General features: G+C 43.2%; 6 protein-coding genes across 8 annotated transcripts; 2 read left to right on the top strand and 4 right to left on the bottom strand.

The window, feature by feature from the left end:
* The first annotated feature begins 6,648 nt into the window (after positions 1–6,648).
* On the top strand, positions 6,649–11,746 carry LOC118941384 (erythroblast NAD(P)(+)--arginine ADP-ribosyltransferase-like). Its single transcript, XM_036953880.1, has 3 exons — positions 6,649–6,752; positions 6,920–7,011; positions 10,326–11,746. Exons 2-3 carry the CDS (start codon positions 6,934–6,936, stop codon positions 11,094–11,096), a joined length of 849 nt encoding a protein of 282 aa, XP_036809775.1. The 5' UTR covers positions 6,649–6,752; positions 6,920–6,933; the 3' UTR covers positions 11,097–11,746.
* A 12,913-nt stretch (positions 11,747–24,659) lies between these two features.
* LOC110534581 (semaphorin-4F) lies at positions 24,660–29,437 on the bottom strand. Its single transcript, XM_036953870.1, has 6 exons — positions 29,256–29,437; positions 28,822–29,026; positions 28,582–28,691; positions 28,310–28,452; positions 27,498–27,553; positions 24,660–25,650 (listed from the first exon to the last, which is right to left on the bottom strand). Exons 1-6 carry the CDS (start codon positions 29,316–29,318, stop codon positions 25,112–25,114), a joined length of 1,116 nt encoding a protein of 371 aa, XP_036809765.1. The 5' UTR covers positions 29,319–29,437; the 3' UTR covers positions 24,660–25,111.
* Positions 29,438–29,632: 195 nt separating this feature from the next.
* On the bottom strand, positions 29,633–38,891 carry LOC110533215 (semaphorin-4E-like). The gene is made up of 8 exons (XM_036955454.1): positions 38,475–38,891; positions 37,298–37,431; positions 36,052–36,111; positions 33,784–33,882; positions 31,747–31,858; positions 31,113–31,223; positions 29,966–30,105; positions 29,633–29,818 (listed from the first exon to the last, which is right to left on the bottom strand). Exons 1-8 carry the CDS (start codon positions 38,575–38,577, stop codon positions 29,633–29,635), a joined length of 945 nt encoding a protein of 314 aa, XP_036811349.1. The 5' UTR covers positions 38,578–38,891.
* Positions 38,892–39,027: 136 nt separating this feature from the next.
* LOC110534586 (docking protein 2) lies at positions 39,028–43,736 on the bottom strand. The gene is made up of 6 exons (XM_021619497.2): positions 43,476–43,736; positions 42,419–42,577; positions 41,866–42,024; positions 41,325–41,394; positions 40,912–41,087; positions 39,028–40,391 (listed from the first exon to the last, which is right to left on the bottom strand). Exons 1-6 carry the CDS (start codon positions 43,554–43,556, stop codon positions 39,456–39,458), a joined length of 1,581 nt encoding a protein of 526 aa, XP_021475172.2. The 5' UTR covers positions 43,557–43,736; the 3' UTR covers positions 39,028–39,455.
* A 100-nt stretch (positions 43,737–43,836) lies between these two features.
* Positions 43,837–51,703, top strand: LOC118941381. Its single transcript, XM_036953871.1, has 8 exons — positions 43,837–44,263; positions 44,528–44,653; positions 46,058–46,144; positions 47,204–47,501; positions 47,670–47,804; positions 48,701–48,809; positions 50,038–50,221; positions 51,562–51,703. Exons 1-8 carry the CDS (start codon positions 44,240–44,242, stop codon positions 51,622–51,624), a joined length of 1,026 nt encoding a protein of 341 aa, XP_036809766.1. The 5' UTR covers positions 43,837–44,239; the 3' UTR covers positions 51,625–51,703.
* A 151-nt stretch (positions 51,704–51,854) lies between these two features.
* LOC110534582 (polyadenylate-binding protein-interacting protein 2B) lies at positions 51,855–58,444 on the bottom strand. 3 transcript variants are annotated; one of them, XM_021619493.2, is made up of 4 exons: positions 58,284–58,444; positions 56,933–57,099; positions 53,648–53,821; positions 51,855–52,835 (listed from the first exon to the last, which is right to left on the bottom strand). In XM_021619493.2, the coding sequence occupies exons 1-4, from the start codon at positions 58,288–58,290 to the stop codon at positions 52,779–52,781; spliced, it is 405 nt and encodes a 134-aa protein (XP_021475168.1). In that variant the 5' UTR covers positions 58,291–58,444; the 3' UTR covers positions 51,855–52,778. The 3 variants fall into 3 exon arrangements, with proteins under 3 accessions (XP_021475168.1, XP_021475167.1, XP_036809785.1); XM_021619492.2 differs by lacking the exon at positions 58,284–58,444 and adding an exon at positions 58,081–58,108; XM_036953890.1 differs by lacking the exon at positions 58,284–58,444 and adding an exon at positions 57,345–57,375.
* Positions 58,445–70,474: the final 12,030 nt, after the last annotated feature.

Below are 70,474 nucleotides of genomic sequence, written 5' to 3' on the forward strand. Positions count from 1 at the left end.
TGGGATTCGATGGAGCAGTGCGCGGAAGGATATAGGCGAATGGAGTTTGCGAAGCAAGCAAGGCGGCGCGGACGGAGGCCCCATAGTCAGCCCCAAAAATTTATTGGGGGGGGGCTCAGGGAGAGTGTGGCAGAGTCAGGAGCCAGACCTGAGCCAACTCTCCCTGTTTATCGTGAGGAGCCAAGGAGGAGACCAGAACCAGAGCCGGTGTTGGAGGTGAGCGAAACAGAGACTGTGAAGGAGTTAATGGGGAAATTGGAGGAGAGAGAAATGAGGGAGTTGCTGTGTTGGTGTTTTAAACATGGAATTCGCCCGACGGAGCGTGTCGGGGATTTGATGGCACCTGGGTCAGCGCTCCATACTCGTCCTGAGGTGCGTGTTAGTCGGCTGGTGAAGATGGTGCCAGTCTCACGTACCAGGCCTCCTGTGCACCTCCCTAGCCTTGCACGTCCTGTGCCAGCACCGCTCTCAAGATCTCCAGTACGCCTTCACGGTCTAACCCATCCTGTGCCACCTCCACACCCCAGCCCTCCGGTAGCAGCTCCCCGCACCAGGCTTCCTGTGCGTGTCCTCGGCCCAGTACCACCAGTGCCAGCACCACGCATCAGGCCTACAGTGTGCCTCGCCTGTCCAGCGCTGTCGGAGCCCTTCTCCTCTCCAGCGCTGTCGGAGTCTCCCGCCTGTTTAGCGCTGTTAGAGCCTTCCTTCTCTACAGCGCTGCCGGAGTCTCCCGCCTGTTCAGAACTGCCAGTTAGCATAGAGCTGCCAGTTAGCATAGAGCTGCCAGTTAGCATAGAGCTGCCAGTTAGCATAGAGCTGCCAGTTAGCATAGAGCTGCCAGTCTGCAAGGAGCTGCCAGTCTGCAAGGAGCTGCCAGTCTGCATGGAGCTGCCAGTCTGCATGGAGCTGCCAGTCTGCATGGAGCTGCCAGTCTGCATGGAGCTGCCAGTCTGCAAGGAGCCGCCAGAGCTGCCTGTCTGCAGGATGCCGCCAGAGCTGCCAGTCTGCAAGGAGCCGCCAGAGCTGCCAGTCTGCAAGGAGCCGCCAGAGCTGCCAGTTAGCATGGAGCAGCCAGGGCCGCCAGTCAGCATGGAGCAGCCAGGGCCGCCAGTCAGCATGGAGCAGCCAGGGCCGCCAGTCAGCATGGAGCAGCCAGGGCCGCCAGTCAGCATGGAGCAGCCAGGGCCGCCAGTCAGCATGGAGCAGCCAGGGCCGCCAGTCAGCATGGAGCAGCCAGTCAGCATGGAGCAGCCAGTCAGCATGGAGCAGCCAGAGCTGCCAGTCAGCATGGAGCAGCCAGTCAGCATGGAGCAGCCAGAGCTACCAGTCATCATGGAGCAGCCAGTCAGCATGGAGCAGCCAGAGCTGCCAGTCGACCAGACTCTTCCAGAGCTGCCAGTCGACCAGACTCTTCCAGAGCTGCCAGTCGACCAGACTCTTCCAGAGCTGCCAGTCGACCAGACTCTTCCAGATCTGCCAGTCGACCAGACTCTTCCAGATCTGCCAGTCGACCAGACTCTTCCAGATCTGCCAGTCGACCAGACTCTTCCAGATCTGCCAGTCGACCAGACTCTTCCAGATCTGCCAGTCGACCAGACTCTTCCAGATCTGCCAGTCGACCAGACTCTTCCAGATCTGCCAGTCGACCAGACTCTTCCAGATCTGCCAGTCGACCAGACTCTTCCAGATCTGCCAGTCAGCCAGGATCTGCCGAAACCACCAGCCAGCCAGGTAGATTCATCAACCTGCCTGAGCTTCCTCTCACTCCCGAGCTTCCTCTCACTCCTGAGCTTCCTCTCACTCCTGAGCTTCCCCTCAGTCCCGAGCTGCCTCAGTCCCGAGCTGCCCCTCAGTCCCGATCTGCTCCTCAGTCCAGTGGGGTTCTGGGTGAGGACTACTAGGCCATGGTCGGCGGCGAGGGTGGACTATCCAGGGACGCGAGGAGAAGGGACTAAGACATTGATTGAGTGGGGTCCACGTCCCGCGCCGGAGCCGCCACCATGGACAGACGCCCACCCGGACCCTCCCTATTGTTTTGAGGTGCGTTCGGGAGTCCGCACCTTAGGGGGGGGGTTCTGTCACACCCTGGTCAAAGTATTTTGTGTTTATCTTTATTTATTTGGTCAGGCCAGGGTGTGGCATGGGTTTTTGTATGTGGTGTGTATTTATGGGGATTGTAGCTAGTGGGGTGTTCTAGCTAAGTCTATGGCTGTCTGAAGTGGTTCTCAATCAGAGGCAGGTGTTTATCGTTGTCTCTGATTGGGAACCATATTTAGGCAGCCATATTCTTTGAGTTTGTCGTGGGTGATTGTCCTTAGTGTCCTGATGTCATTGTTCTGTGTTAGGTTACACAAGTATAGGCTGTTTCGGTTTTCGTTAAGTTTATTGTTTTGATAGTGTTTGTGTTTAGTGTGTTACTTCATTAAACATGGATTGCAATAGACACGCCGCATTTTGGTCCGACTCTCCTTCTCACCAAGAAAACCGTTACAATCACAGGTGCAGTGAAATGCTTGTGTTTCTAGCTCCAACCGTGCAGTAATACAACCTAGAATCAATATGCACATCATCCAAAGGAAAAACAAAGAAATTAAGAAATATAAGAACGACCACTTGATTTCTATGCTATACCTGTGGTGCTAAAGGAATGACATCCCATGACATTGATATGAGGCTCTAAATAAGTCTCAGATTACATAACAACAAGCACAATTGTGGAAATATGTACTACATTTATGGGGGTTATAATAAAGTATGACAATTACATAAAAGTATTCAAAACGAGTCATATTATTCACAATTAATGAATGTCCCTAACCAGTGCGTTGAATGGGGTGTCTCCTTTATCACTCATCTTACTCACAGTGTTATTTTAAAAGTAAGAGCCATGTCTGCTACACGTTCCTGCATCATTAGAATGTTTTCTGTCTGCTTGGCCTTTATAACAATCGATCGGACAATAGCTACAGTTAACCACTCAGTTGCTGAATATATCCTATAACATGTACATATACCTGGTTCTGTCCATACTGGTCTTTATTCTGTCCCTTTGAATAAACCTCAACCACAACATTACATAATACTGTGTTCAATAGTGCCTCTAACAATTTCTGCCTTGAGATAATGTAAATTCTAGTTTGAGATAATTTGAATTATACCTTGAGGTTTTAGGCTATTGTTCCAGCCCAGCACTAAAATACCTCATACCACTAGTTAAAGCCACTGTCTGCAAGGTGCCCAGTAATTTCACATACTGAAATAGACCCCTTAAGTAGTATTTTTACATTTGTTGAAGCCATTGTCTCCACATTACTTATTGTATTTGACATTTAAGAAGAGAGGGTGGATGAGTGTGGTATTGACGTGGGAGGAGGGGGATGTTCAGTAAGAGGGACAGTAGACATGTCCAGGCTTCTGAAAATGTACTCAAAAGCATGTTACTAATTCACAGTGCTGTATGGGAATGGATCTATCCTGCTGTACGTTATCAGGTAAAGATACAGACCTAGCCTTGTGTTAATGTTCCTGTCCAGGCAGAAATATGAGCCTTGTGATAATGTTCCTGTCCAGGCAGAACTATAAGCCTTGTGTTAATGTTCCTGTCCAGGCAGAACTATAAGCCTTGGGTTAATGTTCCTGTCCAGGCAGAACTATAAGCCTTGTGTTAATGTTCCTGTCCAGGCAGAACTATGAGCCTTGTGTTAATGTTCCTGTCCAGGCAGAACTATAAGCCTTATGTTAATGTTCCTGTCCAGGCAGAACTATAAGCCTTGTGTTAATGTTCCTGTCCAGGCAGAACTATGAGCCTTGTGTTTAATGGTCCTGTCCAGGCAGAACTATAAGCCTTGTGTTAATGTTCCTGTCCAGGCAGAAGTATAAGCCTTGTGTTAATGTTACTGTCCAGGCAGAACTATAAGCCTTGTGTTAATGTTCCTGTCCAGGCAGAACTATAAGCCTTGTGTTAATGTTACTGTCCAGGCAGAACTATAAGCCTTGTGTTAATGTTACTGTCCAGGCAGAACTATAAGCATTGTGGTAATGTTACTGTCCAGGCAGAACTATAAGCCTTGTTTTAATGTTCCTGTCCAGGCAGAACTATAAGCCTTGTGTTAATGTTCCTGTCCAGGCAGAAATATGAGCCTTGTGTTAATGTTCCTGTCCAGGCAGAACTATAAGCCTTGTGTTAATGTTACTGTCCAGGCAGAACCATAAGCCTTGTGTTAATGTTCCTGTCCAGGCAGAAATATGAGCCTTGTGTTAATGTTCCTGTCCAGGCAGAAATATGAGCCTTGTGTTAATGGTCCTGTCTAGGCAGAACTATAAGCCTTGTGTTAATGTTCCTGTCCAGGCAGAAATATGAGCCTTGTGTTAATGTACCTGTCCAGGCAGAAATATGAGCCTTGTGTTAATGGTCCTGTCTAGGCAGAACTATAAGCCTTGTGTTAATGTTCCTGTCCAGGCAGAAATATGAGCCTTGTGTTAATGTACCTGTCCAGGCAGAAATATGAGCCTTGTGTTAATGTTCCTGTCCAGGCAGAAATATGAGCCTAGTGTTAATGGTCCTGTCCAGGCAGAAATATGAGCCTTGTGTTAATGTTCCTGTCCAGGCAGAACTATAAGCCTTGTGTTAACGTTCCTGTCCAGGCAGAACTATAAGCCTTGTGTTAATGTTACTGTCCAGGCAGAACTATAAGCTGTGTTAATGTTCCTGTCCAGGCAGAACTATGAGCCGTGTTAATGTTACTGTCCAGGCAGAATTATAAGCCTTGTGTTAATGTTCCTGTCCAGGCAGAACTATAAGCCTTGTGTTAATGTTACTGTCCAGGCAGAACCATAAGCCTTGTGTTAATGTTCCTGTCCAGGCAGAAATATGAGCCTTGTGTTAATGTTCCTGTCCAGGCAGAAATATGAGCCTTGTGTTAATGGTCCTGTCCAGGCAGAAATATGAGCCTTGTGTTAATGTTCCTGTCCAGGCAGAAATATGAGCCTTGTGTTAATGTACCTGTCCAGGCAGAAATATGAGCCTTGTGTTAATGTTCCTGTCCAGGCAGAAATATGAGCCTTGTGTTAATGTTCCTGTCCAGGCAGAAATATGAGCCTTGTGTTAATGTTCCTGTCCAGGCAGAACTATAAGCCTTGTGTTAACGTTCCTGTCGAGGCAGAAATATAAGCCTTGTGTTAATGTTCCTGTCCAGGCAGAACTATGAGCCTTGTGTTAATGTTCCTGTCCAGGCAGAACTATAAGCCTTGTGTTAATGTTCCTGTCCAGGCAGAACTATAAGCCTTGTGTTAATGTTACTGTCCAGGCAGAACTATGAGCCGTGTTAATGTTACTGTCCAGGCAGAACTATGAGCCGTGTTAATGTTACTGTCCAGGCAGAACTATAAGCCTTGTGGTAATGTTACTGTCCAGGCAGAAGATATAAGCCTTGTGGTAATGTTACTGTCCAGGCAGAACTATAAGCCTTGTTTTAATGTTCCTGTCCACGCAGAACTATAAGCCTTGTGTTAATGTTCCTGTCCAGGCAGAAATATGAGCCTCGTGTTAATGTTCCTGTCCAGGCAGAACTATAAGCCTTGTGTTAATGTTACTGTCCAGGCAGAACCATAAGCCTTGTGTTAATGTTCCTGTCCAGGCAGAAATATGAGCCTTGTGTTAATGTTCCTGTCCAGGCAGAAATATGAGCCTTGTGTTAATGGTCCTGTCTAGGCAGAACTATAAGCCTTGTGTTAATGTTCCTGTCCAGGCAGAACTATAAGACTTGTGTTAATGGTCCTGTCCAGGCAGAAATATGAGCCTTGTGTTAATGTTCCTGTCCAGGCAGAAATATGAGCCTTGTGTTAATGTACCTGTCCAGGCAGAAATATGAGCCTTGTGTTAATGTTCCTGTCCAGGCAGAAATATGAGCCTTGTGTTAATGTTCCTGTCCAGGCAGAAATATGAGCCTAGTGTTAATGTTCCTGTCCAGGCAGAAATATGAGCCTTGTGTTAATGTTCCTGTCCAGGCAGAACTATAAGCCTTGTGTTAATGTTCCTGTCCAGGCAGAACTATAAGCCGTGTGGTAATGTTAATGTCCAGGCAGAACTATAAGCCTTGTGGTAATGTTACTGTCCAGGAATAACTATAAGCCTTGTGGTAATGTTACTGTCCAGGCAGAACTATACGTCTTGTGTTAATGTTCCTGTCCAGGCAGAACTATATGTCTTGTGTTAATGTTACTGTCCAGGCAGAACTATAAGCCTTGTGGTAATGTTCCTGTCCAGGCAAAACTATAAGCCTTGTGTTAATGTTACTGTCCAGGCAGAACTATAAGCCTTGTTAATGTTACTGTCAAGGCAGATCTATAAGCCTTGTGTTAATGTTACTGTCCAGGCAGAACTATAAGCCTTGTGTTAATGTTACTGTCCAGGCAGAACTATAAGCCTTGTGTTAATGTTACTGTCCAGGCAGAATTATAAGCCGTGTTAATGTTACTGTCCAGGCAGAAGTAAAAGCCAAAGTCCAAAAAAGGACAGAAGAATTAGACCAAAGTATATAAAGGAACTATTAAAAACAGCCAATGGGAGGCTGACACGAGAGTCTGTGGTGTATGATAGTCAAATGTAACGTTCACGTGGGTTCTCTGTAAATGGTCATACAGCCCCGACTGAAGGAGACACACCAAGAGCAACAACAGATAAAGACACACCAAGAGACATCAAAGTCAAGAAGATCTGGTGAAGCTACACCCAACAGGAGCACAAGAGTAACGTAAATTGTAACATTTATTAGACTCTGACTTAGAATAATTACATTTTTCCTGGAAGTAACTTCTATAATAATAATCATTTATCATTTATATTCTTAAACTGTAATATAAGTGACTATTGCTGACCACTATTCGACCACTGTTCCCTTTGCATGTTGTTTTACTACAGGACCTGTTGAAGTCATGGGGAGAGAAAACATCCTATCCTTTGCTTTGCTGTGTGTCTTCCATGATTGGACTCTGGGTGTGGAATCAAAGATGGTACGAATCTCTCAAATCTCTTACATTGAATTATAAGATCTATTTTTTTCAGCACAAAGGCTTTTTGGGTATTGTTCACTATCCAGCATAGAAGTACATTACATGTTACTTGCCACTTTAAATACCATGTGTCAGTTCTTTCTCTCCTTTTTGTTTGGAGGGGGGGGGGGGATGCTACGGTTGCCATGGGTAACCAACTTGAAAAATGTAGAATTACTACATTACCCATAATGCCCATTGACTGAACTTTCCAATTTACCGTGGAAATCATGCATCACAATAGTAATTCTATTTCTATGGTGAAAGGCCTTCTTTGAGGTAGGGCAGGGCGGTGACTTCATTGTACTGTGCTCGGTCGCATAATAGACATGTGTGGTCATACAAGGTTCCACTGGTGGAATCAGTAGCGTAAAAATGATTTACATGGCCCCAGTTGCATTTGCAACCACATTACTTTTCTATGCAAATTCAATAACAGTTGCACAAATAGGCTGACAGTGAACAAAATAACCACAGACATGAAGTTGACAATAGCTTTTTTAGTAGCATAAATACATTGTATTTCTATGGTTGCAGCCCTAAAACATGTAATTGCATTTAATCAAATGAATCAGATCTCAATGTGTTACCACCCTTAGAGCGGGGATACCTCTGTGGTTCATTAATTAATGTAAGGAAACTGTTACGGAAATACTACTCACTATTAAAGCTTAAAATTAAACCAATTATTGCTTTGTAGCACCTACAGACTGTAGTCTTAAAAGAGGACTGAGTAAGGCCAAAATGTCACAACACAACTTCATCATTTTTCAGTAAGTCATGAGAAAGTATTCATGAATAAGTTTGAATTCCTATGAATGTGTTATAACATCCAAAGAGTGCCACTTTACCAATCGTGGTGGAAAATAATTCATGAATCAGTTACTAGTGCTGGTAAACACTAATGTGTCTTCTCTGATTGTACCCAATACATGTATAAGTATGTGTACACATAAAGGCTTCATGACTCTTTATGTCATGCATATAAAGGCTTCATGACTCTTTATGTCATGCATATAAAGGCTTCATGACTCTTTATGTCATGCATATAAAGGCTTCATGACTCTTTATGTCATGCATATAAAGGCTTCATGACTCTTTATGTCATGCATATAAAGGCCTCATGACTCTTTATGTCATGCATATAAAGGCTTCATGACTCTTTATGTCATGCATACAGTATAAAGGCTTCATGACTCTTTATGTCATGCATATAAAGGCCTCATGACTCTTTATGTCATGCATATAAAGGCTTCGTGACTCTTTGTCATGCATACAGTATAAAGGCTTCATGACTCTTTATGTCATGCATATAAAGGCCTCATGACTCTTTATGTCATGCATATAAAGGCCTCATGACTCTTTATGTCATGCATATAAAGGCTTCATGACTCTTTATGTCATGCATATAAAGGCTTCATGACTCTTTATGTCATGCATATAAAGGCTTCGTGACTCTTTATGTCATGCATATAAAGGCTTCATGACTCTTTATGTCATGCATATAAAGGCTTCATGACTCTTTATGTCATGCATATAAAGGCTTCGTGACTCTTTATGTCATGCATACAGAATAAAGGCTTCATGACTCTTTATGTCATGCATACAGTATAAAGGCCTCATGACTCTTTATGTCATGCATACAGTATAAAGGCCTCATGACTCTTTATGTCATGCATACAGAATAAAGGCTTCATGACTCTTTATGTCATGCATACAGTATAAAGGCTTCATGACTCTTTATGTCATGCATACAGTATAAAGGCTTCGTGACTCTTTATGTCATGCATACAGTATAAAGGCTTCGTGACTCTTTATGTCATGCATACAGTATAAAGGCTTCATGACTCTTTATGTCATGCATACAGTATAAAGGCTTCGTGACTCTTTATGTCATGCATACAGTATAAAGGCTTCATGACTCTTTATGTCATGCATACAGAATAAAGGCTTCATGACTCTTTATGTCATGCATACAATATAAAGGCTTCATGACTCTTTGTCATGCATACAGTATAAAGGCTTCATGACTCTTTATGTCATGCATACAGTATAAAGGCTTCGTGACTCTTTATGTCATGCATACAGTATAAAGGCTTCATGACTCTTTATGTCATGCATACAGTATAAAGGCTTCGTGACTCTTTATGTCATGCATACAGTATAAAGGCTTCATGACTCTTTATGTCATGCATACAGAATAAAGGCTTCATGACTCTTTATGTCATGCATACAGTATAAAGGCTTCATGACTCTTTATGTCATGCATACAGAATAAAGGCTTCATGACTCTTTATGTCATGCATACAGTATAAAGGCTTCGTGACTCTTTATGTCATGCATACAGTATAAAGGCTTCATGACTCTTTATGTCATGCATACAGAATAAAGGCTTCATGACTCTTTATGTCATGCATACAGTATAAAGGCTTCATGACTCTTTATGTCATGCATACAGAATAAAGGCTTCATGACTCTTTATGTCATGCATACAGTATAAAGGCTTCATGACTCTTTATGTCATGCATACAGAATAAAGGCTTCATGACTCTTTATGTCATGCATACAGTATAAAGGCTTCATGACTCTTTATGTCATGCATACAGAATAAAGGCTTCGTGACTCTTTATGTCATGCATACAGTATAAAGGCTTCATGACTCTTTATGTCATGCATACAGTATAAAGGCTTCATGACTCTTTATGTCATGCATACAGAATAAAGGCTTCGTGACTCTTTATGTCATGCATACAGTATAAAGGCTTCATGACTCTTTATGTCATGCATACAGTATAAAGGCTTCATGACTCTTTATGTCATGCATACAGTATAAAGGCTTCGTGACTCTTTATGTCATGCATACAGTATAAAGGCTTCATGACTCTTTATGTCATGCATACAGTATAAAGGCTTCGTGACTCTTTATGTCATGCATACAATATAAAGGCTTCATGACTCTTTATGTCATGCATACAGTATAAAGGCTTCGTGACTCTTTATGTCATGCATACAGTATGAAGGCTTCATGACTCTTTATGTCATGCATACAATATAAAGGCTTCATGACTCTTTATGTCATGCATACAGTATAAAGGCTTCATGACTCTTTATGTCATGCATACAGTATAAAGGCTTCATGACTCTATGTCATGCATATAAAGGCTTCATGACTCTTTATGTCATGCATACAGTATAAAGGCTTCATGACTCTTTATGAATAATACATTTCACCACTGTAATTAAAGTGTTACCATTGTCTCTTCCCTTTCCTGAAGATTCATCCCCGACTGAATCGTCGTAATCTCGACCCAATACAGCTTGACATGGCCCCTGACTCTATCGATGACTCCTATGAGGGCTGCAGGGAGAATATGCTCTCTGAGGTGAAAAAAACCTTCCTACCAAATGAGAAAAATATTGACAGCAAATTCAAAGGCGCTTGGGAAGATGCTATGAAGGTGTATGACAACAACTATAACTCTAACAATGAACTGTCTAATGACCATTTAAGGGCAATTCATGTGTATGTGAATACAGGAAAGAGCATTTTCGAGTCATTCAATGAGGCCACTCGTACCCTAGGGAAGCGCTACAAGACCGATTACAAGTATCACTCCTTGCATTTCCTGTTGTCTGATGCCTTACGTATTCTTAATAAAGCCCAGGGGAAAAAGTGTGAAAAAACCTTTCGTGGAAGCACTCGAGCTTTCCAAGGAGAAAAAGGTCACACCATGCGATTTGGCCAATTTGCTTCATCATCTACCGACGAGCTTGTGGCTAAATTTTTTGCAGATTGGAAGACATGTTTTAAGATCACTACCTGTTTTGGTGCTTCCCTGGCAGGTTTATCTCAATTGAATGATGAACAAGAGGTGTTGATTCCCCCATATGAGGTTTTCAAAATTGCTGAGGTGACCAAGAATAAAGTATTGGAAGATAAGGACAAAGATGATAAGAGTGAATGTGAGATTGTCTACGAACTAGAGAGCACAAAAACAACCCAAAGTCAATTGAATTGCAATATTGTCGAAAAAGACAAAAAATAAACAAACCCTGTAACATCATGTAACACCTGACATTTGTGACATGTGAATGTCTTGGTGTTAAGGGATTTTTTATCAATAATGACTAATTATGTATACATTTCAATCAGGACTGACTAATCAGAATTCTATTATGTTACTGTATAGATGTATGAATTTTCTTTAATCCTAGTACTGAATATAATGTGTGTAAATATAATCAAGAATTAGAACAATGACTGTCTGTTCCTTGGTAGAAATTAATGAACTTATCGTCAGACTGGCTAGGATGCTTATCTACACAGGAAGACCGTGGCTTGGTCATAAATTATCTAAATTGGTGAGAGACGATGTAGGAAGGCTTGAGATATTGCCTTTGTACCAGGGTGAAGAAGAGACGGGACAGTTTCGAAAACTAATGACATCATTTACAGTTTATAACCTGTGGTAAATTGTATCATGTTCAGTACTCTCGAGAATAAACGCTAGTGCTTGACTTGTCTCCGCCCATTTTATGCAAATAAGTTTCTTACAAATCCTTAGAAATGGGCTGAGTGTATTAATTGAATTGGGTATTAAACATATAGGAATTGAATTCCTCTAACACTTGGTCAAGGTCCACTTCCTTGTAGACGTTGCATTGCATCAACCAATGGTCGGTTCCCACTATGGCCAAGCTGTGAAGTCAAAATTGTCTGTAACATAAACAATGATGGGAAAAAAAGTGGTCTGGTGGTGTTGTGTCATGAAGTGTTGCAAAGAAGCTGGAGACGTGGGAATATTTAGTACAGGGATGGGCAACGGGCGACCCACAGGCAATTCCTTCTCTTCGCACCATGGCAACATGTGGAGAATTACAGGAAATGAGCTGGAAAACAGCTAATTTTCCCCTCCGCCCCAAGGCAAAATGAGTAGAATTGCATTAGTTAGTTAGTTAGAAAACTGCTAAATGTTCTCTACATCCCATGGCAAAATGTGTAAAAATGCACAAAATTAACAGTGAAACATAAAAAACATTTCTGCTGTCAAGAGTGGGGCCACTAAATGTTTTGCTTGCAATAGGTGTGGGGGAAGGGGGGCAACTGCAGCCCGTCATCTTGAGTTCAGATTTTTATGTGGTCCTCACCCACATCAATGTTGCCTATCCCTGATTTAGTAAAAGTATCACAACTTTTTTGAATTTCTGGTGTACTACCCTTTTGACTGACCTAAAACTTCAAATTATAATATTACATAGTTAAGCAGAACATGTGCTCGCCCCCCTCTTCTGAATTATAATATTACATAGTTAAGTAGAACATGTGCTCGCCCCCCTCTTCTGAATTATAATATTACATAGTTAAGTAGAACATGTGCTCGCCCCCCTCTTCTGAATTATAATATTACATAGTTAAGTAGAACATGTGGTCGCCTCTCTCTTCTGAATTATAATATTACATGGCCCTCTGATTATAGTTAAGATATCATATTATATGACACACTGAACTAACAAAGTTAAATGGTTCAATAAAATTATATGGGAAAACTACCAATTAGTACTGGGGGAATATTTACTGAAATGTGCTTTGTTCAGAACATCAAACAATGGATAACGACAACTACAAAACATTCTCAAATATTACAAAAATACATTTCCCCCAAAAAAGATTCAACATCATGTAAAAAAAAAAGCAAGTCAAATGTACAAATGTCCCACCACTAGACATCCTCATGTTCATTATCTCCAGCACAATGCCAGAGTCTAAACATGTTGTCATTCTCATGTTCATTATCTCCAGCACAATGCCAGAGTCTAAACATGTTGTCATTCTCATGTTCATTATCTCCAGCACAATGCCAGAGTCTAAACATGTTGTCATCCTCATGTTCATTATCTCCGGCACAATGCCAGAGTCTAAACATGTTGTCATCCTCATGTTCATTATCTCCGGCACAATGCCAGAGTCTAAACATGTTGTCATCCTCATGTTCATTATCTCCGGCACAATGCCAGAGTCTAAACATGTTGTCATCCTCATGTTCATTATCTCCGGCACAATGCCAGAGTCTAAACATGTTGTCATCCTCATGTTCATTATCTCCGGCACAATGCCAGAGTCTAAACATGTTGTCATCCTCATGTTCATTATCTCCAGCACAATGCCAGAGTCTAAACATGTTGTCATCCTCATGTTCATTATCTCCAGCACAATGCCAGAGTCTAAACATGTTGTCATCCTCATGTTCATTATCTCCAGCACAATGCCAGAGTCTAAACATGTTGTCATCCTCATGTTCATTATCTCCAGCACAATGCCAGAGTCTAAACATGTTGTCATCCTCATGTTCATTATCTCCAGCACAATGCCAGAGTCTAAACATGTTGTCATCCTCATGTTCATTATCTCCAGCACAATGCCAGAGTCTAAACATGTTGTCATCCTCATGTTCATTATCTCCAGCACAATGCCAGTGTCTAAACATGTTGTCATCCTCATGTTCATTATCTCCAGCACAATGCCAGAGTCTAAACATGTTGTCATCCTCATGTTCATTATCTCCAGCACAATGTCAGAGTCTAAACATGTTGTCATCCTCATGTTCATTATCTCCAGCACAATGCCAGAGTCTAAACATGTTGTCATCCTCATGTTCATTATCTCCAGCACAATGCCAGAGTCTAAACATGTTGTCATCCTCATGTTCATTATCTCCAGCACAATGCCAGAGTCTAAACATGTTGTCATCCTCATGTTCATTATCTCCAGCACAATGCCAGAGTCTAAACATGTTGTCATCATCATGTTCATTATCTCCAGCACAATGCCAGAGTCTAAACATGTTGTCATCCTCATGTTCATTATCTACAGCACAATGCCAGAGTCTAAACATGTTGTCATCCTCATGTTCATTATCTCCGGCACAATGCCAGAGTCTAAACATGTTGTCATCCTCATGTTCATTATCTCCGGCACAATGCCAGAGTCTAAACATGTTGTCATCCTCATGTTCATTATCTCCGGCACAATGCCAGAGTCTAAACATGTTGTCATCCTCATGTTCATTATCTCCGGCACAATGCCAGAGTCTAAACATGTTGTCATCCTCATGTTCATTATCTCCAGCACAATGCCAGAGTCTAAACATGTTGTCATCCTCATGTTCATTATCTCCAGCACAATGCCAGAGTCTAAACATGTTGTCATCCTCATGTTCATTATCTCCAGCACAATGCCAGAGTCTAAACATGTTGTCATCCTCATGTTCATTATCTCCAGCACAATGCCAGAGTCTAAACATGTTGTCATCCTCATGTTCATTATCTCCAGCACAATGCCAGAGTCTAAACATGTTGTCATCCTCATGTTCATTATCTCCAGCACAATGCCAGAGTCTAAACATGTTGTCATCCTCATGTTCATTATCTCCAGCACAATGCCAGTGTCTAAACATGTTGTCATCCTCATGTTCATTATCTCCAGCACAATGCCAGAGTCTAAACATGTTGTCATCCTCATGTTCATTATCTCCAGCACAATGTCAGAGTCTAAACATGTTGTCATCCTCATGTTCATTATCTCCAGCACAATGCCAGAGTCTAAACATGTTGTCATCCTCATGTTCATTATCTCCAGCACAATGCCAGAGTCTAAACATGTTGTCATCCTCATGTTCATTATCTCCAGCACAATGCCAGAGTCTAAACATGTTGTCATCCTCATGTTCATTATCTCCAGCACAATGCCAGAGTCTAAACATGTTGTCATCATCATGTTCATTATCTCCAGCACAATGCCAGAGTCTAAACATGTTGTCATCCTCATGTTCATTATCTACAGCACAATGCCAGAGTCTAAACATGTTGTCATCATCATGTTCATTATCTCCAGCACAATGCCAGAGTCTAAACATGTTGTCATCCTCATGTTCATTATCTCCAGCACAATGCCAGAGTCTAAACATGTTGTCATCCTCATGTTCATTATCTCCAGCACAATGCCAGAGTCTAAACATGATGTCATCCTCATGTTCATTATCTCCAGCACAATGCCAGATTCTAAACATGTTGTCATCCTCATGTTCATTATCTCCAGCACAATGCCAGAGTCTAAACATGTTCTCATGTTCATTATCTCCAGCACAATGCCAGAGTCTAAACATGATGTCATCCTCATGTTCATTATCTCCAGCACAATGCCAGAGTCTAAACATGATGTCATCCTCATGTTCATTATCTCCAGCACAATGCCAGAGTCTAAACATGTTGTCATCCTCATGTTCATTATCTCCAGCACAATGCCAGAGTCTAAACATGTTGTCATCCTCATGTTCATTATCTCCAGCACAATGCCAGAGTCTAAACATGTTGTCATCCTCATGTTCATTATCTCCAGCACAATGCCAGAGTCTAAACATGATGTCATCCTCATGTTCATAATCTCCAGCACAATGCCAGAGTCTAAACATGTTGTCATGCTCATGTTCATTATCTCCAGCACAATGCCAGAGTCTAAAATGTTGTCATCCTCATGTTCATTATCTCCAGCACAATGCCAGAGTCTAAACATGATGTCATCCTCATGTTCATTATCTCCAGCACAATGCCAGAGTCTAAACATGATGTCATCCTCATGTTCATTATCTCCAGCACAATGCCAGAGTCTAAACATGTTGTCATCCTCATGTTCATTATCTCCAGCACAATGCCAGAGTCTAAACATGTTGTCATCCTCATGTTCATTATCTCCAGCACAATGCCAGAGTCTAAACATGATGTCATCCTCATGTTCATTATCTCCAGCACAATGCCAGAGTCTAAACATGATGTCATCCTCATGTTCATCATCTCCAGCACAATGCCAGAGTCTAAACATGATGTCATCCTCATGTTCATTATCTCCAGCACAATGTCAGAGTCTAAACATGTTGTCATGTTCATTATCTCCAGCACAATGCCAGAGTCTAAACATGTTGTCATCCTCATGTTCATTATCTCCAGCACAATGCCAGAGTATAAACATGATGTCATCCTCATGTTTGTTATCTCCAGCACAATGCCAGAGTCTAAACATGTTGTCATCCTCATGTTCATTATCTCCAGCACAATGCCAGAGTCTAAACATGTTGTCATCCTCATGTTCATGATCTCCAGCACAATGCCAGAGTCTAAACATGTTGTCATCCTCATGTTCATTATCTCCAGCACAATGTCAGAGTCTAAACATGTTGTCATCCTCATGTTCATTATCTCCAGCACAATGCCAGAGTCTAAACATGTTGTCATCCTCATGTTCATTATCTCCAGCACAATGCCAGAGTCTAAACATGTTGTCATCCTCATGTTCATTATCTCCAGCACAATGCCAGAGTCTAAACATGTTGTCATCCTCATGTTCATTATCTCCAGCACAATGCCAGAGTCTAAACATGTTGTCATCCTCATGTTCATTATCTCCAGCACAATGCCAGAGTCTAAACATGTTGTCATCCTCATGTTCATTATCTCCAGCACAATCCCAGAGTCTAAACATGTTGTCATCCTCATGTTCATGATCTCCAGCACAATGCCAGAGTCTAAACATGTTGTCATGTTCATTATCTCCAGCACAATGCCAGAGTCTAAACATGATGTCATCCTCATGTTCGTTATCTTCCAGCACAATGCCAGAGTCTAAACATGTTGTCATGTTCATTATCTCCAGCACAAATGCCAGAGTCTAAACATGTTGTCATCCTCATGTTCATGATCTCAAGCACAATGCCAGAGTCTAAACATGTTGTCATCCTCATGTTCATTATCTCCAGCACAATGCCAGATTCTAAACATGTTGTCATCCGCATGTTCATTATCTCCAGCACAATGCCAGAGTCTAAACATGTTGTCATCCTCATGTTCATTATCTCCAGCACAATGCCAGAGTCTAAACATGTTGTCATCCTCATGTTCATTATCTCCAGCACAATGCCAGAGTCTAAACATGTTGTCATCCTCATGTTCATTATCTCCAGCACAATGCCAGAGTCTAAACATGTTGTCATCCTCATGTTCATTATCTCCAGCACAATGCCAGAGTCTAAACATGTTGTCATCCTCATGTTCATTATCTCCAGCACAATGCCAGAGTCTAAACATGTTGTCATCCTCATGTTCATTATCTCCAGCACAATCCCAGAGTCTAAACATGTTGTCATCCTCATGTTCATGATCTCCAGCACAATGCCAGAGTCTAAACATGTTGTCCTCCTCATGTTCATTATCTCCAGCACAATGCCAGAGTCTAAACATGTTGTCATCCTCATGTTCATTATTTCCAGCCCAATGCCAGAGTCTAAACATGTTGTCATCCTCATGTTCATTATCTCCAGCACAATGCCAGAGTCTAAACATGTTGTCATCCTCATGTTCATTATCTCCAGCACAATGCCAGAGTCTAAACATGATGTCATCATCATGTTCATTATCTCCAGCACAATGCCAGAGTCTAAACATGATGTCATCCTCATGTTCATTATCTCCAGCACAATGACAGAGTCTAAACATGTTGTCATCCTCATGTTCATTATCTCCAGCACAATGCCAGAATCTAAACATGTTGTCATCCCCATGTTCATGATCTCCAGCACAATGCCAGAGTCTAAACATGATGTCATCCTCATGTTCATTATCTCCAGCACAATGCCAGAGTCTAAACATGTTGTCATCCTCATGTTCATTATCTCCAGCACAATGCCAGAGTCTAAACATGTTGTCATCCTCATGTTCATTATCTCCAGCACAATGCCAGAGTCGAAACATGATGTCATCCTCATGTTCATTATCTCCAGCACAATGCCAGAGTCTAAACATGATGTCATCCTCATGTTCATTATCTCCAGCACAATGCCAGAGTCTAAACATGATGTCATGTTCATTATCTCCAGCACAATGCCAGAGTCTAAACATGTTGTCATCCTCATGTTCATTATCTCCAGCACAATGCCAGAGTCTAAACATGTTGTCATCCTCATGTTCATTATCTCCAGCACAATGCCAGAGTCTAAACATGTTGTCATCCTCATGTTCATTATCTCCAGCACAATGCCAGAGTCTAAACATGTTGTCATCCTCATGTTCATTATCTCCAGCACAATCCCAGAGTCTAAACATGTTGTCATCCTCATGTTCATGATCTCCAGCACAATGCCAGAGTCTAAACATGTTGTCCTCCTCATGTTCATTATCTCCAGCACAATGCCAGAGTCTAAACATGTTGTCATCCTCATGTTCATTATCTCCAGCACAATGCCAGAGTCTAAACATGTTGTCATCCTCATGTTCATTATCTCCAGCACAATGCCAGAGTCTAAACATGTTGTCATCCTCATGTTCATTATCTCCAGCACAATGCCAGAGTCTAAACATGATGTCATCCTCATGTTCATTATCTCCAGCACAATGCCAGAGTCTAAACATGATGTCATCCTCATGTTCATTATCTCCAGCACAATGCCAGAGTCTAAACATGTTGTCATGTTCATTATCTCCAGCACAATGCCAGAGTCTAAACATGATGTCATCCTCATGTTCATTATCTCCATCACAATGCCAGAGTCTAAACATGATGTCATCCTCATGTTTGATATCTCCAGCACAATGCCAGAGTCTAAACATGTTGTCATCCTCATGTTCATTATCTCCAGCACAATGCCAGAGTCTAAACATGATGTCATCCTCATGTTCATTATCTCCAGCACAATGCCAGAGTCTAAACATGTTGTCATGTTCATTATCTCCAGCACAATGCCAGAGTCTAAACATGATGTCATCCTCATGTTCGTTATCTTCCAGCACAATGCCAGAGTCTAAACATGTAATCATGTTCATTATCTCCTGCACAAATGCCAGAGTCTAAACATGTTGTCATCCTCATGTTCATTATCTCCAGCACAAATGCCAGAGTCTAAACATGTTGTCATCCTCATGTCCATGATCTCCAGCACAATGCCAGAGTCTAAACATGTTGTCATCCTCATGTTCATTATCTCCAGCACAATGCCAGAGTCTAAACATGTTGTCATCCTCATGTTCATTATCTCCAGCACAATGCCAGAGTCTAAACATGTTGTCATCCTCATGTTCATTATCTCCAGCACAATGCCAGAGTCTAAACATGTTGTCATCCTCATGTTCATTATCTCCAGCACAATGCCAGAGTCTAAACATGTTGTCATCCTCATGTTCATTATCTCCAGCACAATGCCAGAGTCTAAACATGTTGTCATCCTCATGTTCATTATCTCCAGCACAATGCCAGAGTCTAAACATGTTGTCATCCTCCTGTTCATTATCTCCAGCACAATGCCAGAGTCTAAACATGTTGTCATCCTCATGTTCATTATCTCCAGCACAATCCCAGAGTCTAAACATGTTGTCATCCTCATGTTCATTATCTCCAGCACAATGCCAGAGTCTAAACATGTTGTCATCCTCATGTTCATTATCTCCAGCACAATGCCAGAGTCTAAACATGTTGTCATCCTCATGTTTATTATCTCCAGCACAATGCCAGAGTCTAAACATGTTGTCATCCTCATGTTCATTATCTCCAGCACAATGCCAGAGTCTAAACATGATGTCATCCTCATGTTCATTATCTCCAGCACAATGCCAGAGTCTAAACATGATGTCATCCTCATGTTCATTATCTCCAGCACAATGCCAGAGTCTAAACATGTTGTCATGTTCATTATCTCCAGCACAATGCCAGAGTCTAAACATGATGTCATCCTCATGTTCATTATCTCCATCACAATGCCAGAGTCTAAACATGATGTCATCCTCATGTTTGTTATCTCCAGCACAATGCCAGAGTCTAAACATGTTGTCATCCTCATGTTCATTATCTCCAGCACAATGCCAGAGTCTAAACATGATGTCATCCTCATGTTCATTATCTCCAGCACAATGCCAGAGTCTAAACATGTTGTCATGTTCATTATCTCCAGCACAATGCCAGAGTCTAAACATGATGTCATCCTCATGTTCGTTATCTTCCAGCACAATGCCAGAGTCTAAACATGTTGTCATGTTCATTATCTCCTGCACAAATGCCAGAGTCTAAACATGTTGTCATCCTCATGTTCATTATCTCCAGCACAAATGCCAGAGTCTAAACATGTTGTCATCCTCATGTCCATGATCTCCAGCACAATGCCAGAGTCTAAACATGTTGTCATCCTCATGTTCATTATCTCCAGCACAATGCCAGAGTCTAAACATGTTGTCATCCTCATGTTCATTATCACCAGCACAATGCCAGAGTCTAAACATGTTGTCATCCTCATGTTCATTATCTCCAGCACAATGCCAGAGTCTAAACATGTTGTCATCCTCATGTTCATTATCTCCAGCACAATGCCAGAGTCTAAACATGTTGTCATCCTCATGTTCATTATCTCCAGCACAATGCCAGAGTCTAAACATGTTGTCATCCTCATGTTCATTATCTCCAGCACAATGCCAGAGTCTAAACATGTTGTCATCCTCATGTTCATTATCTCCAGCACAATGCCAGAGTCTAAACATGTTGTCATCCTCATGTTCATTATCTCCAGCACAATCCCAGAGTCTAAACATGTTGTCATCCTCATGTTCATTATCTCCAGCACAATGCCAGAGTCTAAACATGTTGTCATCCTCATGTTCATTATCTCCAGCACAATGCCAGAGTCTAAACATGTTGTCATCCTCATGTTTATTATCTCCAGCACAATGCCAGAGTCTAAACATGATGTCATCCTCATGTTCATTATCTCCAGCACAATGCCAGAGTCTAAACATGTTGTCATCCTCATGTTCATTATCTCCAGCACAATGCCAGAGTCTAAACATGTTCTCATGTTCATTATCTCCAGCACAATGCCAGAGTCTAAACATGATGTCATCCTCATGTTCATTATCTCCAGCACAATGCCAGAGTCTAAACATGTTGTCATCTTCATGTTCATTATCTCCAGCACAATGCCAGAGTCTAAACATGTTCTCATGTTCATTATCTCCAGCACAATGCCAGAGTCTAAACATGATGTCATCCTCATGTCCATTATCTCCAGCACAATGCCAGAGTCTAAACATGATGTCATCCTCATGTTCATTATCTCCAGCACAATGCCAGAGTCTAAACATGTTGTCATCCTCATGTTCATTATCTCCAGCACAATGCCAGAGTCTAAACATGTTGTCATCCTCATGTTCATTATCTCCAGCACAATGCCAGAGTCTAAACATGTTGTCATCCTCATGTTCATTATCTCCAGCACAATGCCAGAGTCTAAACATGTTGTCATCCTCATGTTCATGATCTCCAGCACAATGCCAGAGTCTAAACATGATGTCATCCTCATGTTCATTATCTCCAGCACAATGCCAGAGTCTAAACATGTTGTCATCCTCATGTTCATTATCTCCAGCACAATGCCAGAGTCTAAACATGTTGTCATCCTCATGTTCATGATCTCCAGCACAATGCCAGAGTCTAAACATGATGTCATCCTCATGTTCATTATCTCCAGCACAATGCCAGAGTCTAAACATGTTGTCATCCTCATGTTCATTATCTCCAGCACAATGCCAGAGTCTAAACATGTTGTCATCCTCATGTTCATTATCTCCAGCACAATGCCAGAGTCTAAACATGATGTCATCCTCATGTTCATTATCTCCAGCACAATGCCAGAGTCTAAACATGATGTCATCCTCATGTTCATTATCTCCAGCACAATGCCAGAGTCTAAACATGATGTCATCCTCATGTTCATTATCTCCAGCACAATGCCAGAGTCTAAACATGTTGTCATGTTCATTATCTCCAGCACAATGCCAGAGTCTAAACATGATGTCATCCTCATGTTCGTTATCTTCCAGCACAATGCCAGAGTCTAAACATGTTGTCATGTTCATTATCTCCAGCACAATGCCAGAGTCTAAACATGTTGTCATCCTCATGTTCATGATCTCCAGCACAATGCCAGAGTCTAAACATGTTGTCATCCTCATGTTCATTATCTCCAGCACAATGCCAGAGTCTAAACATGTTGTCATCCTCATGTTCATTATCTCCAGCACAATGCCAGAGTCTAAACATGTTGTCATCCTCATGTTCATTATCTCCAGCACAATGCCAGAGTCTAAACATGTTGTCATCCTCATGTTCATGATCTCCAGCACAATGCCAGAGTCTAAACATGATGTCATCCTCATGTTCATTATCTCCAGCACAATGCCAGAGTCTAAACATGTTGTCATCCTCATGTTCATTATCTCCAGCACAATGCCAGAGTCTAAACATGTTGTCATCCTCATGTTCATGATCTCCAGCACAATGCCAGAGTCTAAACATGATGTCATCCTCATGTTCATTATCTCCAGCACAATGCCAGAGTCTAAACATGTTGTCATCCTCATGTTCATTATCTCCAGCACAATGCCAGAGTCTAAACATGTTGTCATCCTCATGTTCATTATCTCCAGCACAATGCCAGAGTCTAAACATGATGTCATCCTCATGTTCATTATCTCCAGCACAATGCCAGAGTCTAAACATGATGTCATCCTCATGTTCATTATCTCCAGCACAATGCCAGAGTCTAAACATGATGTCATCCTCATGTTCATTATCTCCAGCACAATGCCAGAGTCTAAACATGTTGTCATGTTCATTATCTCCAGCACAATGCCAGAGTCTAAACATGATGTCATCCTCATGTTCGTTATCTTCCAGCACAATGCCAGAGTCTAAACATGTTGTCATGTTCATTATCTCCAGCACAATGCCAGAGTCTAAACATGTTGTCATCCTCATGTTCATGATCTCCAGCACAATGCCAGAGTCTAAACATGTTGTCATCCTCATGTTCATTATCTCCAGCACAATGCCAGAGTCTAAACATGTTGTCATCCTCATGTTCATTATCTCCAGCACAATGCCAGAGTCTAAACATGTTGTCATCCTCATGTTCATTATCTCCAGCACAATGCCAGAGTCTAAACATGTTGTCATCCTCATGTTCATTATCTCCAGCACAATGCCAGAGTCTAAACATGTTGTCATGTTCATGTTCATTATCTCCAGCACAATGCCAGAGTCTAAACATGTTGTCATCCTCATGTTCATTATCTCCAGCACAATGCCAGAGTCTAAACATGTTGTCCTCCTCATGTTCATTATCTCCAGCACAATGCCAGTCTAAACATGTTGTCATCCTCATGTTCATTATCTCCAGCACAATGCCAGTGTCTAAACATGTTGTCATCCTCATGTTCATTATCTCCAGCACAATGCCAGAGTCTAAACATGTTGTCATCCTCATGTTCATTATCTCCAGCACAATGCCAGAGTCTAAACATGTTGTCATCCTCATGTTCATTATCTCCAGTACAATGCCAGTCTAAACATGTTGTCATCCTCATGTTCATTATCTCCAGCACAATGCCAGAGTCTAAACATGTTGTCATCCTCATGTTCATTATCTCCAGCACAATGCCAGTGTCTAAACATATGAAAATGCCGCATTTTTACGTTTTGTCGAAAAATATATAACGTTCTAGCCAATGACATTAAAAGCAAAAACATTTTAAAAACAGTGATTTTCATCAAACACTGAGATTTGTGGTGACGTGGGGAGCAGGTATATACCCTCCCGCTGGCTAGAAACTGGTTGCCGGTTTGGAAATCACTATCTTTTTCACTTTTAATCCTACCCTGTGATGTCACTAGCTTGGTTTCATTCCAACTGGCGACAGATTTTCATGTGAATTTTGTAAAATATCCATAAGGAAAATATGCACATTTTCCCACCAGTGCCGAGTTTCCACCAAATTGACTTGGAAACAGTGGGTGATGCCAGTGGGTGATGCCAGTGGGTGATGCCAGTTGGTGATGACAGTTGGTGATGACAGTGGGTGATGCCAGTTGGTGATGCCAGTTGGTGCTGACAGTGGGTGCTGACAGTGGGTGATGACAGTGGGTGATGACGGGCTTTCATCGAATTTTCAACTGTGTTGCGATAAATAGCAAATGTGCCCACTCTGGTCCTTGTATGTACGCTGTAGCCAGCAGCTGGCAGATACAGTGGGGTAAGCTTGTCTTGTGACGACCCTCCCACTCTGTCTGCTGTATTCTGTCTTTGTTCTTGTTTCCTTATTAGGATGCCGGTGGGCGGAGTTGGGAGGGTCGTCAGCTTCATGGGAAACACCTGGGCCAGGTGTCTCCCAGGATAAATAGACCTCTTCCACATTCATGGAAGAGACTCTCTCCATGCAGACACCTTTGTAGATTGTGTTGTGGTTCTTGGTGGCCTTTTGTTTGTTTGCTTTGGCACCTTTCAACACCCTGCATTATCACATTCATGCACGCAAAACTCACTTACACTACTGATTACTGATTACACACATCATTGTATATTTTCCTTAGTTGCTTTAGTTAATAAATATATATTTTGTTACTCCTTATCTCCACGTTGTCTCCCTTTGTTACGGGCTTTGAGCCGGTTCGTGACAGTCTACATGACAATATTATTGATAAGAGTAAGATTTGTTTTATTTGTCAAACGGCAGCCAAGCATCGATCATGTCACCAGAATAGGACCCTGGATATTTATTGGAAAGGAGCATCAAGCTCATCATTACTTATTTCATCTGTAGGCTAATAAACTGCATGCTTGCCTGAGTAGTAGTGTGAGGACCACACAACATGTCACTGCATCGATATGATGGTTATCACATCAATATCTGCCTATAAAGGTGGTGTTTCCACCGCCGTTTCTCACATAATTCACTTTACAGACACAAAACGATCCCACCTTGTCAAGCGTATTTTGTTTTGTCGACATTGAAAGTTTACCCAAAAATGTGCTGTTTCCATCAGGCCTGTCGTGACATGTTTTACTCACATAAAAAGGTTGGATGGAAACCTGGTTACAGAGAAGCAGAGACAGAGACACAGAAAGAAAGCCTCAGAGAGAGTCTCTAAGCCGCATCTGGCAAAACACTCCCTTCAATTAAGTCAATTCTGGACATCTCTTCACAAAACGCCCTCTCCCGATTGGCCGCCCGACGTGTCACCCATCACCAGCTTATTCTCATAGCAGGTGGGGCCCCGCCCCTGCTGTCCTTGATTGGCTCCCCCCCCATTTCTGTCCTCTAATGGGATGTGCTGGGCTGCTCTCCAGCACAGCCTCTTCAGGAACACAGTGGCTCCTAAAGCTCCAACCAGCACCCCCAGCAGGACATAGGAGATGTACACCCATACCGGTGATCTCGACAGCCCCGGGTCCACCCTGCCTTCGACACTGAGGTCCTCCATGATGAGCTGGTAGGAGGCTGTGAGGCAGGGTTCGCTACCCCAGGAATAATCACCCTGGACTGAGCAGCGGCAGGAGTAGAGGCCCAGGCTGGATCCGGAGACGGTGACCTCCAGGTGGGAGTGGTGCTGCTGGGTGTGGCGGTCCTGGGGGTGCTCCCAGACGCAGGGGAGAGGGGAGAGATGGGGGTGATCACAGGGGAGGAGGACCAACAGGCCCATCTTCACACGCAGCTCCTTCACCACAGGGGAACAACGACCTGAGATGGAAAGGGGGTGGGAGAGATGACAGAGAGAGGCAGAAGCAGAGAGAGAAAGAGGAGTTGGAGGGAGAGGAGGAGTGAGAAGGAAGAATGGAGAGTAAAAGAGAGAGAAAGAGGAGTTGGAGGGAGAGGAGGAGTGAGAAGGAAGGATGGAGAGTAAAAGAGAGAGAAAGGGAGAGATAGGAAGTATGGTCAAGAGGAGGGAGGGAGTTACTAGATGAGAGTAAGAGCGAGAGATCGTCCTAATTCTGTTTGGAAATGTTGTAGATTTGGTGGATGTGTTTAATAGTGGAATAGATGTGGTATGAGGGCAGTATGCATGTTTAATAGTGGAATAGATGTGGTATGAGGGCTGTATGCATGTTTAATAGTGGAATAGATGTGGTATGAGGGCTGTATGCATGTTTAATAGTGGAATAGATGTGGTATGAGGGCTGTATGCATGTTTAATAGTGGAATAGATGTGGTATGAGGGCTGTATGCATGTTTAATAGTGGAATAGATGTGGTATGAGGGCTGTATGCATGTTTAATAGTGGAATAGATGTGGTATGAGGGCTGTATGCATGTTTAATAGTGGAATAGATGTGGTATGAGGGCTGTATGCATGTTTAATAGTGGAATAGATGTGGTATGAGGGCTGTATGCATGTTTAATAGTGGAATAGATGTGGTATGAGGGCTGTATGCATGTTTAATAGTGGAATAGATGTGGTATGAGGGCTGTATGCATGTTTAATAGTGGAATAGATGTGGTATGAGGGCTGTATGCATGTTTAATAGTGGAATAGATGTGGTATGAGGGCTGTATGCATGTTTAATAGTGGAATAGATGTGGTATGAGGGCTGTATGCATGTTTAATAGTGGAATAGATGTGGTATGAGGGCTGTATGCATGTTTAATAGTGGAATAGATGTGGTATGAGGGCTGTATGCATGTTTAATAGTGGAATAGATGTGGTATGAGGGCTGTATGCATGTTTAATAGTGGAATAGATGTGGTATGAGGGCTGTATGCATGTTTAATAGTGGAATAGATGTGGTATGAGGGCTGTATGCATGTTTAATAGTGGAATAGATGTGGTATGAGGGCTGTATGCATGTTTAATAGTGGAATAGATGTGGTATGAGGGCTGTATGCATGTTTAATAGTGGAATAGATGTGGTATGAGGGCTGTATGCATGTTTAATAGTGGAATAGATGTGGTATGAGGGCTGTATGCATGTTTAATAGTGGAATAGATGTGGTATGAGGGCTGTATGCATGTTTAATAGTGGAATAGATGTGGTATGAGGGCTGTATGCATGTTTAATAGTGGAATAGATGTGGTATGAGGGCTGTATGCATGTTTAATAGTGGAATAGATGTGGTATGAGGGCTGTATGCATGTTTAATAGTGGAATAGATGTGGTATGAGGGCTGTATGCATGTTTAATAGTGGAATAGATGTGGTATGAGGGCTGTATGCATGTTTAATAGTGGAATAGATGTGGTATGAGGGCCTTAAACATGTTTAATAGTGGAATAGATGTGATATAAGAACCTTATGCATGGGTAATAGTGGAATATAACTGATAGAATTATATTATATAATTATTATATATATATTTTTTTACCTTTATTTAACTATACAAGTCAGTTAAGAACAAATTCTTATTGACAATAACGGCCTACCCCGGCCAGACCCTAAACCAGACGATGCTGGGTCAAATGTGCGCCGCCCTATGGGACTCCCAATCACGGCCGGTTGTGATACAGCCTGGAATCAAACAAGGGTCTGTAGTGCGCCTCTAGCACTACAATTTCAATCAACCTGTTTAATAGTGGAATAGTGTTCGTACTCACCCTCTCCAGTGCCACACACCTTCAAAGGGTCCTCTGACTCCCTCTGCACTGGAGATCTGAGAACAGAGGAAGAGCAACGAGAGACGGTGAGATGTGAGGGTGACAGTGAAACAACTTGTTTGAAAGGAAGGAAGATAAAGCAATGTTCTGGACAGCAGGAGGGATAGAGAGTGAGAGAGAGACAGACATAGAGAGTGAGAGACAGAGACAGGCATAGAGAGTGAGAGACAGAGACAGGCATAGAGAGTGGGAGACAGAGACAGGCATAGAGAGTGGGAGACAGAGACAGGCATAGAGAGTGAGAGACAGAGACAGGCATAGAGAGTGAGAGACAGAGACAGGCATAGAGAGTGGGAGACAGAGACAGGCATAGAGAGTGAGAGACAGAGACAGACATAGAGAGTGAGAGACAGAGACAGGCATAGAGAGTGAGAGACAGACAGGCATAGAGAGTGAGAGACAGAGACAGGCATAGAGAGTGGGAGACAGAGACAGGCATAGAGAGTGAGAGACAGACAGGCATAGAGAGTGAGAGACAGAGACAGGCATAGAGAGTGGGAGACAGAGACAGGCATAGAGAGTGGGAGACAGAGACAGGCATAGAGAGTCGGAGACAGAGACAGGCATAGAGAGTGAGAGACAGAGACAGACATAGAGACAGAGAGAGAGGCCTACCAAGGAGGGCCTTAAAACATATGTTTCCGATGCCAATAAAGCCCTTGAATTGAATTCAGAGAGAGAGAGAGAAAGAGAGAAAGAGAGAGAGAGAAAAAGACTCAAACCCCTACAAAGAGAATGCTATGTAGACTCACTCCGCAACACAGGCTCTCGTGTTGAGGTCCCACACACAACCTAGTCCTGCTGCCCGGGCACACACCTGACAGCTGGAGTACACCCTGCACCCCTCTACTGGCACACGGGACAGAGAGGAGGGGGAGCCCACCACCACATGGCCCTGGCAGGGAGCAAAGAATGAAAGATGCCTGTGTGTGTCTGTGTGTCTGTGTGTGTGTGTGTGTGTGTGTGTGTCTGTGTGTGTGTGTGTGTGTGTGTGTGTGTGTGTGTGTGTGTGTGTGTCTGATACCTGGTGTATGAGGATGTTGTTGACGGGCTCTACTGAGGTTGTCAGAGGGATCTCCTGCAGCAGAGTAGCAGTACGACCAACAATAGACACACTGTGTAACTCCCCCTGATCTGTGTGAAAACACACATCAATTCACACCACAGAACATCATCAACCACAAAATGAGAACATTTTCTGATATGTTCAGCATAGTCAATGAATTGCCTGGTCTATTGATTACCTGATGTTTCTCTCTCTCACCTGTTCCCAGATGTAGTAGGGCAGCATCACTATTGGAGATGTTGGTGGCTGTGATCCTGGTGTATGTGGTTCCCCTCCTCACCAGGAGGGGCGCTGCGTCCACAGTGTTCGTCAACAGAGGATGTTCCTTGGCAAACTGCAGCACGCGGTCGGGCATGTCGAAGGAGGAGTTGTAACCCCGGGCTCTCAGGACATCGTTGACACACTGAGGGGGAACAGAGAACAGTTCACTGGGTTATGACGATGATGGACATACTAGGACACTATATGATAATAACCCTGAAATGGAAAATGACTACCAGGATCCGTCCAATAACAAAGAAACACTCATTTTCGAAAGAAGCACTAACTTTCACTATCCGTTGCAGAACGTTTTTAAAATGTTTTCCATTGCATGCCCTAATAAATACAACCCAGGTGAGTCTGGTGAATACCTGTCCAGGTCGGGGGTCGGGTACAGACTCAGAGCTGCCACTGTTCACACAGTTCCTCTTCATATCTCTGAAGCCTCCCGTCGCAAACACCTTGGTGATGTCAGCCAGGCTGTACACACACACTGCTGACACGCGCTCTCCTTTCCTAAACACACACACACACACACATACACATTAACATGTTAATTGCAGTAATGCCGTCCGTATGAGTCACTAACATAATATTCATATTTTAGTGATTCTCCTCTCTCTTTCCCTCGCAATCTGTCCTCTCTCTCATTCACTCTCCACCCCATTTCCCATCTCTACTCCTCCTCTACCTCCCTCTCTCCCCATCTCTACCCCTACTCCCTCCCTCTCTCTTCCCCTCTCCCCCCTTACCCCTGGTAGGTGAAGAGGGTGTAGAAGTGTGTGCTGCTGGGGTCTCCCAGGCGGTGTTCCAGGGGGTAGGCGTGGGTCAGGACGGTGTAGTGCTGGCCACTGTCCCGGTCCTGACACACCAGCTGAGCCTTCAGGAAACTGGTCCAGCTCTTCTGCAGGGTCTTAGAGCCCCCCACGTCTCCCTAGCAGATAGGGAAAGGGATGGGGGAGAGGGGGATGAGAAGGATGGAGAGAGAGCACGAGTCAAAGCACACATGAGCAAAATAGAGGGAGAGAGAGAGAAAGAGAGGAAAGAGAGACAGACAGACAGAGAGAGAGATGTATCTCACCTTGCAGACTCTGGCCAACCGTGTGACCCTGACCTTGGTGTAAAGGTCGTACTCTAAGGCGTTCTCCGTGAAGAAGAAGTAGATTTTATCATCATCTCCAGGACTCTCCCTGACCAGGGCCGAACTCACAAACTCTGGATCTGGACTCATCAGAGAATGACATATTAATGACATATTGTGTGTCGTGCTTCCCAGCTCCAGTCCTCAACACCCCCGACGGTTCACATTTTCCTTGTAGCCCCAGACAAACTTGCACATTTTCTCATCAGTGGTGTTTCCACTAAACTGTCTTTTTGCAGATAAAAATCAATGTGTGATGATGTAGACACACAAAACATTATTTTTCGCTTAAGTTTTCATGTACCGAATAAAAATGTAAAGTTGAATGTGTTTCCATTTTCAACTGTACCGATAGTTATATCTCAGGTTAGGTTAAGTAGCAAATGTGCATATTCTGGTCTTGGCACGAGCGTTCTAGCCAACAGCTCACAGATACAGTGTGGCAACACTAGTCTACATGATGAGATTACTATCGATAAGAGCAAGAACATTTGTATTTGTCAAACTGCAGTCAAGCATCGATCATCACGTCACCAGAATAAGACCCTCGATATTTATTGGAAAAGAGCGTCAAAATCGCCTTGCACTTTCAGTTATTTCATCTGTAGCCTAATAAACTGCATGACTTCCCGAGTCGTAGTGGAAGGACCACACAACCATGACTCCCAGTTTACTTATGATGGTTGTTACATCAATACTAGCATATAAAGATGTTTCCATCTCCACTTCTCACATCCTTCATTCTACCGCCACAAAAATATCCCACCATGTCCAACGGACAAGTTATCTGTTAGCATTTATAAAACTGTACCAAAACATCCTGTTTCCATCAGAGCTGTGGTGATGTTTATTTTATACGGTATGACTTTACTGGCATAAAACACGTGGATGGTTAAAGATGTAGACCATCATCAAAGAGAACTCATTAGGTAAGTAACACTACACTGCTAAACCACATCCTGAGTTAAACTCTTCATTGGACACATTCTGTTGTTGTTTGGTGTTACAGAAGTTTGGACAGTAGAAGTATTTTATCATCTTTCCCAACATGCATTGGGAGTGTGTGTGATTGACAGATGGGTCTCACCACTGAGCCAGTTGATGGACTGATGTACGTGCACCTCTTGACCTGTTGCCCTGGTGATGTCAAACATCGTGCCCAGGAAGTTAGAAGGGGAGGCGGTGTACAGCACTCCATCTACAGTACACACATAGACAGGATGTGATAGTGTGAGCGTGTTTGTGAGTGTGAGTGTCTAACCTACAGTAACAGCAGTGTGTGTGTCTAACCTGCAGTAACAGCAGTGTGTGTCTAACCTACAGTAACAGCAGTGTGTGTGTCTAACCTGCAGTAACAGCAGAGTGTGTGTCTAACCTACAGTAACAGCAGTGTGTGTGTCTAACCTGCAGTAACAGCATAGTGTGTGTCTAACCTGCAGTAACAGCAGTGTGTGTCTAACCTACAGTAACAGCAGTGTGTGTGTCTAACCTACAGTAACAGCAGTGTGTGTGTCTAACCTACAGTAACAGCAGTGTGTGTGTCTAACCTGCAGTAACAGCAGTGTGTGTGTCTAACCTGCAGTAACAGCAGTGTGTGTGTCTAACCTACAGTAACAGCAGTGTGTGTGTCTAACCTGCAGTAACAGCAGTGTGTGTGTCTAACCTACAGTAACAGCAGTGTGTGTGTCTAACCTTCAGTAACAGCAGTGTGTGTGTCTAACCTGCAGTAACAGCAGTGTGAGGTTGTCTGGGATCATAAGGACACTTCCCCTTCCCATTCTCCATCTTCACTTTGTCACCACCTTCCTTCACTAGGACAAACGTCACTGGGTCCTGAACACACACACAGTCTATATTTAGTAGTGTATGTGAACCAGTGGAGGCTGCTGAGGGGAGGACGGCTCATAGAGTATAATAATAATATAGGTGTAGAGTATAATAATAATATAGGTGTAGAGTATAATAATAATAATAATATAGGTGTAGAGTATAATAATAATATAGGTGTAGAGTATAATAATAATATAGGTGTAGAGTATAATAATAATAATATAGGTGTAGAGTATAATAATATTATAGGTGTAGAGTATAATAATAATATAGGTGTAGAGTATAATAATAATATAGGTGTAGAGTATAATAATAATATAGGTGTAGAGTATAATAATAATAATATAGGTGTAGAGTATAATAATAATATAGGTGTAGAGTATAATAATAATATAGGTGTAGAGTATAATAATAATAATAATAATATAGGTGTAGAGTATAATAATAATAATATAGGTGTAGAGTATAATAACAATATAGGTGTAGAGTATAATAATAATAATACTAATAATATAGGTGTAGAGTATAATAATAATATTGGTGTAGAGTATATTAATAATAATATAGGTGTAGAGTATAATAATAATATAGGTGTTGAGTATAATAATAATATAGGTGTAGAGTATAATAATAATATAGGTGTAGAGTATAATAATAATATAGGTGTAGAGTATAATAATAATAATAATAATATAGGTGTAGAGTATAATAATAATATAGGTGTAGAGTATAATAATAATATAGGTGTAGAGTATAATAATAATATAGGTGTAGAGTATAATAATATTATAGGTGTAGAGTATAATAATAATATAGGTGTAGAGTATAATAATAATATAGGTGTAGAGTATAATAATAATATAGGTGTAGAGTATAATAATAATAATAATAATATAGGTGTAGAGTATAATAATAATATAGGTGTAGAGTATAATAATAATATAGGTGTAGAGTATAATAATAATATAGGTGTAGAGTATAATAATAATAATATAGGTGTAGAGTATAATAATAATAATAATAATATAGGTGTAGAGTATAATAATAATATAGGTGTAGAGTATAATAATAATATAGGTGTAGAGTATAATAATAATATAGGTGTAGAGTATAATAATAATATAGGTGTAGAGTATAATAATAATATAGGTGTAGAGTATAATAATAATATAGATGTAGAGTATAATAATAATATAGGTGTAGAGTATAATAATATTATAGGTGTAGAGTATAATAATAATATAGGTGTAGAGTATAATAATAATATAGGTGTAGAGTATAATAATATTATAGGTGTAGAGTATAATAATATTATAGGTGTAGAGTATAATAATAATAATATAGGTGTAGAGTATAATAATAATATAGGAATAGAGTATAATAATAATAATATAGGTGTAGAGTATAATAATATTATAGGTGTAGAGTATAATAATATTATAGGTGTAGAGTATAATAATAATATAGGTGTAGAGTATAATAATAATAATATAGGTGTAGAGTATAATAATATTATAGGTGTAGAGTATAATAATAATATAGGTGTAGAGTATAATAATAATAATATAGGTGTAGAGTATAATAATAATATAGGTGTAGAGTATAATAATAATACCAATAATAATAATAATAATATAGGTGTAGAGTATAATAATAATATAGGTGTAGAGTATAATAATAATAATAATAATATAGGTGTAGAGTATAATAATAATATAGGTGTAGAGTATAATAATAATAATATAGGTGTAGAGTATAATAATAATAATAATAATATAGGTGTAGAGTATAATAATAATAATATAGGTGTAGAGTATAATAATAATACCAATAATAATAATAATAATATAGGTGTAGAGTATCATAATAATAATGAAAATATAGGTGTAGAGTATGAGAAGCGACAGAGGAGAGAGAACGTGACTGACAATGAAAGCACACTTGGGATTGTAGGCGTAGGAGCCACAGACGTAGATCCTTCCATCCTTCAGAACCTCCAGCAGACAGATGTAGTTATAACAGTCATCCTGTAGAGGGAGACAAAGAAACATGTCTCAAACAGCATCCTATTCTCCCCTATAGGCCCTGGTCAATAGTGGTGCACTGAATAGGGGACTAGGGTGCCATTTAAGATTACCAGATGGGGAAAACGTAAGCCTGTTTGTATCTCTAATTCTTTACGATCTATGGAGCAAAGAACCACCCTTGCTGTCTCTGGCTGGTCGGTTCCCCTCTCTCCACTGGGATTCTCTGCCTCAAACCCTATTACAGAGCCTGAGTCACTGACTTACTGGTGCTCTTCCATGCCGTCCCTAGGAGGGGTGCATCACTTGAGTGGGTTGAGTCACTGATGTGATCTTCCTGTCTGGGTTGGCGCCCCCCCTTGGGTTGTGCCGTGGTGGAGATCTTTGTGGGCTATACTCGGCCTTGTCTCAGGATGGTAAGTTGGTGGTTGAAGATATCCCTCTAGTGGTGTGGGAGCTGTGCTTTGGCAAAGTGGGTGGGGTTATATCCTGCCTGTTTGGCCCTGTCCGGGGGTATCATCGGATGGGGCCACAGTGTCTCCTGACCCCTCCTGTCTCAGCCTCCAGTATTTATGCTGCAGTAGTTTATGTGTCGGGGGGCTAGGGTCAGTCTGTTATATCTGGAGTACTTCTCCTGTCTTATCCGGTGTCCTGTGTGAATTTAAGTATGCTCTATCTAATTCTCTCTTTCTTTCTCTCTCTCGGAGGACCTGAGCCCTAGGACCATGCCTTAGGACTACCTGGCATGATGACTCCTTGCTGTCCCCAGTCCACCTGGCCGTGCTGCTGCTCCAGTTTCAACTGTTCTGCCTGCGGCTATGGAATCCTGACCTGTTCACTGGACGTGCTACCTGTCCCAGACCTGCTGTTTTCAACTCTCTAGAGACAGCAGGAGCTTAAGAGATACTCTTAATGATCGGCTATGAAAAGCCAACTGACATTTACTCCTGAGGTGCTGACTTGCTGCACCTTCAACAACTACTGTGATTATTATTATTTGACCATGCTGGTCATTTATGAACATTTGAACATCTTGGCCATGTTCTGTTATAATCTCCACCCGGCACAGCCAGAAGAGGACTGGCCACCCCTCATAGCCTCTCTAGGTTTCATCCTTGGTCTTGGCCTTTCTAGGGAGTTTTCCTAGCCACTGTGCTTCTACACCTGCATTGCTTGCTGTTTGGGGTTTTAGGCTGGGTTTCTGTACAGCACTTTGAGATATCAGCTGATGTAAGAAGGGCTATATAAATCATTTTGATTTGATTTGATATGCGGAAACAGTTCAAGTGCCCTGGGATAAGGAATATTTTGGGGATTTTCAAGTCCCTGATTGCCTTTTAGTTTAAGCTAGGCTGAAGCGTGTTTGGCAACTCCTTCTTACCACAGGGCCATAACAGAGCAGGATAAAGTTGCCTCTAGACACAGATCTCAGGTCAGTTTACATTCCTCACCATAATGGCTAAGGTTAGGATTTGGGGTAGATAGCATGATCCTAGATAAGGAGAACCTGGCTCTAAACAGATCAATAAAATATGGTTATAATCAGAAGTACAATGCAGGGTTTCTCAACTCAGGTGCCAGGAACACAATGTGTACAGGCCAAGGTTGGTTTTCATATTACTCCCATTGAATAAACGGTAGTGAAGAACTCTAACTCCCTGACTATTTAAGGTAAGTCATGCTTCTGTTTATCAGTCTTTGAAGATGACCAGATACAAAGTGAAAAGTCATCTGAAAGCCAAACATACAGGATGTGATGTGTTGTTGACAGGAAGCTGAAGAGTCAGTAAAGCAGTCGTTATGGTAACGGTATCATACATCATGACATAGATGAGTATGACAAAAGGCAAAGGTGATGGGTGTGAAGCATGGCATCTCACCGACACCTTTAACCACGTAGATACACTACAGAGCAGCGAGGACGGTGGGAGGAGCTATAGGAGGACAGGCTCATTGTAATGGCTGGAATGGAATGTTATCAAACAAATCAAACATATGGAAACCACATGTCTGACTCCGTTCCATCTATTGCATTCCAGCAATTACAATGAGCCTGTCCTTCTATAGCTCCTCCCACCAGCCGCCACTGCCATCTCTTACCACACACACACACACACACACACACACACACACACACACACGCACAGATCAAGAGCACCCCACGTTGCTCACCCCTCTCTTGCCTTTCCCCATACAGGACTTCCTCTCCTCTTCTGTTGCCTCCCACTTAATCTGCAGAGACGGAAGTCAAAGAGAGAACACACAAACGCATACAGTTACATCACACAGTTAAACATCATACAGTTACATCACACAGTTAAACATCATACAGTTACATCACACAGTTAAACATCATACAGTTACATCACACAGTTAAACATCAGGTTAAGCCCAGTACTGGACTAAAAAGCAGTGTCAGTGGAGAATCTCTATTGAGAAAGTTGTCCAGGACTAGGTTTAATCAATGTCTGGCATAGTGTGTTTGTCCCAGGTAAGACGTAGGTTTTTCTATGGTTTTGTGGTCATGAATACTCCCATCATGAAAACACCGAAACAAATACACACTCGTTTCACTGCCAGTTAGCTAAGATCAAGAGTGGAAATATGCACAGATAACCGTGCACACACAGACAGTCAAGTGAAGAAGTCTCCCCCCTCCCATCTTTCTGTCCCTCCCATCTCCCTGTCCCTTCCTCTACCCTTTTATCTCTCTGTCCCTCCTTCCTTCCCTCCCTCCCATCTCCCTGTCCCTCCCCCTCTTATCTCTCTGTCCATCCCTCTCTCCGCCCTCTTATCTCCCTGACCCTCCCTCTCCCCTCTTATCTCCCTGACCCTCCCTCATCTCCCTGTCCCTCCCTCCGCCCACTTATCTCCCTGTCCCTCCCTCCGCCCTCTTATCTCCCTGTCCCTCCCTCTGCCCTTTTATCTCTCTGTCCCTCCTTCCTTCCCTCCCTCCCATCTCCCTGTCCCTCCCCCTCTTATCTCCCTGTCCATCCCTCCATCCACTCTCCCATCTCCCTGTCCCTCCCCCTTTTATCTCCCTGTCCCTCCCTCCGCCGTCTTATCTCTCTGTCCCTCCTTCCCTCCCTCCCATCTCCCTGTCCCTCCCTCCCTCCGCTCTCTTATCTCCCTGTCCCTCCCTCCCTCCGCCCTCTTATCTCCCTGTCCCTCCCTCCGTCCTCTTATGTCCCTGTCCCTCCCTCCCTCCGCTCTCTTATCTCCCTGTCCCTCCCTCCCTCCGCCCTCTTATCACCCTGTCCCTCCCTCCGCTCTCTTATCTCCCTGTCCCTCCCTTCCTCTGCCCTCTTATCTCCCTGTCCCCCCCTTCCTCCGCCCTCTTATCTCCCTGTCCCTCCCTCCGTCCTCTTATGTCCCTGTCCCTCCCCCCTCTCTGTCTCTCCCTCCCTTTCTCTCTCACTGATGGGTGTTTCCAGGTGAGGTTGGAGGTGTGCAGGGCCAGGATGGAGCCTCTGGCTCCCAGGTAGAGTGTCTCAGAGCTGGGATCTTGCAGGAGGACGCTGGCGTTGGACACCCCCAGAACTGCACCTAACCCTGAGGAGAACAGGACATAACATTAGGGATGTGCCCCAAATGGCTATTTCCTACAGTGCACTACTTTGGACCAGGGCTCCGTAATATATAGACTCCCCTCCTCCACCCCATTTATTTGCCTTTGACCTTTGAGTGAATGTGCGAAGGATGAGACTGACTTACAGGGACTTTTAGGGAACCATATCTAAGCATCAGTAATTGTGTCACTTCCTCTACTGAGAAACACTCTTGTGGTCTGTCGGCTGCTACCCAGAGCTGGGATGCAATAATTAGTCCAAACAACAAAAAATGGTTTCTATTGGACAGATTCAGTTAGGTCCCTCCCCATTTCATTCCGTTTAAGAAATGTTTTGCAACAGAATCAGCGTAATAAATAAACCCCTACTCAACAGTCACTCAATGCTGATTTAGGTAGACAATTTTGGGGCTAAACTCTCCTTTGCGTTTGCTATTTCGTCCGTGACATAGGCTCAATATGTGTCCGGTAAACTGCTCCTTGTTGCATTTGTGTGTTAACACACACACACACACACACACCACAAAGAGTGGGGCATCTTAATCCTCCACATTCTCTGTATTACAATCTAAGACCTATAGCCTAGGCCTATCTTTCCATGAAAGCAGGCAAAACTAGGATAACACTGTAACCCCAGTCTATACTCACTCTGCATTATTCCAGGTACTTAGTGAAAACAGCAGTGAAATGACACGCCTGTATTCAGTCATTTTAAAGGTGTTGTTTAATGGGCATTTCTCGACCATGCCTCAAACCTTCCCATCTGGTTAAATGTTGGATTAAGTAATTAACCATTTCCACTCCCAGATGAATAAATTAGCCTACCAAAACCACACTGGGTGCTGATAATAGACTTCTTACAAATGTACTTGTTTGCTAGGCAACATCATTTGCATTGCTATGACTAATTAGATTGTAGCCTCCATAACGTTACCGTATCCATTAGGAATTGCGATACATTTTAAAATTGCTATACATTTTGTATGTAGAGAGAGAGAGGCCGTTTGTCCAACTGTACTGTACTCACCTCCGTGAACATTGGGAATTGGTGTTTGACAACGAGATGAACCAGTTGTGAGCCACAAGATCACGGCCATAAAACAGGTGGTCCGCATGTTGAGAAGTGACATCAGGGAGAATGTCCGTTGATGACCGCGCGTCAGTTACGCATCATTAAAACGCTCGGGGCGTTCTATCAAAAGTGGATGACAGGGGGGAACGAAGCGCCTACAGAAACCAAGAAAACAAAAAAGTACGGTTCAAGTGTATCAAAATACGGCGTATTTTTTTATTCTCACCTACCTATTCGGTGTCCGATTTGGTGCTATTTCTAACACGGTATAATAGGCTACTTATAGCCTCCAGGTCAGGTACAGTACAGTATGTAATATAACTATTACAGGGTGTTAAACCAGGAAGCGTTCAAATCTCACTAAACCACAACCAAAATCAATGTTCACATATTCCCATGTAAACAGCATTGAAATGAACAGTAGTCTAATTTATTGAGGGGCACAATTTAAAAAATAATAATAATTAAATGATCAATGCACAAAACAAATAGTGGAAGGAGAGTTACTGGATACACACCCATTATTGTTTTATTGAATCACATCAGTAAAACAAAGTAAATTAGGAAAAGGATGTGAGACTGAGCGGAAGTCATTGGTTTCTGTTGGGGAGGAGGCAGCGGCTAACACTGTTTCAAAACATTTACATCGACCACTGACAGACTTCGGGAAGATCTCTGTGGCTCTTTTCTCCCTCTCCCATGTCCATTACACTGGTGTGCAATATATTCATAACACGTTATACAAAAGTTATTACATCATAAGAAAAAACAATGATTCTGTATGTGAAAACAAGTTCAATAAATAAAGTAAGTAGACAAAAACATTGTGAAATGAGTGAATGTGTGTATTGGTCTGAATATATCCTTATGGGCGCTGATCAGAAGTAGTGCACCTTAAAGGGCAATAGGGTGCCATTTCAGACGCAGCAGAGTATCCTAAATGAACCCCATGTTTTCATAGATGACCTCTGGTGACTGGCGTCCAGCAGTGGGCCTCCTGGTGGCCAAGGTCCTGGTAATGGTCAACGACGATGATGATGAGGAGGAAGAGGAGGCCAGTGAGGAAGAGGGGGATGATGAAGATGGTGATGAAGAGCCTGGCTTGCAGACCTGGCTGTAAAGGTGGGCGAACGGGTCAGTGTTGGGGCCCTTGGCTGGGGTCCCCACACAAGGCTCACTATAGATGGGTTTCTCTTTGCCAGGTTCCTGCCCCCGCTGGTCCTGGCTCTGTTTCTGTTGTTGAGTCTTGTCAGGTAGAGGACTCACACGGCCGTACACCTCGGAGTAGACCGGCTCTGGCTTGCTGTCGTGGTGATAAGAGCAGGAAGAGGAAGTGGGCGGGGGTGGTGGTGGTGTAGATCTCGGGGGTGTGAGTGAGAGGATGTCTGCTGGGTCGGCGTACACTGGTTCCGTTCGGTTGACATGGTGATTGCAGGGGTGTAGAGGGATGGAGGGGGTGAGTGTGGAGGCTGTTGGGGGCGTCAGATAGGAGTTGAGGCTGGGGGCTTTGGGTTTAATACTGTCTGCTGGCTCAGAGTACGGACACTCCTCAGAGCCAATCAAATTAGGCGGCTGTGAGTACAAACACTGCTCTGAGCCAATAGCATTTGAAAATACTGGTTTAAAACTGTAGCTGCCCTCCAAAATGGCTGCGCTATCTGGTAGTTTGGGCAGTGGTGAACGAGCACGAGGCATATTAGGGCTACGGTTAGCAACCACAGTGTCGCCCTCACATTCGTCCCCGGCGACGGCCTTCTGTTCCCGTATGGCGGTCTCGATGAGGCTGAAGATGACGTCAGCTTGGCACGTCTCAAAGGTGAAGGTTCCGGGTCCAGAGTCACAGCGCCGGCCCGCCTCGATGTTGAATGTCAACTGTGGGAGAACCAAGAGGACACAATGATTTGAGAAAATTCCCACAGGTGTTCACTGGAAAATTGCATAACTGAATGTGGGCACCAAACGTATTATAACCTGCAACCTTCTTGATTGGACACTGATGACCCTACAATAATCCTTAGACACATCCTTTTTTGGACCCACACTGCCCTAAAAAGGCCAAACACAGTAACTTTGATCTTTTGTAATGGCCAGGTATATTATCTGATTAGTGTGGGATTTTGTTTCCTGACACAAGAACAAGCCAGTTGATCAGAACATATCATGAAGTACCAGAAATTGCTGTCTTTTTAGAGAGAAAAAGACTTTGAAGTCAGAATTTGCAGTCCCAAAAATGATGTAGTTACTGCGTTTTGCCTTTGTAGCGCAGCATAGTACCATACTGTGACGGCCTTGAAATTAGACACTAGTGAGTAGCATTAGATTAAAACTAGTAACAGATTAGGAATCTAATTCTATGGCTCAATGAGATTCTAAATTCCATGGTTCTACTGACCTTGTCTCTGCCATAGCGTCGTATCAGCCGATAGGGCCAGTCCTGCAAACTCTTCCTGGTCTCCGCCTCCTTAAGGACCAGCCCCTCCTGTGCCACTTGTAGCCAATAGTACTCCCCCTGGAGGCCGCAGCGCATCGCTACATCCGTCTGCTTCACACCCACCCTGAACTCACTAACTGAGGGGAGAGAGGAGGGAGAGTGGCGGTCATGACCGAAGCACTATGGACGGTGTTCATTTCTATTTCTTGTTTTATATTTTGTGTTTATCTTTCCTTTGTTCGTAGTAATATCTTTGAAAAGAAGAACCTGTTCCAAGACAGCAGTAATCATACGCCCATTAGACATAAACAGACAGAAGAATGGCTGTTCGTTATAGTTTGTGTGACCACTAGGATATCTGATGTGCTTCTCACCTTCCTCCCTGGAGACGTAGATCTGGTTGTCCTCCATCTGAATTTGGGGCTGCTGACCAGTGGAGCCTCCCTGGGAGACAAGACATGTATTTACATTAGACAGAGAGAACTGTCCTCACAGATACCTACACTCTTAGAAAAAAAAGGTGCTATCTAGAACCTTAAAAGGGTTCTTCGGCTGTCCCCAAAGGAGAACCCCTTTTGGCTTCCATGTAGAACCCTTTCTACAGAGGTTTATACAGGGAACAAAACCGGTTTCTCCTATGGGGTCAGCAGAAGAGCCCATTTACAACCTAGTTTCTAAGAGTGTACACATCCTCTATATAATAACCGTTTGGTGATGAAAAGAGTTTAATGATAGAGAGACCAGTGAATAATGGCGTTTGCTGTTAGCCTTGTACCAATACCGAGACAAATTCCTAATTCAGCGTTGTTGAATGCTAATAAAGTATGATTCTACTTCCATCTGTAACTGTCAAAATGTTGAATTGAGACTGATCCATAACGGTCACAAGACAACAACAGAAGCTGCTATTCTCACCTGGAAGGCGAGGTCACACATCCTCTCCACCCACTCCACGCAGTCGTCCTTATCCACTGCGAAGACGTACCTCCTGCCGTCGGTCTCCACACAGAAGGCGGCCATGTTGTCTTTGGGGCAGGCCTCAGCGTGTGGGGGCAGCCTCAGGACCCTGATCACCTACATTTACATTTTCTCCATTAGCAGACACTCTTATCCTGAGACTGTAAAAAATGTGACTTGGTGCGTCTCTGCTTGGCACTCAGCATTAAAGAGATAGATCGGGGGTAAGGCTTGTGCAAGCTCTAACAGCTCATAGGAGCAGGGGCCTATCTCCTGTTTCTGTATCATGAGCCAGTTTGATGTAAAAGTACGCCCTCTAGACAGGACGCTAGTCTCTCGCAGGGCCTTAGGCTTGTCCATATCCTGAGCCAATTATAGTGCATTCAACTAAGTTAGGTAAGACAACCACATACTGTATCACAGTCAGTGCCAGTAAAACAAAAAATCCTCAATAATGCAGCTAATCAAAGTCAGTGCTAGTAAGAAAGACAAGTACAGCAGTAAGGTTTACCTCTGACAGACGGATCACCCTCTTCTCCTTAACTTTGTCCTGGTGCTTCCAGACCCCAGAGGGACCGGCCCGCTCTCCTCCCCCCACTTCCTGGCGCTCTAGCCTGGCTACACCGCAGCGGCTGGAGGGGTAGAGAGTCAGCCAATGCTGCTTCCACTTCTGGAGGGAGGGCGGAGGGAGGGAAGAAAGGGGATGAGGGAAGAGAGGGAAGACAGAAATAATGGGGAGAAAAAGAGAAAGGCCAAGAGAATGGGAGAAAAAATTGTGGGTGAGAAAAATAATTTTAAAAAAAGTGAGTATCTAGTTTTCCCATTTCGCCCACAACACATTAGTCAAATGACACTCAGAATATCACCCCCCCCAAACCTTCTCCAGCACATCTGCCTATTTTTAAATAAAGGTGCAGTGGTAGATGAGGTATGTGTGCTCAGGTACAGTACATGCGTTGTTTTACGTGTGCCTAGCCATGTTTAAATATACATCCCAAATGGCACCCTATCCCCTACATAGTGCAGTAGTTTTGACCAGAGATCCCGTGAGTCCTGGTCAAAAGTAGTGCACTGAAAAGGGAATAGGGTGCCTTTTGGGACATATTGCGTTGGAATGTGCCATGAGGAAACTGTGAGCAGTACTGTGTCTGGACACGCATGTGAGGATCCGTTCCCCCCTTATACTTTTACACACGCACCATTACCAACGCAGCCTGTCGCTGCAAAAAAGACTTCAACATTTCGGCTACAGTAAATGTCCTCGTATACTGCAATCATATACTTTAAAATGTCAAGTGGAATGGTGGAGGGATTAGATGGCTGTCATACACAGTACATAGAGTAAACAAGGGGGTGGCAGTTTACATGATAACATCAATAGCCAACATCAAAACACTCGAAATAAACGAAATAAAAACTTACATTACAAGACTGCTATAAAGCTGCATTCAAAATCTAAATAAATACAATATGTTCCTATTGACTTTTATTGTCATTCCACAAAAACAAGATAGATAAGGTACCAGGATGTGTACAATTAAGTGAGCTAAATAAAGTTACGTGCTTACCTTTTCTACATTTCTGTGTTGAAGGTAAACTTGTCCTGCTTTCACATGAGTGTCCATTATGTTCAAAGCGTCTCTCGGCATTCAACTGAACCTTGACCAATAACTTGGATTTGACTGTGATATATGTTAGTTTACGGTATCCTAATCCTACACTTGTGATTTCAGTACCGTCAAACTCTCCCCCTGACAAATGTAGGTGTGCTTTTCTTTCGTTACGTCAGAGGCTAAACCTACGGTGAAATTATGACCGCGTCCACACCTTTCTCACCGCCCCAGGCTACTACCTCTGGTCCAGGGCGTTAATGCACGTTCCTCTAACTACCTGAATCGACGAAGACCAACCCTTGTGATGTCATACAATGAACAATTGCCTACACAGAGAACCATACAGTGAATAAGACGTGCATTGTGAAGACTGAAGGAAGTGAAACCGCCCATTCATGGTTGATTTTATTACGATGTTTGTATTGTTCATTGTTCTTTCATTTATGACCAATGTTTTTAGAACGGCTACGAAGACTCAGATTATTTTGGAATGCTGTGACATCGCCCTATTTAGGATATCGCTGCGTAACTAAGGAATCGATAAAAGTATATTATGTTGACTCAAACGTTCCAACGTTCTATGGAACATATACTATTATGGGTTTTCCAACACACAGTTAGCCACTGTCTCACGTAGCCTGTTTTAGTTTTGCTAGGGTTGACCCCGATTTATCCTTGACGAATGACCATTTTAAATATCAGGGAACAAGAGCAATTTAATGCACTCTTTAAGGCAAATTCAGGTATGTCTAGTACGGGTTTATCATTGCCATATTTGATCATTTTCATAACATAAACACTAGGCAATGAATGTCATTGTTAGTATTGCTGTCTTTTTTATTTGATTTTTTATTGTAAAATAATAAACATATTATAAAAAAAATAAAAAATAATAGGTCATTAATGAGATTGTCTCATAATGCTTACTAGAATGAATAATTTTCACTGATGCTCTTGGTTGGTTAAAGGTGAGGGTTCATCCATCTCTCCACTCTTCTCTCCTCCAGTCTCGGGGCCCTCAGGCCAGAGTGGGGCAGCAAAGCACCTATGGGGCTGACTACAAGCCCCCCAGTGATCGGCACCTCAGGCTGTTCAGGCTGCATGCAGAGCCGTCTTGCACCACACACCAGAAGGTACAATTAACTCGCTCTGTCTCTCCCTCTCTCTCACACACACACCAACACTTTTCCACATGTATACTAATGCCATACACTCTAAAAGGAAAGGGTTCCTGGAGTATCCTTTAGGGATTCTTCAAATTGAAACTGTGGGGGAACCCAAGTTCTTTGAAGAACCCTCTAAAAGGGTTCTTCAAATAACTCCTTTTAAAGTATCCTCAAAGAACCTTTTGGTGTACCCCCCCCCCCCTATTTTTTAAAATGTATTATTAATCATCAGCATGACAATAACACAATGTTTTAATTGTCAGTGTTTATTATGATTTTAGTGGCAAAGCAGAATTCACTCATCTCAATCTGAGGTAAACTCCCAGCAGAGCTCCAAGTCACATGGGTATATCCTCTGGCCTGTTGATGTTCAATTACGTTGTTAAGGTTCTCCGTATCCACAGCCAGAATGATTTTGCAGTGCATGGTGATCGAACAGGTTTCCTGTTATATTCAACAGAGGTGTAGGGAGGGTGAAGTCTGTGAATCCAACAAATAGTAATTATACAGATGATTAACAAAACATGCACACGACAGTATTCATACCTTGGTTTTTGTGGTGAATGTGAATGAAAAAACTGTTTTGATAATGGTTTTCATACACATACCTTGTCCATAATGTAGAGGCCTATAGGATATTCATTGAAGAGGTTAGGGAGGAGGATGGTACATGTGATCTGCATAACATACCAATACTAATTGACATACCTTTGTATGCCTCCTCATCTGTAAACCTGCAGACACAGACACAAAAGTGAGCAGTTCAGTCATCTGCACCCAATACAGCTAGTCTTCAACATATTCTTAGAGCCTTCAACATATTCTTATAGCCTTCAACATATTCTTATAGCCTTCAACATATTCTTACCTCTTTGTTGGTTTTATATCCATTCAATTGTCCATTTTCTGTTTTAGAAAGATTAGCATAAATATGAAAAGATAGATGGTATCATCATCAAACAATATACATTTAGATGATACAAGGGACAAACCTTACTTAAATTGAGGAGATCTTTACATTTAAGTTAAGGGCCTGCACCTGCTGTCCTTTTAAATTCAAATCCACATTTTTCAGTTGGGCAGTTAAGTTCCGGCAAGAACCCCCAAGAACTAAGGTGGTTCCTCGATGAACCCCACCTGCTATGGGGTTCTTCTAAGAACATTTTGGGGGCAATTTTCAGTGCCAAGAACCCTACGGTTCTTTGAAGAACTTTGAGGATCGTAGAAGAACCTTTGTTGAACTCTTAATTTTTAGAGTGTACAAACTGTACACATTCACACTGCCCTGATTTGGCCTGCCTGTCTGTCTATCCTGTCTTCCTATCTGTGTGTCTGTCTGTCTTTCTGCCTGCCTGTCTGTCTGTCTGTCAGTTGGCGGATATGTGGGCTCAGTACTACAGACAGTGTTTCCAGACCATTACCAACGGCCCACAGAACCCCGCCTTTGCCTTCACTCAGGTGAGTCCCTCAGCCACAAGAACTAACTTACTTGTCTTACCTGTCCCTTGACTGGCATACCTTAGGGGCATTTCATGGTAGATGCATTGATATTATCTTATCTTAGTCAGTCTCAAACCTCTCTCTCTCTCTCCCCTCCTCTCTCCACCTCTCACCCTCTCTTCCCTCCCTCTCTGTCTCTCTCAACCTCTCTCCACCTCTCACCCTCTCTCTGTCTCTCCCTCTCCCCTCTCTCTCATCCTCGCTCTCTCCCCTCTCTCTCTCCACCTCTCTCTGTCTCTTCTCTCCATCTCCCCTCTCTCTCATCCTCTCTCTCTGTGTCTCTCTTCTCCCCCTCTCTCTCATCCCCTCTGTCTCTCTTCTCTCCCCTCTCTCTCTGTCTCTCTTCTCTCCCTCTCCCCTCTCTCATCCTCTCTCTCTGTCTCTCTTCTCTCCCTCTCTCTCACCCCTCTCTGTCTCTCTTCTCTCCCTCTCTCTCACCCCTCTCTGTCTCTCTTCTCTCCCCTCTCTCTCAGTCTCTCTTCTCTCCCCTCTCTCATCCCCTCTCTCTGTCTCTCTTCTCTCCCCTCTCTCTCATCCTCTCTCTCTGTCTCTCTTCTCTCCGTCTCCCCTCTCTCTCCACCTCTCACCCTCTCTCTGTCTCTCCATCTCCCCTCTCTCTCAGTCTCTCTTCTCTCCATCTCCTCTCTCTCATCCTCTCTCTCTTCTCTCCATCTCCCCTCTCTCTCCTCTCTCTCTGTCTCTCTTCTCTCCATCTCCCCTCTCTCTCATCCTCTCTCTCTGTCTCTCCCTCTCTCATCCTCTCTCTCTGTCTCTCTTCTCTGTCTCTCTCTCACCCCTCCCTGTCTCTCTTCTCTCCCTCTCCCCTCTCTCTCATCCCCTCTCTCTGTGTCTCTTCTCTCCATCTCCCCTCTCTCTCATCCTCTCTCTCTATCTCTTCTCTCCATCTCCCCTCTCTCTCCTCTCTCTCTGTCTCTCTTCTCTCCATCTCCCCTCTCTCTCATCCTCTCTCTGTCTCTCTTCTCTCCATCTCCCCTCTCTCTCTGTGTCTCTCTACAGAAGGGGAGAACAGTGAGGGCAGCTACGTTGGACAGTGAGAGTTTCAGTAAGATCCAAGTGGAAAGGACAGCTCCTCCAGAGAAGGGGCAGAGCCAGATACCACCACAGCGTTCGAGCTCCGACTCTGGGGAACGAAGGTCGGTCTCTCCCTCTCTCTCCTCAACCTCAGTCCATAACTCCCTCCCGTCCCGCCCTGCCAGGAAAGAGGCATGGACACATGCAACAGGGGACCCGGCACTGGGGGTCACAACGACACCCAAGGACATGGTGGAGCTGCCTCACATCGGCAGTGGAGAAGGTGAGAGAGGGAATACCCTGTTCATTTTGTATTGACAACATGTTTTTATTTGAGGCTTTGAATGGCCTTATAACTCCACAGTTTATCCGCTTTTGTTTCCTTTAGTGCAAGATGATAGACCAGCACCAATAACATATGTGCGTGTACTACCTGTTCCTGTTGTCACAGGAAGTGATGGGGAGCTCCCGCTGCAGGTGGAGCGGTTAAGGGCGGAGCAGTTCCGTCAGGACATGACCCACTCATCTAGGCTGGAAGGCCAGATCAACCAGCGCATAGCCACCCAGTCTAACCTCATGCACCTAGGTAGGTCCTATAGAGACATAACAATATATTAAACACTGTTCTATACCCATAGCCACCCAGTCTAACCTCATGCACCTAGGTAGGTCCTATAGAGACATAACAATATATTAAACACTGTTCTATACCCATAGTCACCCAGTCTAACCTCATGCACCTAGGTAGGCTTTCTTTCGCCAGCCTTATGTCCCAAATAGAACACTAATGTATATATAGTGCACTACTTTTGACCAGAACCCTATAGGCACTATATAGGGAATATGGCTTTGGTCAAAAGTAGTGCACTATATTGCGAATAGGGTGCCATGTGGGATGTACAACCTGCAGGCACCTAGGTAGGTCCCATAGCCACCCAGTAGGGGGAAACATAATACTCAACACCATCCACCCTGATCCTAGATCAGCACTCCCTACTCTGAGACGCTTTAATACGGGCCGAGCTACCACCATCCACCCTGATCCTAGATCAGCACTCCCTACTCTGAGACACTTTAATACGGGCCGAGCTACCACCATCCACCCTGATCCTAGATCAGCACTCCCTACTCTGTGACACTTTAATACAGGCCGAGCTACCAACATCCACCCTGATCCTAGATCAGCACTCCCTACTCTGAGACGCTTTAATACGGGCCGAGCTACCACCATCCACCCTGATCCTAGATCAGCACTCCCTACTCTGAGATGCTTTAATACGGGCCGAGCTACCACCATCCACCCTGTTCCTAGATCAGCACTCCCTACTCTGAGACACTTTAATACGGGCCGAGCCACCTACTTTGTTGAGAGCCTGTTGGCCAAACCTCATTGGCAATAACATGTTAAACTTGTGACGTAGGTGCAATATGAAGCTGTATATGGGATTATTCATGATAACTCTCATCCACATGTGTGTGTAGGGCTGCCATTCAACGGTGTGACCACCTACAGCCAGAGTTACACACACTGGGACAACCCGTCCACACTGAGAGGCCCGCAGTGCATCCTGCCTGAAGCCACACTCAACTGGTACAGTAGATCACATCCACATACCGACACGGATTGAAAGGATAGTATCTGTTCATACTTACTTGCCTAAAGCCATGGTGCACAGGCCATTCCTTCCTTCTCACTCTGTTGCGGACAGTCTCCTCCAGCTTGTTCCACACCATGCCAGTTTTCTTTGCATCTGTCTCAAGCTCCTGCAATCTGTTCACCGCGATAGATAATAACTGCAGACTACTACAAAGCAGATTACATAGTGATTCACACATACAGTGATTCATAGCAATCCCCTTCACCCAGCAACCCATTAACAGTCAAGTGGTGCTGCAGAGGTTATGTCCATCAGATAGTCTGGCGTCTGTAATAGCCAGAGGTAAAAGTGATGTCACAATAAACCCAGTTGGGGAGTATTGTGGAGTTTTAACAGCTCCACCGCTACTGCTTATACCTGTCCCCCAGACCTTCAGATCTGCAAACATAGCGAGATTATCTACCCCCTAAAAAAACAGCTAGATTATCTACCCCCTAAAAAAACATAGCTAGATTATCTACCCCCTAAAAAAACATAGCTATATTATCTACCCCCTAAAAAAACATAGCTATATTATCTACCCCCTAAAAAAACATAGCTATATTATCTACCCCCTAAAAAAACATAGCTAGATTATCTACCCCCTAAAAAAACATAGCTAGATTATCTACCCCCTAAAAAAACATAGCTAGATTATCTACCCCCTAAAAAAACATAGCTAGATTATCTACCCCATAAAAAAACATAGCTATATTATCTACCCCCTAAAAAAACATAGCTATATTATCTACCCCCTAAAAAAACATAGCTAGGTTATCTACCCCCTAAAAAAACATAGCTAGATTATCTACCCCCTAAAAAAACATAGCTAGATTATCTACCCCCTAAAAAAACATAGCTAGATTATCTACCCCCTAAAAAAACATAGCTAGATTATCTACCCCATAAAAAAACATAGCTATATTATCTACCCCCTAAAAAAACATAGCTATATTATCTACCCCCTAAAAAAACATAGCTAGGTTATCTACCCCATAAAAAAACATAGCTATATTATCTACCCCCTAAAAAAACATAGCTATATTATCTACCCCCTAAAAAAACATAGCTAGGTTATCTACCCCCTAAAAAAACATAGCTAGATTATCTACCCCCTAAAAAAACATAGCTAGGTTAGGGCCGAATTATGACAGACTTTAATATGCTTCACCATCCATCCAGGAGGGCCTGGGTGTCAGAGTACCAGGACCGGTACCAGGGCCCTGATCGCTACGTCCCTGGGCAGAGGAAGCCCCCTAGCGGCCTGAAGGAGCCCTGCACCGCCGAGTACCAGCCTGGTGCCCACACCGCAGACCAGACCCGAGGACACATCTGCTCGGAGTATCAGAGGCACTTCACTAAGAAGGTAATATCCCAAACGGAACCATATTCTCTTCGTAGTGCACTACTTTTGACCAGGGCCTTATGGTGCACTTTGAAAATAATGTTGTGACAAAGACCCAGTTTCAAGGCTCCCTATTAGAGTAAACATAAGGCTGCACTTACACACCACCACACTAGACACTCTGTAGAGGCTGTGACTTTCACCTCGTGGTGCACAGAGGGCTCTGCACAGAGATTGAGATTTACATGGGCCCTTGCTATCCGGAATCCACGGGACGTCCCTACCCCATTAACGTTTACATTTCAAATCGTATTGGTCACATACACATATTTATGTTATCGCGGGTGTAGCAAAATGCTTGCTTTCCTAGCTCCAACAGGGCAGTAGTATCCAGCAATTCACAACACACACAAATCTTAAAGTAAAATAATGGAATTAAGAAATTAGGGTGAGCAATGTTGGAGTGGCAATGACTAAAATAGTGTATATACATATGAAATGAGTAAAACAGTATGTAAACATTATTAAAGTGACCATTGATTCCATGTCTGTGTATATAGAGCAGCAGCCTCTAAGGTGCAGGGTTGAGTAACCGGGGTGGTGCAGGGTTGAGTAACCGGGGTGTAGCCGGCTAGTGATGGCCATTTAACAGTCTGATGGCCTTAGAAGTTGTTGTTCAGTCTCTCGGGCCCAGCTTTGATGCACCTGTAGTGACCTCACCTTAGCGGGGTGAACAGGCTGTGGCTCAGGTGGTTGATGTCCTTGATTTTTGTTGGTCTTCCTGTGACATTGGGTGCTGAAGGTGTCCTGGAGCTGGCAGTGTACCGGTGATGCATTGGGCAGACCCCCCCCCCCCCCCCAGGAGATCCCTGCGGTTGTGGGCGGAGCAGTTGCCGTACCAGACGGTGATACAGCCCGACTGGATGCTCTCAATTGTACATCTGCAAAAGTTTGTGATGGTCTTAGGGGCCAAGCCAAATTTCTTCAGACTCTTAAGAGTTTGAAGAGGCACTGGTGCGCCTTCACCACACTGTGTGGTTGGACTATTTCAGATTGTCAGTGAACTTCAAGCTGTTCAGCTTCTCCACTGCATTCCCATCGATGTGAATAGGGGTTTGGTGTAGTGCGAGTGCCAGTCTTTTTGTACCATCATGCAACCTCACCGTCATACCACGTTTGGCTTCACAATGACAGCACTGGTGTTGACCAGATGACAAACGGATCTGGGATCAGGTTACACTTGCAGTATAAACCCAGCCCAACAATGAACAACTGATAACTTCAATAATTTACAGAGACAGTTGAGCAAAAGGAGGAAAGACAATACAATTCATTATGTTGTTCCTCTGGTTTTGCTGCAGAACTACCCTGGCCTGTCCAGACCCAAGACCAGCCCTGCGTACAGACAGAGACAACTGACCTAAACCATCTTCAGGATTAGACCTGCATAGTCTCTATTCGATGTTCAACCTGACAAAGGTTAATAAAAAAACATTTGAAATGTATTTTGACAATTCAAAGATACTTTGTGTCGACATTATCAAACCCACAGCGTGATCTTTTGAGGGGTCCTTTAGCTACGGTAATGACAGGTTACTGGACATGTAATAACAGAATCAAACCTGTATATAAAACAATGAACAAGACACCAAAGTCCCAGAGGGTACCTGATCTTTATTCCATCATACTTTGTCCTCGTTTGTTAATGCAAGTCGCACACTGTGACAGGATTTCAACTCAAGTTTTTACATATCAACCAAACGAAAAAAGGAAATTGTTGCCATGGAAATCCCTCGCAGGTCAGCTACGCCCCCGCAGCCAAATCTCATCCAATCCTTCTGTACACTGCAGTCTGTCCATCTTTCGCCAAGCCTACTTCGCCCTACACACTACCTACCCTAAAACCAGCCTCCGAGGAAAAGAAAAACACCCAGAAAAGAGAAAAGACAAAAAAAGGAAACTGCAACAATGATCAGGGGAGAGACAAATCTCCAGCCACGATCACCATGACGACAGACTCACACGGCTGCACTTGAGATTGAGGAGAAAGAACAAAAATAAACACCAAACTTTCTACGCAGATCTGACCTCCAGTTCTGCCGTCTGTCCAATAAGAACATCTTATACTGATGGCCCCTCCCATTCTGTCCAATAGGATTATTTTATACTGATATGGCCCCTGCCCACCCTTCTCCCATCACTGCCCCTTGCCTAGTTAACCACATAGGAACAAAACGGAAATAAAAGGTTGCGTTCCCCTACTCAGACGGTGCTGACGCATTCCAGATCTTACAACTCCTGAATAGGTATTTTATTTATAACCCTAACCACATGTCATAGCAATCTGGTGCCCGACGGCACAGTAGATGACTTGGCACGTAACCATAGGTTGATGCATGCAACGTCTGAGCAGAGGAATGCGACCAAAAGCTTATTGAAGAGTATACCCCAGCCCACCCTCCAACCCCACCCCATGTACCCCACACAGCCCAAAAGCAGGCGAGTGCAAGGGTGTCTGCTGGGAAGCCAGCAGTCACAAAGAGTCTTTATGAGGGTTCCCCCTACTGGCGGGAGGACCCTAGTATTTCATTCCCGGAACAAACTCCTTCGCCTCTGGGTTCAAGCTGCTCTTGCGCTGTAAAAAGAGAGGAGAGATTTAGTATAGGAGCATACAAAAAAGGACCCAGACCTGTATGAACAGGTCAAAATAACAGGCCCTCAACATTAAAAACAGACAAGAGGAGACGGTTCGGATTGTAACACGCACCACAGGATAGTTTCTCCAGCTGATGGTCGGTTCTCCGCCAGATTAACCCTAGTCCCAGACTAAAAACCTATTTTAATGGAGAATTTCCTTTCAGCATGGTCTTTAGTCTAGGACTAGGCTTAATATTTTTTGGGGAAACTGGGCCAAAGAGTAGGAGCGGTATCGTGTGTGCTCAAACAACTGGAGAAGATGGGCTACCTACGGTATATAGGTACTGAATGTGGATAACGCTGGAGAAGATGGGCTACCTACGGTATCTAGGTACTGAATGTGGATAACGCTGGAGAAGATGGGCTACCTACGGTATCTAGGTACTGAATGTGGATAACGCTGGAGAAGATGGGCTACCTACGGTATATAGGTACTGAATGTGGATAACGCTGGAGAAGATGGGCTACCTACGGTATCTAGGTACTGAATGTGGATAACGCTCCACAGCTAATACTTTTCAGGCTTTTAACTTTCAGGTTAACTCTAAGGGACAAAATATGAATCCTTGTCCTGGACTGAATAAAGAATCTCCGTCGAACATGCTTTTTAGTTCAGGATTCAACTTTGTGTCTGGGAAACTGGCCCTATAAATATAGTGACGTTTTGGTCGACGACGCTCAGACATGCTGCTCGTGTAGAGAGACAGATTGTGACACATTCTGACGGACAAACATTCTGACAGGACTTACCGCGAGTTCATCTGCGTTGCCATTGGAGACAGATAGCCCGTTGAGCTGTTGCTGAATCTGCCCCACCCCAGGGGCAAGGTCTCTGGCGGGGATGAACCAATCCTGATCCTCCTCTTCCAGCATTTCCTGGAAACAGCGTTCTAAGAACTCCTGTTCCAGAAGCTCCTCCTCCACCTGGGATGACCACACAATAGGGGAAGAATAGGGCTGGATTACAATCAGCAGTAGATTATTATTTCTTAATGTCTTTCCTCATGTCCTCTATCCTTGCCTCCTTCTCAAAGCACTGGAGGGCAGCCCAGGTTCGAGGGGAGTGTACAAAACATTAAGAACAGCATTCATTTGCCTGGGCAGGGGCTTTACAAGGTGTCCAAAGTGTTCCACAGGTATGCAGGCCCATGTGGACCACAATGCTCCAACGTAATATGGGTTCTACTTAATTTTACACCATTTGAGATAGAGACTAGCCTTTTCTTTGCTTTAAAGCTGGAAGCATGACTGTCAGAAATCCGTTTTCCCCCTCTGGCACTGCTGAGTGACAACTTGCAAAGCCTACTCAGATTGGCCTATGCTGCTGGTTACACCAGGGATGAAGAGACAATGTATCAACTTTGCTCACTCTGCGGGCTGCTCCAATGTAACAGAAGACTGATAAGCGTCTACATCCCTGATCGCCTGCTAATTTATATTTTAAAAATGGACGGAAAAAAATAGATGTGCAGGAAGAGCGGACGAAGAGAAGCAGGTGAGTGACGGCTGGAAGGGGATGTGGGCCATGCGGCTTGTTGATCAGAGCTGATATGAACATTATCGGACCCGCCGCATATAAGGACCGGCGAATACAATAAACTATTTGAGATAAAAACTCAGCAAAAAAAGAAAACTGTCCTCTCACTGTCAACTGCGGTTATTTTCAGCAACCTTAACATGTGTAAATATTTGTATGAACATAAGATTCGACAAAAACTGAACAAGTTCCACAGACATGTGACTAACAGAAATTGAATAATGTGTCCCAGAACAAAGGGGGGTCAAAATCAACAGTCACTATCTGGTGTGGCCACCAGCTGCATTAAGTACGGCAGTGCATCTCCTCCTCATGGACTGCACCAGATTTGCCAGTTCTTGCTGTGAGATGTTACCCCACTCTTCCACCAAGGCACCTGCAAGTTCCCAGACATTTCTGGGGGGGGAATGGCCCTAGCCCTCACCCTCCGGTTAAACAGGTCCCAGACGTGCTCAATGGGATTGAGATCCGGGCTCTTCGCTGGCCAAGGCAGAACACTGACATTCCTGTCTTACAGGAAATCATGCACAGAACAAGCAGTGTAGCTGGTGGCATTATCATGCTGGAGGGTCATGTCAGGATGAGCCTGCAGGAAGGGTACCACATGAGGGAGGATGTCTTCCCTGTAACGCACAGCGTTGAGATTGTCTGCAATGACAACAAGCTAGGTCCGATAATGCTGTGACACACCGCCCCAGACCATGATGGACCCTCCACCTCCAAATCAATCCCGCTCCAGAGTACAGGCCTCGGTGCAATGCTCAATCCTTCGACGATAAACGCAAAACTGACTGTCACCCCTGGTGAGACAAAACAGCGACTTGTCAGTGAAGAGCACTTTTTGCCAGTCCTGTCTGGTCCAGCAATGGTGGGTTTGTACCCATAGGCAACGTTGTTGCTGGTGATGTCTGGTGAGGACCTGCCTTACAACAGGCCTACAAGCCCTCAGTCCAGCCTCTCTCAGCCTGTTGCGGACAGTCTGAGCACTGATTGGGGGGATTGTGCGTTCCTGGTGTAACTAAGGCAGTTGTTGCTATCCTGTACCTGTCCTGCAGGTGTGATGTTCAGATGTACCGATCCTGTGCAGGTGTTGTTACACGTGGTCTGCCACTGCGAAGACAATCAGCTGTTCGTCCTGTCTCCCTGTAACGCTGTCTTAGGTGTCTCACAGTACGGACATTGCAATTTATTGCCCTGGCCACATCTGCAGTCCTCATGCCTCCTTGCAGCATGCCTAAGGCACGTCCACGCAGATGAGCAGGGACCCTGGGCATCTTTCTTTTGGCCGATTTTTTCAGAGTCAGTAGAAAAGCCTCTTTAGTGTCCTAAGTTTTCATAACTGTGACCTTAATTACCCACCGTCTGTAAGCTGTTAGTGTATTAACGACCGTTCCACAGGTGCATGTTCATAATTTTTTTATGGTTCATTGAACAAGCATGGGAAACAGTGTTTAAACCCTTTACAATGAAGATCTGTGAAGTTATTTGGATTTTTACAAATTATCTTTGAAAGATATTGTCCTGAAAAAGGGACGTGTCTTATTTTTGCTGAGTTATATTTTTTTTACTACTGAAATTATTAAGAAAACTGACAGGTGCCAGTTGGTTCTTTAGATCAGTCGGGCCGAAAAATGTGGTATTATCATATGAAACAGTCATACGGTATTCTAAAAATGTTGGTGTCATAAGTATCATGACGTTTTGGTACCGTGGTACTGGTATATAACACTACTCTGAATGGCACACATAAACAATCTGTCTCAATAGTCTCAAACTTCAAAACCCCTTATTTAAGCCGTCTCCTCCCCTTCATCTACACTTATTGAAGGGGAATTAACAAGTTAAATCAATAAGGGATCATAGCTTTCACCTGGTCAGTCTATGTCATGACAGTGCATGTCAGAGTAGAAACTATAGCATGAAGTCCAAGGAACTGTCCGTAGATCTCCAAGATAAAATTGTGATGAGGCATATATCTGGGGAAGGGAATATGGAACTACCCAGACTCTGCCTAGAGCTGGCCGTTCGACCAAACTGAACAACCGGGCAAGAAGGGAGAACCTGCCAGAAGCACAACAGTCTCTACAGCACTTCACCAAGTTGGGCTTTATGGGAGAGTGGCACATGACAGCATGGCTGGAGTTTGCAAAAAGGCATGTGAAAGACAGAGCACAAGGCAAACAATTCTGTGGTCTGATGGGAAAAATGTAACTCTTTGGCTGCCGCTCCCCATCTAACTTAACAGAGCTTGAGAAAACCTGCAAGGAAGAGTGAACATGCCCCTTGATCCTGAGAGTAGAGTAACCTGATCCTAGATCTGTGTACAATGCCAGGCAATATCTATCCAGGGCAACATTCCTCACCTTTTAGTGTGTGTGTGGTCTGTACATCTGTGTGGGTGTCCCTCTGTCTATCACCGAGTCAGTATGTCTGTGTGTGCACCTGTGTGCATACGTACATGTGTATGTACATAAAGAGTGGTCCTAAAAATCACTGACCTGTCTGTTGTAATCCTCCTCGTTCTCCATCCACATGTAGTCAGCGAAGGGGTTGTTGTTGTTGCCCACCTCTCCCTCCTTGTGCCCGTTGGCCACGTTCTCTTTCCCGGGGGCACTGCTGCCGCCTGGTGTTTTCGCCATCTCAGGACTGTTCATCTCCGCAGGCTCTGTAGGGTTAACGATTTCACACATGCATAAATGGCAACCCACTTTAAAATGAGGCAAATGGCTTTCAAATTGAGCGTAAAGCTCAGCTTGGGTAAACTGAATAAATTACGTGTTTAATAAACACTACGGTCAAAAAACGTAGCTAAAACATAAGAGTAGAAAGTTAAACCGTTATCTACCCACACATGAACAAATGTATATTGCCAAAACGCAAATAAAGTCCATACTTCATTATTTTACTTACTACTTGCTAGTGTCATACTAGTTAAAGTAGACCAAGAGTAGCGAGTCAGTGGCTGCGCTTACAGCTGACGTGGAGACAATTACTAGCTAGCCAGTTCCTACCGTTATAACTCAACAATACCTAGCTAACGCGTTACCTGTATCGTCAGCATTGAAGGATGCACATGTCACGAGAAAAAAAAGTGATGACAAACCCCACATGGAGTGAGGCCTACCTGCGTGTCACAGCTGCAACAAGCCAGCCAGACAATTAGCTAACTGGAGTAACGTTAGTTACAGCTAACATTACCGTTCATTGCAACACAAATCCTATTTTGAGTATTGGCAGTTTGCTAGTGAGCTAGTTACAGTAGCTAGCTTACTAGTTGGTAAACAATGTTAGCTAACTACGTAGCTAGCGAACTCAGAAAACTAGCACGGACTAGCTAACTAGATAGCCAACTTAAGCAGCCTGAAAATAATTTGTGATAAAAAAAAAAGGTTGTAGTTTCGACTAAATTTACTATAGCCATCAAGTCATTGATTAAACGAGTTATTTAAGTCAGCATTCACTAGATAACTAACACATCGTGCAATCACCCTATGAAAAAGGCTTTGGCATACTAACGTTACTAGCGAGCAAGAAAGCTACTTGGCTAGCGAGCTTGCTAACTAACTTGAAATATATAAAAACACGCATATTGGATCAATCTTGGCTAGCAAGCTGTTTTTGATGTACAGACTGAATGTTACGTCACCTGGAACTAGCATAGCCTTCTTACTACCTTGGATTGTCTTTATAGCTAGCTATAAAACTGTTAGCAGGTAGCTAGCTGGTAGTGGTAGAAACAAGCTAAATCAAACTTAGCTCGAAGGCTAACAGCGTGACATGCACACACGATTCAGGTCAAATTGTATCTGGAATGCACAGCAGCCAGTAGCGCAACAAAAACGTAGCTACCTGGCATCGTTGGATAAATATTTAAAGACCACTCGATATATCTTCAATGTTTGACAGGGCAATTCGTCGACTTTACAGCTAATTTGCTATCAAGCTAGCCAACCCACTACATTCCATCAAGACGCTCACGGGGGACTTCCGTTTCGTCGTTAAGTTCCCCCAGCCCGCTATATCAGTCGTCATATACCTACCTCAGCGCATCAACTGAGAGGTTGATGTCATGGGCATGCGATTATTTTTCTTTTTCTTTATTTTTTATTTAACCTTTATTTAACTAGGCAAGTCAGTTAAGAACAAATTCTTATTTACAATGACTGCCTACCAAAAGGCCCCTGCGGGGACGGGGCCTGGGATTGAATAATAATAATAAATACAATATTAATATAGGTCAAAACACACATCACAACAAGAGAGACAATACAACACTACACAAAGAGAGACATAAGACAACATAGAAAGGCAGCAACACATGACACACAACAAAACATGGTACAAACTGAAAAGAGCAGCGACCCAGGGATGTGTGTGCTTTGGGGACCTTTAACAGAATGTGACTGGCAGAACAGGTGTTCTGAACAGAAGATGAGGGATGCAGTAGATATCTCACATAGGGGGGAGTGAGGCATAAGAGGGTTTTATAAATAACCATCAACCAGTGGGTCTTGTGACGGGTATACAGAGATGACCAGTTTACAGAGGAGGACTTGCTGGTGTGTGTTGGATCATTGTCCTGCTGCAGAACCCAAGTGCCACTCCTGAGAAGGTTCACCACTGTTCAACACTTTCTCCATTTGGGATAATGTCTCTCACCGTGGTTCGCTGGAGTCCCAACGCTTTAGAAATGGCTTTGTAACCCTTTCCAGACTGATAGATGTCAATTACTTTGTTTCTCATCTTGTTCCTGAATTTCTTTGGATCGCGGCATGATGTCTTGCTTTTTGAGTTATTTTGGCCTACATCACTTTTTTCCCTTAATAAATACAATTATCAATTAAAAACTGCATTTTGGGTTATCTTTGTGTAATATTTCATTTAGTTTGATGATCTGAAACATTTAAGTGTGACAAATGTGCAAGAAATAAGAAATCAGGATGGTGGCAAAGACTTGTTCACAGCACTGTAGTTGCTGTAGTTATAAACAGATAAGATAAGCATTCCTGCAACATTGTTTTGTTGAAAGACAAATTAAGTGAATTGATTGCACCCAAATTGTCCATTTACATTTATAGGATACCTATAATATTCAATAAACTACATTAGATTTGGACCAAACCTCTTCTTAACAATGATTAAAATGTGAGGAATCCAAATTAAAAAGCAACCCACGGAACCCCCAAAACCCCACACCAAGCCCACCCCAACGGCCAGTATACCTGATTAATTCTCTATGTCTGACAAGTAGTACAAAGCTGTGGCTAGTAGTATTGTGTCTTCACAGTATTTCATGCATCCTCTGAATTTGGTGATGGTTATTTTCCCCTGTTCAGAGAAATCAGTCATTGAAGTTTATGTGCCATCATACAACCTAATATTACCATGTTCTGGTGCTGTTCCTACTATTAGTTGAAAAAGGTGTGAAGAACCCCCACTCAATGTTAATTCAAGGCTGAACCTTCAAATGATAATCATTTATAAATGCAGAGTGAATAGTTCAAATTAGCATCGGCATTTCCAATCCAGCACTCATCATCATAGCAGCAAACTAGACAATAGAAAATCAGATCAAAATCAGATCTATGGGTTTCCCGAGGACCAATTCAAACTTAATGGCATCATCTGTGTCACTGCAAACTCTCTTTGCACCTATGAGGCTTTTGAAGAGTGTAACGAAGTGATGGAAGCTGCTGGTTCCTGGCAGAGTTATTGTGTTCTAGTTTGCTGCTATGATGATGAGTACTGGATTGGAATGACTGAGTCTGGGCATGATAAAAACATGGAGGTAAAGGTGAAACTTCTGCATCCAATAAGGTCATTTTATTGGCCAACCAGAGGACACATCCCTCCCTCCCTCCCTCCCTCCATCCCCAACAGCTACACCTTCATGCACCCTCACCAAGTAACCTGTGTTTCTCCTGTTCGTAAACTGATGCCACCCATCACCTCACTTAATGGACCACACCTGACATGCAAATGTTTTCCACTGGTTATGACAACACTAAGTGATGTTTAGTATGGTTGAAGAGAATATGTTGAGCTGTGTAGAATGTTTTCCACTGGTTATGACAACACTAAGTGATGTTTAGTATGGGTGAAGAGAATATGTTGAGCTGTGTAGAATGTTTTCCACTGGTTATGACAACACTAAGTGATGTTTAGTATGGTTGAAGAGAATATGCTGTGCTGTGTAGAATGTTTTCCACTGGTTATGACAACACTAAGTGATGTTTAGTGTGGTTGAAGAGAATATGTTGAGCTGTGTAGAATGTTTTCCACTGGTTATGACAACACTAAGTGATATTTAGTGTGGTTGAAGAGAATATGTTGAGCTGTGTAGAATGTTTTCCACTGGTTATGACAACACTAAGTGATGTTTAGTATGGTTGAAGAGAATATGCTGTGCTGTGTAGAATGTTTTCCACTGGTTATGACAACACTAAGTGATGTTAAGTATGGTTGAAGAGAATATGTTGAGCTGTGTAGAATGTTTTCCACTGGTTTAAGACAACACTAAGTGATGTTTAGTGTGGTTGAAGAGAATATGCTGTGCTGTGTAGAATGTTTTCCACTGGTTATGACAACACTAAGTGATGTTCAGTATGGTTGAAGAGAATATCCCGTGCTGTGTAGAATGTTTTCCACTGGTTATGACAACACTAAGTGATGTTTAGTATGGTTGAAGAGAATATGCTGTGCTGTGTAGAACGTTTTCCACTGGTTATGACAACACTAAGTGATGTTTAGTGTGGTTGAAGAGAATATCCCGTGCAGTGTAGAATGTTTTCCACTGGTTATGACAACACTAAGTGATGTTTAGTATGGGTGAAGAGAATATGTTGAGCTGTGTAGAATGTTTTCCACTGGTTATGACAACACTAAGTGATGTTTAGTATGGGTGAAGAGAATATGTTGAGCTGTGTAGAATGTTTTCCACTGGTTATGACAACACTAAGTGATGTTTAGTATGGGTGAAGAGAATATGCTGAGCTGTGTAGAATGTTTTCCACTGGTTATGACAACACTAAGTGATGTTTAGTGTGGTTGAAGAGAATATGTTGAGCTGTGTAGAATGTTTTCCACTGGTTATGACAACACTAAGTGATGTTCAGTATGGTTGAAGAGAATATCCCGTGCTGTGTAGAATGTGTTATGGATGGATAGGGCCCAGAGTTTTTCCAGACCAGGTCAAGTCAAAAGGCCAGGAAATCTCCAGGACCTAGTTACACAATATGGTGATTAGTGCATTACAGCTGGAACTGCCCACTGATTTCAAGGATAAATATATTGAAATATGATTATTGTATTGTCCCCCACAATTAAATCAGGGAGGAAACTATGGATCGGTCACATTCCATCCGCCAGTCAGTCACACGCGATATCTTAGTCAGCACTGGCGCGATTTCTATGAAAACTGGCTAAAAGATGCGTCTTGCTATAGAGATCCGTCTTTTACTTAAACTGATAGGCCCAAGTGTCACGTTCTGACCTTAGTTCCTTTGTTATGTCTTTGTTTTAGTATGGTCAGGGCGTGATTTGGGTGGGTTGTCTATGTTCGTTTTTCTATAATCTGGGATTTCTGTGTTCGGCCTAGTATGGTTCTCAATCAGAGGCAGCTGTCAATCGTTGTCCCTGATTGAGAATCATACTTAGGTAGCCTGGTTTCACTTTTAAGTTGGGGTTTTTGGGACTGTTTCATTTATTCACATTTATTGTTTTGTTCCAGTGGTCTGTTGTGTTTTGATTAAACATTATGGACACTTACCACGCTGCGCATTGGTCCTCCGATCCTTCTCGCTACTCCTCCTCAGAAGAGGAGGACGAGATCCGTTACACCAAGGGGGACGATATAGTAATCAACTGAAATCAAACATTTTTAACAAGGATATCCTGTCTCGTTTGATCTTGAATTGTTGTCACTAATTGGGGGCGCTGCATCATTCGTGGGGGATAACAAGTTTACTGTTACCTTGTTTGATATTATAATTAGTTATTTTTTATATAAATATACAGACATATCCTTTATGTATCATTGTTAAAGAAGACAGACAGACAGGGAGCTCCATAATAATTATTTATTGAATCAGATCATCCCCAACAATATCTACATTGTAACTTTCAAGCACCATCATCTATCATTTCAAGAGAAAACACATGTAAATGTTTGGTGCCAGTCTGTTTCTGCAATAGCCAGCAGAATTGTCTGTCTCTCTTCCAATAAAATATCACACTAAAGTTGAAATAGAATGAAACCAGGTCTATTTACAAACAAGTACATTATATCCGGGATTCAAAACAAAACCGAGCTATATCACACTTGATATTTTAAGGTCATTTCAAATTGAGCCGACATGCAGCATTTACTTTCAATCTCATGTCCGCGAACGCAGTACCGTTGACTTTAAAAGCTGCATTGTCTATAAATGCGATTGGATTGAATCCCGGCCTATATATCCACATTTTCTTGCTAAAAATGGAAGATTTGACAAGTGCTTAGGCTGGTTTACACATTATGTGGGTATATAAACTGCAGACCCAATATTACCAAACAAAATCAACAGGGCGGGGAATCAAACCATCACTTTCTAGTCTACTGATTACGTTGGAAATAGATTCAAACATCATGCATTGGAAAACAATCACAATTTAATAATAAAAAAAAAACATGAGACAGAAATATAATGACATATTGTACATTTTCTAAAGCACTAATGGTTGAAGAGATTTTACTTCATGTCTTAGAGACTTCTGATGCAGGGTAGTTTCCCAACCCTGTGGAGGTAGAGGAGGGGCTGCACAAACCCAGAGATTATAACAATGCACAAACAAATAGACATGCCTATAAAAAAGTCTATGTTGGGAATGTAACTTTTAGTCTGTGCCATCAATGCCAGTGGGAGTTGAGACATAGTAGCATACACAAGGATAATCAAAATGATCTTAAAGGCCTTCATCTTAATGCTGTTTGTCCCCTCCCTGTCCCCATCCCCTGGCCCTGGACGTTTCAGAGCCCAGAGAACTGAGAGACAGCAGAATGACATCAGAGAAAAATAGATCAGTGATTGGGCAAATATAGAGTAGAAGAAAACTGGTAAATAGTTAGCAGACAAAGATAAACAGCAGGACACAAGAACCATCAGCCAGACAACACTACAACACCCCACCCTGTATCTCAGGGGTTTGTACTTCAGGAAGACCACAGGGTGGACCACCGCCAGGTAGCGCTCCACACAGATACAGGACAGGAACAGGGGACGGCCAGTGAAAACAAACCCATAGGAAAAAATAGCAACTTTTGCGATAAAATCAGACTGGGTGTAGAGTTCAGCCATGCTGAAGGCATTAAAGAGGCTGAAGATGATCTCAGACAGGGTCAGGTTGAGAGCGAAGAACTCTGAGGACATTGTCCCTCCTGCTCCAGTCAATATTAGCCACAGGATGTAGATATTGGTGGGGAGACCCAGGACGATGTTGATTGAAAAGGAAGCAGTAACAAAGGGGAATAAGTATGCCACAAGGAAAGCCTTTTCTTCCGGATCAATGAGCGAGGCAGGAGGAGATGTGAACGTATCATTGACTTTAGTTAAGTTCATCTCAACGATGTATGTAACTGTAATGTGTGAAAGTTCTTGAGATCTGTAAAGGAAAGAGCTAAAGAGAGAGAGAGAGAGATGGAGGGAGTGAGCGGGAGGGAGATGTGGAGAGAGAAGAGAGATCGAGGGAGAGGAGGATTGTTATATAAACAACAGGTTCATGCAAAGTATTTCTCTCGCTATAATACCAGTCTTTATTCATATTATATATGCACATATAATAATTATGTTACCAGTCTAATAGGGTGTTTGGTAAAGACACTTCTTTTTTACCCTGTTTGAAAAACATATGTGAAACGCTGAATCCTGTCAACTAGGTGTGCAGCCTAGTTAGAACCACAAGAAAGCACACCAAAATGTGGGGAAGGAGGGAAACAAAGAGGAAGAGAGAGGGAAAGGGAGGGATAGAAAGGGAGAGAGAGAGGTACAGAAACAGAGGAGGACATTTTTACAAGCAACATGATCATGTAAACTATTTATCTGTCTGTAATTGCAGTCTTTACTCATCTTATATATGCACATACATTCTGTACCCAAGGGTGTTGATACAGTATTATTCTGGTAATGACAGATTATTTTTTACATTGGATGAAAAATGTATTAAAAACACTGAGTACCATCAACTAGGTGTGCAGCTATGCCAAAATCACAATGAAACACACACAAAACCTAATGAAGCTAAATTAATAAAGATACTCTCTTACAATCCTTTGTAGATCATATAATCAATAGAGATTATCACTTTGTAAACATGACGAAATATCAAAATATGTCGATATATTTGTATAAATTGCTAATATTACAATAGTTTTGCTCACAAGCTACATCAATCGATATCATTTGAGATAAATTCAATTCTAAATTAAAAACTATAATTTAAAAATACAAATGAAACTATTTAACTCACCTGTAGCCTATTGATTCAGCGTCTCTGTCCTCTGAGGTGTGGTGTGTTGTGTCTGTCACAGGTGCTGGAACTGATGACCTCACACTAAATATCCAAATCTCTGCCCTGCCCTGCCACACCTGCTTGTCGTGTCATCTCAACCTGCTGATGTAGACCACAGTGTATCTACAATGGTACCCTATTCCTTATAAAGTGCACTACTTTTGACTAGAGCCCTAGTTAAATAAAGTTGAACTAAAATAAAATAAATAAATATAGGGTATAGGTTGCCATTTTAGAAGTCGACCAGAGCTCTGACGAGGAATGTCAGATTGTAGGAAAATAACAAGTAAATATATATTTTTTAAGCGTGCATTCAACGGTCAACCCTATTACTTTAATTGTCACCGTTAAAAGTCATTTTTCTCTTGAGATTCGAAAAAAAGTGTGTTCCATATTTCGGAATGTTCTAATGAGGTGAAAGAAATTATACATTTTTACAAATCTACATAACCCGAAAGAAAATATATTCTTGGAACGATTCCGTCACCTCTTCCTCAGAGACACCTGATACACCCGATGCAGTCCAGTGTCCACAGGGGGATTGGATGTCTATCCATGTCTTGAGGATGTCGGGAAATGCCTTTTAAACCGGCCACTAGGGGCAACAATTACCAACAAGTACGCTTTGGTTGGGGGTTATGAGCGTAATCACATGACTCGTGATCAGTCGGGGACACTGGTTTTCTATTTTTTATTTGAACCCTATCTCAAACTTCAACTCTCACAACCATTCAGAATGAGAACTTGAACCATAACTTATCCTTAAACTCCCTCCAAACAGAGAGAACACGTGTGTGTCTCTCTCTCTCTCTCTTTTGCTCCCTCCTGCCCTCCCTCCCTCCTTCACCTACAACCACACCCTCAGCCACTCCCACTCAGACACCTGTATTTCACCGGTCTGTAAACTGATGCTGTCCATCACCCTCAGCCACTCCCACTCAGACACCTGTATTTCACCGGTCTGTAAACTGATGCTGTCCATCACCCTCAGCCACTCCCACTCAGACACCTGTATTTCACCGGTCTGTAAACTGATGCTGTCCATCACCCTCAGCCACCCCCACTCAGACACCTGTATTTCACTGGTCTGTAAACTGATGCTGTCCATCACCCTCAGCCACTCCCACTCAGACACCTGTATTTCACCGGTCTGTAAACTGATGCTGTCCATCACCCTCAGCCACCCCCACTCAGACACCTGTATTTCACCGGTCTGTAAACTGATGCTGTCCATCACCCTCAGCCACTCCCACTCAGACACCTGTATTTCACCGGTCTGTAAACTGATGCTGTCCATCACCCTCAGCCACCCCCACTCAGACACCTGTATTTCACCGGTCTGTAAACTGATGCTGTCCATCACCCTCAGCCACCCCCACTCAGACACCTGTATTTCACCGGTCTGTAAACTGATGCTGTCCATCACCCTCAGCCACTCCCACTCAGACACCTGTATTTCACCGGTCTGTAAACTGATGCTGTCCATCACCCTCAGCCACTCCCACTCAGACACCTGTATTTCACCGGTCTGTAAACTGATGCTGTCCATCACCCTCAGCCACTCCCACTCAGACACCTGTATTTCACCGGTCTGTAAACTGATGCTGTCCATCACCCTCAGCCACTCCCACTCAGACACCTGTATTTCACCGGTCTGTAAACTGATGCTGTCCATCACCCTCAGCCACTCCCACTCAGACACCTGTATTTCAGCGGTCTGTAAACTGATGCTGTCCATCACCCTCAGCCACTCCCACTCAGACACCTGTATTTCACCGGTCTGTAAACTGATGCTGTCCATCACCCTCAGCCACCCCCACTCAGACACCTGTATTTCACCGGTCTGTAAACTGATGCTGTCCATCACCCTCAGCCACTCCCACTCAGACACCTGTATTTCACCGGTCTGTAAACTGATGCTGTCCATCACCCTCAGCCACCCCCACTCAGACACCTGTATTTCACCGGTCTGTAAACTGATGCTGTCCATCACCCTCAGCCACTCCCACTCAGACACCTGTATTTCACCGGTCTGTAAACTGATGCTGTCCATCACCCTCAGCCACTCCCACTCAGACACCTGTATTTCACCGGTCTGTAAACTGATGCTGTCCATCACCCTCAGCCACTCCCACTCAGACACCTGTATTTCACCGGTCTGTAAACTGATGCTGTCCATCACCCTCAGCCACCCCCACTCAGACACCTGTATTTCACCGGTCTGTAAACTGATGCTGCCCATCCCCTCACTTCATGGACCACACCTGACATGCAAATGTTTTCCACTGGTTATGACAACACTAAGTGACATTTAGCATGGTTGAAGAGAATATGCTGTGCTGTGTAGAATGTGTTATGGATGGATGGATAGGGCTCCGAGTTTCTCCAAACCAGGTCAGGTCAAAAAGTCAGGATAAACTCCAGGCCCTAGTTACACAACATGGTGGTCAAGGCAGAAGAATTCAATGTAAATGTCATGACACCATTATAGCTGGAACTGACCATTGATTTAATGGAAAAATATAATATATATGTAATTGTATTTGTTATTATAGTTATTGTTATTATTTATTAGAAATATAAAGACATATTCTTTAATTGTCCTCTTTAAAGAAGACAGACTGACAGGGAGATCATAATTAAGGATGTATTTAATCTCATCAACCCAACAATATCTTCATAGTAACTTTCAAGCAAAATTATCATTCATCATTTCAAGAGAAACACATGCAAACGTTTGGCGCCAGTCTATTTCGGTATTAACCAGCTAAATTGCCGGTCTCTCTGCCAATAAAATGTCATGCTAAAGTTTAAACAGAATGACACTAGGTCTATTTACAACAAGTACACTATAAAGTTTAAACAGAATGACACTAGGTCTATTTACAACAAGTACACTATAAAGTTTAAAAAGAATGACACTAGGTCTATTTACAACAAGTACATTATAAAGTTTAAACAGAATGACACACTTCAATCAATACTTTACTACCCTTGACATTTAATGACCCGACATGTGCAGCATTTCCCTTGAATACAATCTCCACGAACGTGGTCCCATTACCTTTAAAAGCTGCATTGTCTACAAGCGCAATTTGTTTAAGTCCCGGCCTATATCACAATTTTCTTTCAAAATATGGACAATTTGAGAAGCTATTTGGCTGGTTTACACTCTCTGTGTACATAACCTGCAGACCCAATATTAACACTGTTGACACTGTTGTATATGCTACTGCCCCTACGGCAGCTCAGGCTCGGACTCTTCAGTCTGCTTTTACTACCTTGTGGAAAGCCTTAGTTGACCTGAAGTTGGTACAAGACGCTGGTAAATCCAAGTACATGATATTTTCCTAATCATGTAATAATGTAACTGATGATTTGTGCATAAGCACGTCAGATGGTGCCCTTATTGATCGTGTCGCCGCCTATAAATATCTGGTCATCTGGATTGATGAAAAGGTATGTTTTAAAAAGGATGTTGACGAGTTAGTCAAGAAATTAAGAGTTAAGTTGGGCTTCTCCTGTAGGAATAGGGCTTGCATTTCATTAAATAGTAGAAAACAGATCATTCAGTCTTCATTCATTCCTGTTAAAGATGATGGTGATATTATATACATGAATGCAGCTAACAGGGTTATGAAGCCCTTGGACACCATTTATAATAGTGCACTTCAAGGTCAAACATCTGACAGACACTCACCACTGCATCCTTTATCATCAAGCTGGTTGGACCTCGCTATAAACACGTACAGTTGAAGTCAGAAGTTTACATCCACTTATGTTGGAGTCATTCAAACTCGTTATTCAACGACTCCACAAATTTCTTGTGAACAAACTATAGTTTTGGCAAGTCGGTTAGGACATCTACTTTGTGCATAATACAAGTAATTTTTCCAACAATTGTTTACAGACAGACTATTTCACTTATAATTCACTGTATCACAAATCCAGTGGGTCAGAAGTTTACATACACTAAATTGACTGAGCCTCTAAATAGCTTGGAAAATTCCAGAAAATTATGTCATGGCTTTAGAAGCTTCTGATAGACTAATTGACACAATTTGAGTCAATTGGAGGTGTATCTTTGGCTGTATTTCAAGGCCTACCTTCAAACTCAGTGCCTCTTTGCTTGACATAATGGGAAAATCAAAAGAAATCAGTCAAGACATCAGAAAAAAATTGTAGACCTCCACAAGTCTGGTTCATCCTTGGGAGCAATTTCCAAACGCCTGAAGGTACCACGTTCATCTGTACAAACAATAGTACGCAAGTTAAACACCATGGGACCATGCAGCCATCATACCGCTCAGGAAGGAGAGGCGTTCTGTCTCCTAGAGATGAACGTACTTTGGTGCGAAAAGTACAGATGTTACGGTGAGTGAATGAGGACCCAAAAGCGAACTAACTTAAACAGAGCTTCTTTAATAACCAAACATAGGTAGGCTCAGATAGACCGGCAGATTCCGACAGGACAGGACAAGGTTACAGCAAACATGACGATAGTCTGGCTCAGGCATGAAACACAACAAACAAGAATCCGACAAGGACAGGAACAAAAACAGAGAGAGATATAGGGGACTAATCAGAGGGAAAAGGGGAACAGGTGGGAGAAGGGGTGACGAGGTAGTCAAGAGGAGACAAGGAACAGCTGGGGGAAAGCGGGGGAGAAAAGGTAACCTAATACGACCAGCAGAGGGAGACAGGGTGAAAGGAAAGGACAGAAAGACACAACATGACAATACATGACAGTACCCCCCCACTCACCGAGCGCCTCCTGGCGCACTCGAGGAGGAAACCTGGCGGCAACGGAGGAAATCCTCGATCAGCGCACGGTCCAGCACGTCCCGAGAGGGAACCCAACTCCTCTCCTCAGGACCGTACCCCTCCCAATCAACGAGGTACTGGTGACCACGGCCCCGAGGACGCATGTCCAAAATCCTGCGGACCCTGTAGATGGGTGCGCCCTCGACAAGGATGGGGGGGGGGGGGGAAGCCGTCTTAAGGGGAAGGTTCTGAGTGGAGAGCCAAACTCTCTGACCGCGACAATATCTAGGACTCTTAGTTCTACGCTTATTAGCAGCCCTCACAGTCTGCGTCCTATAACGGCAAAGTGCAGACCTGACCCTCTTCCAGGTGCGCTCGCAACGTTGGACAAAAGCCTGAGCGGAGGGGACGCTGGACTCGGCGAACTGAGATGAGAACAGCGGAGGCTGGTACCCGAGGCTACTCTGAAAAGGAGATAGCCCGGTCGCAGACGAAGGAAGCGAGTTGTGGGCGTATTCTGCCCAGGGGAGCTGTTCTGACCAAGACGCAGGGTTGCGAAAAGAAAGACTGCGTAAGATGCGACCAATAGTCTGATTGGCCCGTTCTGCTTGACCGTTAGACTGGGGGTGAAAGCCGGAAGAGAGACTGACGGAAGCCCCAATCAAACGGCAAAACTCCCTCCAAAATTGAGACGTGAATTGCGGACCTCTGTCCGAAACGACGTCTGACGG

The sequence above is a fragment of the Oncorhynchus mykiss genome, chromosome 19 (genome assembly GCF_013265735.2).
Source record: "Oncorhynchus mykiss isolate Arlee chromosome 19, USDA_OmykA_1.1, whole genome shotgun sequence".
NCBI classification, from domain to species: Eukaryota; Metazoa; Chordata; class Actinopteri; order Salmoniformes; family Salmonidae; genus Oncorhynchus; species Oncorhynchus mykiss.

What these genes read in the sequence shown, in the direction of transcription:
- LOC110534581 (XM_036953870.1), bottom strand. Translation starts at nt 29,318, where the DNA reads ATGAAGAGGAACTGTGTGAACAGTGGCAGCTCTGAGTCTGTACCCGAC. An exon ending in CCGACCCCCGACCTGGACAG is followed by an intron (nt 29,027 to 29,255) that starts GTATTCACCAGA and finishes GTTCCCCCTCAG; the next exon opens with TGTGTCAACGATGTCCTGAG. An exon ending in ACGAGAGCCTGTGTTGCGGA is followed by an intron (nt 27,554 to 28,309) that starts GTGAGTCTACAT and finishes CTCTGTTCTCAG; the next exon opens with ATCTCCAGTGCAGAGGGAGT.
- LOC110534586 (XM_021619497.2), bottom strand. Translation starts at nt 43,556, where the DNA reads ATGCCGAGAGACGCTTTGAACATAATGGACACTCATGTGAAAGCAGGA. An exon ending in CTACGTCTCCAGGGAGGAAG is followed by an intron (nt 41,088 to 41,324) that starts GTGAGAAGCACA and finishes CTCTCCCCTCAG; the next exon opens with TTAGTGAGTTCAGGGTGGGT. An exon ending in GACGCTATGGCAGAGACAAG is followed by an intron (nt 40,392 to 40,911) that starts GTCAGTAGAACC and finishes GTTCTCCCACAG; the next exon opens with TTGACATTCAACATCGAGGC.
- LOC118941384 (XM_036953880.1), top strand. Translation starts at nt 6,934, where the DNA reads ATGGGGAGAGAAAACATCCTATCCTTTGCTTTGCTGTGTGTCTTCCAT. An exon ending in TGGGTGTGGAATCAAAGATG is followed by an intron (nt 7,012 to 10,325) that starts GTACGAATCTCT and finishes CCTTTCCTGAAG; the next exon opens with ATTCATCCCCGACTGAATCG.
- LOC118941381 (XM_036953871.1), top strand. Translation starts at nt 44,240, where the DNA reads ATGCACTCTTTAAGGCAAATTCAG. An exon ending in CTTGCACCACACACCAGAAG is followed by an intron (nt 44,654 to 46,057) that starts GTACAATTAACT and finishes TCTGTCTGTCAG; the next exon opens with TTGGCGGATATGTGGGCTCA. An exon ending in AGAGGCACTTCACTAAGAAG is followed by an intron (nt 50,222 to 51,561) that starts GTAATATCCCAA and finishes GTTTTGCTGCAG; the next exon opens with AACTACCCTGGCCTGTCCAG.
- LOC110533215 (XM_036955454.1), bottom strand. Translation starts at nt 38,577, where the DNA reads ATGTCACTTCTCAACATGCGGACCACCTGTTTTATGGCCGTGATCTTG. An exon ending in TCACCTGGAAACACCCATCA is followed by an intron (nt 36,112 to 37,297) that starts GTGAGAGAGAAA and finishes CCGTCTCTGCAG; the next exon opens with ATTAAGTGGGAGGCAACAGA. An exon ending in TCACACTGCTGTTACTGCAG is followed by an intron (nt 31,224 to 31,746) that starts GTTAGACACACA and finishes TGTGTACTGTAG; the next exon opens with ATGGAGTGCTGTACACCGCC.
- LOC110534582 (XM_036953890.1), bottom strand. An exon ending in AGGAGGATTACAACAGACAG is followed by an intron (nt 53,822 to 56,932) that starts GTCAGTGATTTT and finishes TGGTCATCCCAG; the next exon opens with GTGGAGGAGGAGCTTCTGGA. An exon ending in GCAACGCAGATGAACTCGCG is followed by an intron (nt 52,836 to 53,647) that starts GTAAGTCCTGTC and finishes CTCTTTTTACAG; the next exon opens with CGCAAGAGCAGCTTGAACCC.